The sequence below is a fragment of the Pelophylax lessonae genome (genome assembly GCF_965119305.1).
Source record: "Pelophylax lessonae genome assembly, chromosome: 1".
Classification (NCBI taxonomy): Eukaryota; Metazoa; Chordata; class Amphibia; order Anura; family Ranidae; genus Pelophylax; species Pelophylax lessonae.
Window position 1 is genome coordinate 847,120,454 of NC_138768.1, and position 72,089 is coordinate 847,192,542.

At 43.5% G+C, this 72,089-nt stretch overlaps 1 protein-coding gene across 1 annotated transcript; it reads right to left on the reverse strand.

Annotated features, from left to right (window-relative positions):
* Positions 1 to 15,438: 15,438 nt before the first annotated feature.
* LOC309549736 (vomeronasal type-2 receptor 26-like) lies at positions 15,439 to 23,844 on the reverse strand (the record flags this gene model as incomplete). The annotated part of the gene is made up of 3 exons (XM_082250230.1): positions 15,439 to 16,396; positions 16,466 to 16,531; positions 23,751 to 23,844. The coding sequence occupies 3 exons, from the start codon at positions 23,842 to 23,844 to the stop codon at positions 15,492 to 15,494; spliced, it is 1,065 nt and encodes a 354-aa protein (XP_082106356.1). The 3' UTR covers positions 15,439 to 15,491.
* Positions 23,845 to 72,089: the final 48,245 nt, after the last annotated feature.

Here is a 72,089-nt window from a genome sequence, read left to right on the forward strand (position 1 = left end):
CGGGAGGGTATATATTGTTGGCAATCTGCTGAAACTAGGCATCAGGTATCTCTTTTCTTTCTTTGTTAGTATATTTTTATCATACCCAAACTCTACCAAGAGATTTAACTCTCGTCTATACTGAGAGGTCGGATCTCCCCTCAGTAGTTTGTATGTTTGGGCGTCAGACAGCAATTCCAAGAGCTGTTTGTGGTAGAATTCCTTTGTGAGAATCACCACCCCTCCGCCCTTGTCAGCAGGTCGAATGACCACGTCTTTCCTTTTCTCTAAGGACTCAAGGCCCTCCTGTATGTAACGTGGATTTACTCCCTTTTCCGGTTTGATTTTGTTCAAATCTCTAATAAGCAGATTCTTGAATACCTCTACATATTGATTAGAAGGTTGTGGTGGATTGAACAGGGACTTATTCTTTAGTCCACTGTCCACTGACCTTCCCTGTAGATTTATATTAGTCGGGACCGTGTTGACTGTACGATTAGAGCTCAAGAAATACCTCTTGAGATTAATTCTTCTAATGTATTTGTGTACATCTACAAACACATTAAAGTTATTAACAGGTTTATGTTTTGCACATTTTAAACCTGCGTTAAGGATATTAATCTCCTTGTTGTTAAGAGGGATTTGCGCTAAATTGTATATGCCTTTTAGTCTATTACCCTCCTTCTTTTTCTGTTGTTGTCGTCTTCCTGCTCGACAACCTCTGGTTCGGGATAACACCATGTCCATTTAATGCCATTCTACCCTATCGAACACCTTCTCTGCGTCTAAGGATAACAGCAGAGAAGGCGTTCGGGAGGTCTCTGCACAATGTATCACATTCTGAATTCTTCGGGTTGCACCCGAGGGCTGTCTCACCTTTACAAACCCTTGTTGATTATTCTTGATCAGGAGTGGGATAATGTCTGATAATCTAAGGGCAAGAATTTTTGCATAGACTTTGACGTCTGAATTTAAAAGGGAAATGGGTCTAAAATTAGCTGGCATAGTTGGCTCTTTCCCTGGTTTGGGAATGGTTATTACGTAGGCTTGCAGCATTTCCTTGGGAAAGGCGGAAGAGGCAGCTGCTTGGGCGAACACTGATGACATATGAGGGGGAAGGATCGTAGAAAAAGATTTATAGTACTCATTGGGTAGTCCATCAGGATCAGGGGATTTATTCTGTGGGAGAGATGCTATAACTCTGCAAATTTCTTTCTCTGAAATAGGGTCACTAAGTAGTTGCAATTGATGCGGGGTCAAAGAAGGAAGGTTAATAGTATCCAAAAAAATCAGAAATTTGGGATTCAGTAGAATGAGACATGGTATTATCATCTTTAAAATTATATAGGGTACCGTAATATTCAGCTAAGTGGTCTGCTATATCTTGGGGATTGTAAATTTTTTGTTTAGATAAAGGATGTATAAGATATTTTAGTTCTAACGGCTTTCAAGCGATTAGCCAGGTATTTACCAGCTCTATTGGCATTAGCATATGTAGTGAGTTTCAATAGTCTAAGGTGCATGTCATACTTCTGCGCAAGATGGAGACGGAGTTCCTCCCTCAATCGCAAAAAGTTTGTGAATGCGCCTCAGACGGTTTCAGTTTGTTCTGTTGTTCAAGGGTATGAATATCACCTAAAATCGAGTCAAGGCAAGAGTTATAGCATCTCCGTAATCTGGCCCCCTGTTGCAGCAACATTCACCTAATATCCATAAAGTAAAAGCATCAGAAGTAGAAGGGGCATTAAAACAGAAGTACTCTGTTAGATTAGCAGATAATTTCTTAATACATTTAGGATTTTGTAGTAGTTTAGTATTACATCGCCAAACTAGGTTGGGGTTACCGCCCTTCGAGCCATCAGAAATGGAGATCAAAATGGGTGCATGGTCAGACCATGTGATATCAAAAATATGTGATCTTGTAATCTTCTGGAGCAGCCATTTGTCCGTTAGGAACAGGTCTATTTGAGAGCACGAGTTATGTCTGGGAGAGAAGAAGGTGTAGTCTCTCTCATTGGAATGGTTGCATCTCCAGACATCAAATAAGTCCTCTCTGTGGAGCAAACTACCAAGTTCCTGGCCACCTCTAGAAGGGCCTTTGGAAGCATCCAAAAGTGAGTCAGGTATAGCATTGAAGTTTCCGCAAACAATAATTCCACCGTATTTAAGACGTTGTATTTTATTTGAAAAGCTTATTGAGGAAACAAATCTGGTGGACATTGGGAGCGTAGAGGTATACAATCGTGTAAGGCTTGGAGTTGACATCACATGTCAGTATGATGAGTCTTCCTTTTTCATCAATGGTGGAGCTATGGAGGTGGAAACTCACTGTATCCCGCACCGCAATTAAGACTCCTTTTGTTTTATTGCTTGCACAGGAGAGGTAGACATGGGAAAGTTATGATTGGAGCAATTAGGACTTTTAGAGGCTTCAAAGTGTGAAATGCATTCCTGCCACATGGAGAGGCGTTTGGCGGGATGGTTCAATCGCTTAGCGTTGAGTGATAAGCATGTAATCATCACAGAAAAGATGGATTAAAGGTTTGTGCAGGAGAAAATGTGGCCTTACTTGGATCCAAGGCTATCAGTGGGAAAATCCTCATTGTTGCTGTCCGTTGATTGTGTAGACGAGCGTCAAGTCTTCGGTCACTTGGGATGAGCCCATGCAGACTGTGGAAGGTATCCTGTGTTAAAACAATGAGCAAAAACAAAAATAGCAGAGAAAAAAGCAAAAGCAAAAATAGGAACAGAACCGGGGATATATTAACTGATATCCTTAGGAACATGGGGTATGGTGGAAGATCCACTAAGAACCGCTGAGATTAGGTGGGACGTCGAGGGGTGGGAAAGGGACCCATTTCATGTCTTATCCTATGTGGAGGGCGTCTTTGGGTTACAACTTGCCAGTCATATTGAGATGTACCTCTAGGTTGGATAGGAATGAAGTTTGGAGAGGGAGACATTTCAGGTATTATGTCCCATTTCCTTAGGAAGGCAAGACCTTCATCTATTGTGGGAACAGGGACAGTGGTACAGTTATGTGAAATAAGCAATGTTGCAGGGTATTTCCATTTATGAGAAATTTGGTGATTTCTCAAAGCCTTGGTAATACTGGCCAGTTGTCTCCTACGTTGAAGAGTGTGGCGGAATAAAACTGGCAAAATCTGGACAGATGTATAGGCTGGGGGTCTCTGGTCTATTTTGCGAAATTGCTCCATAATGTCTTCTTTTATTTTGTAATAGTGTACCCGCAAGAGGATGTCTCTAGGGATACATCAGCCAAGAAAGAAGGTTTGGGAATTCTGTGTACTCTATCCACAATAAGGTCTTGTGCAGAAAGTGAAGGGATAATCACTTGGAACATTTTCTGGACATACTGAGGAAGTTGGGACTTTAGAACTGTTTCTGGGACTCCCCTGAGTTTTAAATTGTTCCTGCGGGGATGGTTCTCAAGGTCCGCCAATTTATCTTTAATCCATATGTCTTCCATTTGGGCACTATGGGCATCAACTAGTGTATTGTATGAGGTGGAATATTCACCCATGGCCTGTTCCATTTGATCAACTCTCACCTAATTCATTTACTTCCTTGCGACATCTTGCGACTGAAGCTGTAAGGTCATTATGAATTGAGTCTCTGAGGGACATTAACATGTCTTTCAACACAGTGTCTGAGACCGGCTGGCCCGTTGTAGGGAATCCAGCAATAGGGTCAATGATGGTGGTTGCTTGCTGTTGCTGAGGTAAAACACTGCCAACCTCTAAATGTCAGGGTCCCAGGTGTCACCCGCTTTGGGGTCTAATCTCTGGCGGGACCTTGCGGGGCTCTTAGTGGATGGAATATTGGTTCCTGAATGAGAACTCCCCTCACTGTGTGGGGTGGGTGGATAATTACCTCTGTCTGTGCGGGCTGCTGCCATTTTGAGGCCTGTGAAGCGGGACTGTGCCCATGAATGGCGTCAGCTTGTGAGGCTGGGTTTGCCCTCCTTCCTTCTTCTGTGGCATTCTTAAGGAAAGTATGAGACTCACTGTGTGTTTTTTGCCCGGTTTGCGGGTGTCCAGGGTCCCTCTATGCGGTGAGTATCACTGGAGTCTGGCGGAGCTCTGTGATCAAGCAGCCATCACAGAGCTCGGAGCCATGCCCCCCCCCCCCCCCGCCAGGGAGGTATCTTGATTACAGAGTGCAATCAAGATACCTCCCTGGCAAGTTTACATTAAAATCATCACATTCTCCACATTCCCAGGAGCAAATAAGGAGGTATATTACATTAGGTTATATCATTAGGTTACATACATACATACATAGATTACATACATACATAGATTACATAAATACATACATACATACATACATTAGGTTACATACATTAGGTTACATCATTTACATCTGTTTATGGAGATTTCACATAAACCTCATATGGTAACAACTGATCCCTTCTAGTGACCTGGACCCAATCCAAATAAGTGCTCTTTTATTTCCATACTATTATCAATGTTAAAAAATATTTGGACTAATATGTAGCAATAATTTATTCTCACCTGTGAGATTCCATATAGATTTAACACGTGTGCTATGTGCATAGATATTTCTGAAGACCAATCTCCAATAACACCAGCCAGTTTATATTGATCCATACAGGAGTAGTTTGGAATTTTGGCCTTGGCACCAGATAGGATGTTCAAGACACTCTCTATGGCCCTATTCACATCATTACAGGAATCATGTATATGATATCCCAGAGTCACATTGGGTAAAATATTGGGGTTCTTGTTTATCTCATCTATGGCAAATTTAAAAGCCAATATATATTTGTAGTAATGAGAGGAAGGTCTGTGAAAAAGTAAGATTTGTGGAAAAAGAAGAGATTAATTATGAAATAGTACAAATACATGTGCCTGTGATAGAAGAAATATGATGTAGATAATTCAACTTTATGGTGATAGCCAGATAACTTTGAAACTCAGGGTGACAGGGGGAGAGGTGTCTTACAGTTGCTGCCCTACTAACTACCTAACTCCCAAAAAAGTTATTTTTGATGAGTGAAATAATACCACAGAAAATAGTGTGAGAATACTATTCTCATTCTTAGAGACCCTATACAGTTGCAATGAAAAAAAGGGAAAACTTTTTCTTACCTTGCTTTTGTAATATCAGCATTTTCTCATAAAAACCCCTTCCTACCCAACCCTTATTACTGCAGCAATAAATGAAAAAAGTGTACCTTTAAAGAAAAATGATTCATCCTGCCTGGGGGCTTACTGAAAGGTTGAACCATTTTGTAGGGTCATTCCAACTCACTGATTGCAGAGCAGAGGGTTTTTTTTTCTCAATAAGTTGTTTTTTTCTTAATTATTTAAAAAAATCTAAAAGCTTTTCAGAATCTCTACTCTTCCACAGATGGGAAATACTAAACAATTCAAGTATCTAAAAAAAGAAAAATTTACAAGACAGCAGTCATAGTAATAAATCATCATAGTAAGTCAAAGTCATAGCAATTTAAAAAACATGAAATAGTTTAAACTCCTGGGAAAATGTATCAAACAATTGAGGACAAAATTAAAATTAAAAAACACTTGTAAAAACAATAATAATGTGCAATGTTCATTCCGTTCGCAAAAGGTCTTTTCTTTGAAAGCCAACATTTCTCTTAGAACTACCTTGATTGTTCCTGTTGCAGATACTACTCTTGGCAATGAACATTTTGTTTCATTCGTGGATCATGTTATTCAGTATATTGAACATTTCATTCAAAAGTCTGACTTCAAAAATCCAATTTCTAGAAATGTGTCACTGGGTGAACACTTTGGTTTTGAGGTATTGACAGTCATAATTAGAACAGCAAGACCAATACAATTATTTTCTAAATATTTTATTTAGGTTTCTGCACATGCATGCATTCATTTGCCTTCTTATACTAATTTGTATATTTGTGTTGACTTCCTTTATTTGAAAAACGCAGATTGCCACATCATAAAAAGGTGTACATGAATAAGAGGCACTGGGTCTCCTCAAGTTGAAAATAAAACAAAATCACTTTGGTGAGGCTACTCCCATATACCAATTTACCCCAAAGAATCCAGAGTGCTTTAATTATTAGAGGTTACTAGTCAATGCATTTTGGGGGTTTACAGACTTCCCTTTCGTCATGTTATAAAACTTGAAAGAATTTGTGGATTTAAAAATGTTTTGAATGTCATGACAAATTTTAGCTCCAGCAAGTATTGCAGCATTACAATTGCTGTGGCATCCTTACTGCATTCTACAAATTATCATAAAAATAGTACAATACTCACAGGATGCAAAAAGCCCCAAAAGTTGAATTAAAATGTATGTACTGATCATAAAACAAATTGCTGACTGAGAATATTCCTCCAATGGTAATATTTCCTTCCTGAATATAGTCAGACTCAAATAAAAGATTTCTTTTAGTAATAAAACATGGAGGACCCCAGACTGGTTCTTGACATTGTGCTAGTAGAATAAAAGTATAATATACAACAGATACAAGAACAACTTTACCAAACATTTCAGGGTAATCTGTTGTTTTTTTCTCTGTTGTCAGTTGTCATATCTTCTATCACAGTCTGTTGCTTGTAAGTGTGATTTGTTGCTTTGTAGCCAGCCTTTATAGTCTTCAATATGTGTGAAGAAATAACTTAATTATTAAATTATTTTATGATTTTACAACACCTAACCATCTTTGGTACAGAGTCTAAAAATATTTTGGCCTGTTGATGATTATGCTTTATACATACTTTTCTATATACAAAATTCTGTATTATCTATTTGAAGAATAGTGTTTTAAGAGACCTCAAGCACAGGTGTTGCAGATATGATTGTTCAAGGGATAGGGAGCAGAATTAAGAGAATATTTGTCTTTAAATCTGCACTGTTCTATTTATATTAATGTAGCAATATTTCCAGGCCTGGGGCCTGAGGTGGGTCTGCCATCCGTACCGGTTACACTTCCAACACATTTAAGTTGTGAACCCAGGTGTGAGAACTGAGACAATAACCATTTCGGCATCTTTGGTTTGTTTTGTTTTATTGTATTTAGGGCATGGGAGAAGGGAATGAGTGGGATACTCCTCTGGCTCTTCTAGGCTTAACTTGGACTTTGTACAAAAATGCTCGCTAACACTGTCTTGGCACCAGCTGAATGCCGACCAGTCCTTCCTGGCGCTTAAAGATACTGTGATACTCAACTTGTGCTGGAACCTCGACTTTAACTTGACTGTTAACTCAGAAGATCCAGGACTGTAGAATACTTGACTCCTGACACTGCTTTAGCTCAAAAGTCATTGAACAGCTCCCTCCAGCCTTGCACTGGCTGGAGTAGCTCCTTGTAAATACTTGTGCTGCTGCAACTCTTCTACACTTCACACTGTACACTGACTCTTCAGGCCCAAACTGCAGGTACCACCTCTAATACTTCAGGGTCCTCTGACTAGGTACCTCCTCTAATACTTCAGGGTTCTCTGACCAGGCACCCCCTTTAACAGTTAGCTGACTCCTGGATCCCTAGAACCTTCTCCGGAGTGGTCCCCTCTGACACTATGCAGACCCCCAGGGGCAGTCCACAGTACTCACAACCTTTGAAGTCTTTCCTGGAACTGGACCCCTCTCTCTTTCCGCTGGTTCTCGGCACACCGGATTCCCTCTACAGCTCAGCTCAGCACTCTCTGGATTCTCAGGCCGCCACCCGAGACACCCGCTTCCTCTGACAGGAGGAGAGACAGCCGTACTCTCCCTCCTGGGACTCTGATTTCCGCCAAAGATGCTGCGTCATGCATTCCTTCAGAACTTATACCCACTCCCAGAATCCTCTGCGGCAGAAACTGCCTTCTGGGGTAGATACAGTCCTGAGTGTGTTTCTGATTGGGTTTCCTCCACTGTCCAATGATAATCTTCTCATTGAGCCAGAGGGGAGACTCCCCTCTCAGCAGACACACCTGAGAGACACAACAGCCAGCTGAAATCATGGCCCTGCTGTTAAGCAGCCAAGGCCCACTATACTTTTACCTAGCACCTACCTGTAGGGTGCTACATTAATAATATAACTAGAACATTTTTCAAAAATGTTCTAGCCTCCAAACTTTTTTCTAGTATCTCTCTCTCTCTCTCCCTCTCTCTCTTTATATATATATATATATATATATATATATATATATATATATATATATATATATATATATATATATATATATATATATATATATATATATATATATATATATATATATATATATATAAAATGATCTGCACAGATTTGCTTATTTCTGGGTGGAAGGTTTCTGTGAATACTTGATTTTTGTAATGAATAGTATGTATATAATAATGTGTCTTTTGGGATATGGAGTCTGGAAGAACAATATTACTGTACCTTCCAGGGGTGAATACACAGCTTTAATTAGAGCTGGTGGTGTCTGAGCACAGTTCAAATAACTATTTACATTGTTTCAAGAAAACAAGTTTTCTCTCCATTCCTTTACAGTTTAGATGAAAAACTGGAGCCTCCAGTTATTAGAACCCCTTGCAAAGGGAGATACTGTACCAGAGTGATATACTGTAGCTCCTTTTAGGAAACATAGTAAAGCCCATAGTGGGGATCATAGAATTAGACACAGTCTTGGAAACTTCTAGCAGATGACAGAGGTTATGCAGTCTACCCTTTGTCTGGTATACATGTTCTTAAACCAAAGCTTTAGCCCAGTATATCCCCAATGGGGTTGGAGCAATATTGCATTTAGAAATATCTGACTCAGAAACATCCCACCATACTGGGTAACAGCTGGATTTCTCCACCTCTGTTTAATTGGTGGAATGTCTTTTACCTAAGAGCTACTACACATATCTGTAATGAGCATGGCATACAATTGGTAAATAGGTTCCTAAGACAAAATGCAAGGGACTCTCTATAAAAAAAAACCTGCCCCAGGAGGAACCTTCCAACTTTTTCCCTTTCACCACTGCTGACCATGTTACGAAGGGAGCATTGGAACACACCCATTTATTTCTCAAGGACTGATCAAGATTCTTCCAAAAGCTATAAATGCTTGTGTCCAATGTCAATTGCAGCCCTATTAGAAAAACTATCAGCCCTATTAGATAAACTTGTCTCCTAAGCAGGATATAACCCTGTCAGAATGAATTAATAATAATTAATAATATCTCGCTGTGCCTCCATTATGTCAGAATGTTTATACTGCTCTGAATATAACAGTGTCTATTTATGGTTAATAATAAGCAAAGATCTATGAGGAAGGAGAATCTTCACTTATGTCCATAAATCAATATGTAGCAAATTCTTTTTATTGATTAATTTCTTTTTAAAAGCATATACCAATCTTAGTGAAAACAGTCTACAGTATGGAATATATAAGAATATTTATTCACGAGACGTGTTATCACAATAAATGATCAAACCTGAGATGACACAAAAAGATATAACTTCACAAAAATACAAACTTCAAACAATAAATGTGATTGGTAGCTCAATAATGAAAGTAAAAATAAAACAAGATTACATTTTCCCCAGATGTAGTAGAAACCATAAATGAATATTCTATATAATCAGACCACAATTGTCTGCGCAATGCACAGCCTGATAGTCACTTCACTGCAGATGAAGTGAGAATAAGCCATGTAAAACGGAAGACTTAAAATCGCAAATAATGTGCTTAATCTGATATTAATAAAAATGTATAAAAACAAAAATCTACCATGGTTTATACGGCTGGGATTGTAATCTTATTACCCTTAAATATGAAATGTAAAACATTTAAGGAAGTACATAAACAATATTGAATAATAATCAAATAAACAGCAAGGCATAATTACCATATTTAAAATGGCCGCTAGCTTAGAATGGTAGTTACCAGAGTCTTTAAGATGGCTGCTTTTCCAAGATGGTGGCCAATTAGGGAGGAGTTTCGCTTGGCGTCCCTCAAAGGTTCAGATACATGATGGAGCGAAATGGAGTCTGTGTAGATGAGTCTATGCATAGCTGTAGTAGTGTGTATGTTGTATGTGTGATGTATATTGGGCAAGATGTGATGCGTCATGTGTCTCTCTCATCTGGGCTTTTATATGTTATAGAACAAAGGACTATTCAAATTACCATAAGTTAAACCTAGAAGGAGTAACATTATCCCCATTGGCTGGAACATCTTAACCATTAACTGGTGATGTCATTGGGTGACACCTTTTGGTCAACCAGTATATTAAAATTAAATCTATAGGATTTCTCCATTTAAGAATATTATAAAACAACATAAAATGTAACCATGCTCTCATCTATTACATGTCCATTAATATCCACCAGGTATCTGAATAAAGAATTAATCTTGGTAACACCATTCTAATATTTAATATATCTTATGTAATATATATATCTATATATCTTAGAAATGACTTTTTAACCTAAGACTTCAACTACCGTAGTAGCACTCAGTCGCCAGAGATGGCACTCTTGCATTGCTCTTAGCTTCAGTACACAGAATATTACAGCATTATTTATCTTCAAATAAACTTTGCACCTTATATTGACAGAGAGCTTACAATTCAGACTTCCTAGAGTCTAGCAAGGTCAAACAAAATTTTATGATGCTTTCTACAACTTACAAGGATTAACATGAAGTCTTTCTTTCTTGACATGTAGTCATGAGTCATCAAAATCAGTAAAGTGAGAATTTAGCAAAATATATGAAACAATTATAATATATAACAGTTTTCTACATATCTATGTGTGTTAGTTATATATATTTCATTGTTAATATTATGTTACATATAAGATTATAACATATCTGTAAATTTTACTTTTAAATGGGTTTAAGCATAGAAAATACTGACTTGTGTTTTATGATCCCACACAAACAAGATTACCTTGGTATATTGTCAGCTAGACTTTATCTTAAAGAAAGTCAACAGACTATTTGTTCATTACCTTAGGTCAACACAGCATGTTTGGGGTAAACCTGTTTAAGAATTTCCTGAACAGGCACTTTTCTGTTAAAGGATATTTAACCTTTTAGTAACCTGACAAAAATGGATGTCATTGCTTCATAGACAGAATAAAATATGACATTTCATTTCTTCTTATTAAATGTAACCTCCCCAAATAACCCTGACAACCCTAAAACATTTGAACATGGAACCATTCTCTGGAAACTCCACTAAATTTGTTTTGTAGACCTGTAATTCCTTAGACACATTCAAAGAGGATTTGATTGTTTTATTTTCTGTATTAGGTTTAGACACATGTGTCACTACTCTCAAAACAGCACTAATGGCACAGATAGCAACAACTACAATCTACTTGAAATGATGCAAATTGATTTCCAGCCACAGACAGACTATTTACTAAAACTGGAAAATACAAAATCTGGTGCAGCTCTGCAATGAAACCAATCAGCTTCCAGGTTTTATTGTCAAAGCTTAATTGAACAAGCTGAAGTTGGAAGCTCATTGGCTACCATGTACAGCTGCACCAGATTCTGAGTGCACCAGTTTTAGTAAATCTCCTCCTATGCCTCTAAAGTGATAAGCAGCTCCTGAAAAGGATGGTGACAACTTTTTCTGAATGTTTTATGTTCCCAGTTCGCATACTAACTAGGGATGAGCTTCGAGTTCGAGTCAAAGCCAACTTCAGAAATTTGAGATTCCCATAATGCACAGCATGTTATGTGATTGGCCAAAGCATGCACCCTGACCTCATGCTTTGGCCAATCAAATGATCTCTGCCATGATTGAACTAAAGGCCGGCTGCCTTTAGCCAATCATGGCTCAGGGGCCAAGTACACGCCCCACACTACATAAAGGCTGCCCACATAGCCGCAGCATGTAGTGTCATTGTGCGAGCGAGGAGACAGGGAGAGGCACGCGTGTGAGGCAAGTTGAGAGTATTTTTTTTTTTTGAGTTTTCAAGACAGTGCAGAGAGACATTCCTAGCAGTGTAGGGAGGGCCAGGAATGTGTGTCAGGCAGGGAGAGATTTGTTTCTTTACATCATATCAGACAGTGCAGCGCCAGTGAGTGATTCATTTCTAGCAGTGTAGGGAGGGCCAGGAACGTGTTTCAGACAGGGAGAGATTTGTTTTTTTTACATCATATCAGAAAGTGCAGCGCAAGTGAGTGATTCATTCCTAGCAGTGTAGGGAGGACCAAGAACGTGTTTCAGGCAGTGAGATTTGTTTTTTTACAACAGATATCAGTGAGAGTATTGTTCATCAGTCAGTTGAGTACATGCTATAAGCAGCACAGATCATCCAGCTATAGGATTATAGATTACATCAGATATCAGTGAGAGTATTGTTCATCGGTCAGTTGGGTACATGCTATAAGTAGCACAAATCATCCATCTATAGGATTATAGATTACATCAGCTATCAATGAGAGTATTGTTTATCGGTCACTTGCGTACATGCTATAAGCAGCACAGATCATCCATCTATAGGATTATAGCTTACATCAGATATCACTGAGAGTATTGTTCATCGGTGAATTGAGTACATGCTATAAGCAACACAGATCAGCCATCTATAAGATTATAGATTACATCAGATATCAGTGAGAGTATTGTTCATCGGTCAGTTGGGTACATGCTATAAGCAGCACAGATCATCCATCTATAGGATTATAGATCACATCACATATCAGTGAGAGTATTGTTCATCGGTCACTTGTATACATCTATAACCACCACAGCTCATCTATAGGGCTATCGATTACATCATATCAGGTCATTGAGTATCTACTGGTCAGTTGCGTTACTCTATATTGATCTGTATTACTATCATGTAAAAAAGGCCGACAAGGAGAGGCCGACGCTCACAGGCCACAAAAAGAGGGCATGCAGCCTCTTTTTCCATTGTGAAAAGTGGTGGTCACAGTCGACATAGTGCATCCTCTGCAGGTCGGGCACGCCCATCCTTTATTTCCAGTGCTGCCCGTGCTATTCAGCCACAAGATGTGGAATAGTTGGTGGAGTGGATCAATAAGCCGTCCTCATCCTCCTTGTCCTCTGACACCCATGCTCACAGTAGTTTGCCTTCCACCGCAGCTGCCAAAGCGGCCTGTTCCACAGGCTCCTGCTCCACAGCTTCTCCTTCAGTTGCCCCACCATCATGCACGGAGAACTCCCAAAAGTTCATTAGTGTGGGGTTTTTTCAGCACCTGTGCAGTAGACCGCAGTGCTGCTGTTTGCAACATCTGTCTAAAGCGGATCAAGCGTGGCCAGAACACCAGCCGCTTGAGCACCACATGCTTGACAAGGCATATGACGACCTGCCATGCAGTCCGTCAACAGCACCTGAAAGAGGCACCAGATCAAAACAAGCATACATCACCTTGCTCCTCACCTGCGATCTCTAACCCTACTATACCTCATGCCTTCTCAAATACCAGCATTGAGAGGGATGATGGTATATCAATGAGTGGCACAGAGACTTGTACCCAATCTGTTAGCAGTACACCGCTTGATTTGAGCAGCAGGAAAATGTCACTTCCCCAGTTCCTTAACCGTAGAAAGAAATACTGTCCCAGCCATCCACATGCTCAGTGTCCTGAGCATTTTGAGCCAAATTTCTAGCATTACAATTGCTGCCTTTTCATCTGGTAGGACAGGACAGGGTTCGGTGTTGCAGCTTGTTTTGCCATCACACCTCCAAAAAGCTGGTGCTGGTTCTGCCACATCTGGCTACTCTCCCACCTCCTCCTCCTCCATGTCCTCTTCTGCTCAATTGTCCTCTGAAGCAGCAGTGCTCCCTAAGCATTCAAGGAACTACACAAGCAGTTAGGCTAAAAGATGCCATGCTGTGCTTCAGTTGGTCTGTCTAGGTGATAGGAGTCGCACCGGTGCAGAGATTCTGTCAGCTCTGCAGGGGCAGGCTCAGAGATGGTTGACGCCAATACAGCTTGAGCCAGGAATGGTTGTATGTTATAATGGCACCAACCTTCTCTCCGCCCTCTGACAGGGACATTAGACACATGTTCCATGCTTGCCACATGTTATGAATCTGGTGGTGCAGCGTTTCTTGAGCAGATACCCGGGCTTCCAAGATCTCCTGAGGCAGGCCAGGAAAGTCTGTGGCCATTTCTGCCATTCGTTCAATGCCAGTGCTCGCTTATCTGACATTCAACGGGAATTCAACCTGCCCACCAACCACCTCATTTGTGACACCAGGTGGAACTCAACGTTGGCAATGCTGCAGTGGCTGCACATGCAGCAGAGGGCCATCAATCGGTACCTGTGTGAGTATGGCACAAGGACAGGGTCAAAGGAGCTTGGCTTTTTTTCACCACGCCAGTGGCTTTTGATTAAGGATGCATGCATTGTCCTGTCACCATTTGAGGAGGCCACAAGGATAGTGAGCCGGGACGATGCATGCATCAGTGACACTATCCCGCTAGTCTACCTGCTGGAGCACATGCTGCGTGGAATCATGGACAGGGCACTTGAGGCAGAACAGCAGGAGGAAGAGGAGGACTTCCTTTCCTCACAAGGCCCCCTTTATGCAGATATCATTCCTGCAGGATCACAAAACACACAGGAGGAAGAGGAGGAGGAGGATAAGGATTTTGGCAGCATGGAAGTAGAGGAAGAGGATAGCATACAGCAGTCTGTAATTTCAGAAAAGGTAACCATTTTACCTGGATTCAGTTATGATTTTATCCAATAAATATAGAGTTCTAAGTATAAACAAATGATGTGATATTTTAACAATTGCTAGAAAACCTCAGTGTAAAAGAACCAAAAAGATAGATCTTTAATAGGAAACTGAAATGGTGCTATAAAAACTTAAGCCTCGTACAAACGCACCGATTGTTGGCCGACCTATCGGCCATCTTTTCTCCAGTGTTGTTGTGTTGGTTGAAATGTGCTCTAGACTGCACACAAATTTTGTCGGCCAACAACAACCAACTGCAGAAGTGATGTCATGTGCTGTTTTACTTTCCGTGTGTTTTTTCTTCTCTGAGCATGCCCAGTCTTGCTCATCTGACTTTTGTCGGCCGGAATCTGTACTGACTGACGAACAATCGGCCATTCTGGTGACGGCCAACAAAAATTTTATAGCATGCACACCAGATTTTGTTCGGACGAAAAGTCGCAGTCGGTTGTCGGAAGCATCATACTAACAAGCTGACAATCGGACAATCGGACGTTGGCCGAAAATTTACGGCCAACAATCGGTGCGTGTGTACGGGGATTTAGTCTATAATAAATGTAAAACATTTTTTTTTCAATTGCTTTGTATATCTTATTAGTTTGTTTAATGTAACTTTCAGCATTTCATATTCCCCATCTGTGAAATAAAGAAAGCAAAGTAGTGGTTTAAATAATTTTATTGCATATAAAATAACAATAACACATCTTTGTGACAACTACTTGTTGTAGAATCATTTCTGCCTAATAATTGCTACTGAAAAATCTGCCCACATATTTTAGGCATAATGGGAATGATGAAGCGGGTTTCACTTCAAATTCATTGTCAATTCAATAAGAAAATGTATTTGTCAGATTTTCCTTTGTTTTACCAATTTACCTTTTGAATTTAAATCTGGTCTCAACAGGATAATATAACATTTAGGAATAAATATACAACCCACAATTCCTAAGTTAGAAGCTATTATAGCAAATATCTCTACTAGCACAGTGTTCTTCCCTGTAACACTCATATAGGCTGGAATAAAAGAGATCCAGACACTGCAGAACACCAGCATGCTGAAGGTGATGTATTTGGCCTCATTGTAACTGTCTGGTAAATTTTTGGCGAGGAAAGCCACAAAAAAACTCCCAGCTGCTAGAAGTCCCATGTAACCCAGAAGTATGGAGAATGTCAGAGTAGATCCTTCATTACATTGAAGGATAATTCTATCAGGATATAGGTCAGTGTTACTTTCTGGAAATGGACAGGCAGTCAATAGCCAAATGATGCTAATTAAAACCTGGATAAATGAACAAAGAAAAACCAAACAGTTGGGTATTTTTACTCCAATATATTTTCTCCAGAAACTTCCAGGCTTGGTGGCCCTGAAGGCCATGTAGACCATAATAGTTTTGGCCAGAATGGAAGATACAGCCACTGAAAAGAGGATCCCAAAGGATGTCTGCCGAAACATGCAGCTGATAGGTCCAGGCCGGCCCAAAAACAAAAACACACAGAGGAAACTCAGCATGATGGAGACCAGAAGAATGAAGCTCAAGTTTTTATTATTAGCTCTGACCACTGGAGTCTCTCGAAATACAATAAAGATGCACAAAATTGTGGATGTTTTAACAAATAGTAAAATAGAAATAACTGAGACTGTGAGAGGAGCTGGATCATTCCCGTAAGATAGAAATTCAACAGGTTTTGGTACACACTGATTGTAATCATTTGGCCACTTATCTTCTGAACATTTATGACAGGAACCTTTATCTAAAAGAAAATGTCTATAGTGTGAACAACTATTACAATATCTTAATTTTAAACAATATGTTTACTAACAGTAGGAAGATAAGACCATCCTCCGCGCCAAAGCTTTTGCTTCCACCATTTCCTGAGGATCAGGTGCTAGATAGAAAGAATAGAATAATGGACCACAGAATATATTAAATAATCATGACATCATGATTATTTACACATCTAAGGACTTCCCACTGACACATTTCACCCACATGGGCTTAATTGTAGCCATACAACTTTCACCTGAGACTGTCAGTTTCATTTACGAAAAAAAATGTGAATACTCATGAATGATGTAATCAGAATGCAACATGCTTTTTTTTCTTTCACAAAGTTAATAGTTCTAATAAAAGCTGAGATTTATCTAGTCACATGCATTTTGAAAAAAAAAAAAAAAAAAAAAAAAATATATATATATATATATATATATATATATATATATATATAGGTGCATTTTTTATTTAGATATAATAGTCTAGCAGAAGTTCAAATGCTTTTTCTGGGAATCAATTGAAATAACAATCTAACAATGAAAGAAACAGCAGATATTATTTATGTCATTAGGTTGTTCTAATAATGTATTTGTCTCTAGGATTTTTATTTTTAAATTTTTCATAGAATAGAAAATGTTAGAACCTCAGTTGGTGGCAATTGCTAACTGATTTTTTTGACAAGATTTTCCAATTTTTTCTTTCCAAGTTATTATTGACTCTGAAAAAGGAAGCTGAAGAAATCTCCCCAGCAGGGGCACTGCAATAAAAACTTGACAACAGTCCTACATTTTTGAACCAAAATTTGTTATCACTTTTTTGTAGGTTGGATAGATCTCTCCTGATCGCTTGTCCTGGGTGAAATTTGCTAACAGAGCAAGAAGTAAGAGAAAATCCTTTTAACAATGCCAAAATATTAGGAACCAGCGATAGCAGAAAGCTTTCATATATAGAAATGGTAGAAATACTGCATCCATACATGATGTTCGACTTCTGCTACACAGAGGCCAGATGGCAAAAGTTCAGGCTTTCATTCAATTGCCCGAACAGTCTATGTTCAGTTTAAACCTGTGATCCCTGACTCTGACATGAGGGAGCAAAAGCTCTGGCTCTACCAAGATGGCTACAGACACAGTCCACAGAGAAACACGTTGACGCACAGGGTTTCATTGGTTTATTACTGTGTATATATCGCTGTAGGCAATTTGATGGCTTATTATGGCTGATCTGGTTATATGTAAATACACATTCTTTTACTGATGCATGCTTGTGCATGCTTTTTAATTTTCTTTTTGTATATAAATAAAATAATGGATTTTATATAAACTGTGCATCCTATCTTGCCTCTTAGGTCCGGCCAAACTTTACTTTCTCTTCTTTGGGCTACAGACACAGAAACACAATAGAATATTGTGGGGTTTATTTACTAAAGGCAAATAAGTTGTGAGTTGAAACTTCCCATTACAATAGGAACAATGATAATTAACCACTTGCCGACTGCCGCACGACTATTTACTGCGGCAGTCAGCCGCTCCTGGGCAAAGTGACGTAGACCTACGTCGATCGCCCATGAACCTGTAGGGGGCGAGCACGAGCCTCCGGTGGCGCGCTCCCGCCCCCGCTCGTTCACTGACATCCCCGCGCGTGTGACCGGTGGCTTCGATGTCCGCCGGCCACTCACGATCTCCCTCAGGAGAGGGAGAAAGACAGACGGCTGATGTAAACACAGCCGTCTGTCATTCTCCCTTAGATCATCACAGAGGCTATGCGATCCTGCTATGTAGGATCGTATGTCTCTGTGATGATCTAACAAGCCAAGCCCCCTGACAGTTAGAATCACGCCCCTAGGGACACACTTAACCCCTTGATCACTAATAAAGTTAACCCCTTCCCTGCCAGTGTCATTTTTACAGTAACAGTGCATATTTATACCCCCTGGTACCCCCAAAAGTGTCAAAAATGTCAGTCAAGGGTCCAATCTGTGCGTCGCAATGTCGCAGTCCTGCAAAAAAAAAAACGCAGATCGCCGCCATTACTAGTTAAAAAAAAAAACAATAAAAATTACATAAATCTTTCCCGTAGTTAGTAAACGCAATAACTTTAGCGCAAAACCAATGAAAATACGCTTATTGCGATTTTTTTTTTACCAAAAATATGTAGCAGAAAACAAATTGGCCTAAAATGTAAAAAAAAATTGATTTTTACTTTTTTTTTTTTGAGAATTTCATATAAAAAAATTTGAAAAATATTGTTATTTTTTCAAAATTGTCGCTCTTTTTTTGTTTATAGCGCAAAAAGTAAAAATCGCACAGATGATCAAATACCACCAAAAGAAAGCTCTGTTTGTGGGAAAAAAGGACATAAATTTCATTTGGGTACAGCATCGCACGACCACGCAATTTTCCATTACAGTCACGCAGTGCTGAATCGCAAAAATAGGGCCTGGTCTTTGAGCAGCCAAACCCCCTGGGGCTTAAGTGGTTAAAAAAAAATGTGTTTGAACATGTGTAGCCAGGTCGCAAGGCTGGTGTTGTTCACATTGTTATTAATATTAAAGTTCTGCAAGACAGTGACTTCAGCATTATGGGAGATGTAGTCCGGGAGGAGCAAGGATCATAAACTGCTGAGACAGAAGGATCCTTCTCCCAGGGAGCAACAGAATGCGCAGAGCCTGCTGGGATGGTTATGTAAAGGGAGGCGGGACTTTGCTTTGCTCTCTTGCCTCAACAATAGCTGACTGAAAAGAAGGGGAAGAGCTGCTGCGGATCGCAGGAACTTAGGCCGAGGCCTAGTGGCGGACATCGGAGTGAAGCCAGCAGTGTGAGTGTGCAGAGGAGTCTCGGTGGTATGGTTGAGCGGAAGGTTGCTGACAGAGATGCTGATGAGAGCGGGGCCTGGTTGCAGAGGGGAACGGATCTCCCGGTTTGGGTGAGAGACATCCAGTACCTGCATCTCTTTTACAATTCAGACCTAGACTGATTCTGGGAAGGGCAAACAGATTGTGTACCTTGATAAGGTCACACTGACAAACTCTGGACACTGCAAATGGAAATATAGTGCAAGGTGGGTGAATCAGGCCTTAAGCCCTCAATCCAGTCCTAGGATGTTAACCTGTGGTGACTCATAGGATAAACTGCATTTGCCTCTCTGTGGATTACAACTGCTATTACTTTGGGGAATATAGTTCAACCTCCCTTCTTTGTTGGATTACAAATACTTTCCTTGGATTGTGGGATTCCTTGCCGGTGAAGATAAGTGAGGCCTCACTCACCCGGAGACACTTGCATTTCATTTTAAAGGGGGCCCCCGTTAGCATACAGAGTGCACTCTGCTAGGTTGACTTTGCATTCAAATCATTGAGTATAGTAATTTTATCTGCGGTCACTCTCTAACCACATTCAATAGTTAAAGCATTGTTCACTGTTCCGGAACACTATCCTCTTAGCATATATACACATTTGTTTGTGTATGTATGTGTTGCCTGTGTTCTGGATCCTGAGTGCTGAGCAAAGAGGCATAAATCCTTGACTGAGAACTTAGGATCTTTTCTTCTTTGAAACGATTGTGTAATTTCTGACTTTTGTTTGATTACTCTGATTTTACTTCTAAAACAAAAGAGCAGTAAATTGTTTATTCACTGCAACCTTTGTGGTCTCAATCATTTACCATGACAGAACTGATAGTGTCAGATGGGTTGGAGCAGGCTCAGGGTGTGAGAGGTGATGAGGACACCCATGCAACAAGCCACCCCAAGGGGGCAGTTCTACACATGAATGAATTATGGAAGTCCATAGAGTTGCTCCTCATTCAGCTCAATTTGCCTTTAGTAAATCATCCCCATAACTCAGAAATGGGTAAACATTACCTGCAAGGAGACACAGCTTCCAGAGTTAAGTTTCTTTTCAATTTACTTGGCCCATTACACAATGGGATGGGCACTTCCCATCCTGCTCCACGAACAAAATTATGTCTGGCTGATAGCTGCTCAGCCATCACAGAAAGCTTTGTATTTATTCTTAGAATAAAAAAAAACTTCCTGTGAATGGCTGAGCAGCGCTCAGTCTGACTCACTTTTATTCCATTTCACTGCCAGAGCACAGTGCTATGTACCGTATGTAGCTGAGGCTCCATACAATATATACAGTGCTCAAAGCCTCTGCAATTGTTAGTAAAGTACTTCTGGTGTCCCTGTTTAGCTCAGTCCAATAATAGCTGATGCAGGGGACTGTGCTTGGAATCTTTAAGAGGAAGACAGGCGTCTTCAAGTTACTACTTAATGTTACTTGAGTTTCCTATTGTTACCCTGCACCCCTCCAAGTTCAAGGTTTTAATAAAGCATCAAAAAGGATATCCCTAGACAAATCATTAAACCATAAGAGTGCCTGAAACTGTGTGCCTGGCTACTAGTGTACTTACTAAGCAAAGAATCTAGGAACCAAATTAGCAGGCCCTTTAGGGGGTGAGCACTTCATAACTATGAAAAAAAGTATTTTTTTCACCTGTCATATTGGATATTTCCCCCTCTGGACACTGAACACACTCAAAGCAACATCGATGAACCCCCCTTTTCATCACTCTTCTGGAACACAGAGGGCAGTCTTCAGAGCACCTAGATACTGGAATCTAGAAGACAATCAAAATACGAGAAAAAAAAAAAGAAACCATTGTAACAATTCCTCTGTGACTGAGGGGTGTCAGGTGTCAATTATAAAACGAGGCAGAGACAGAAAATGCAGTGAAAATCACACCATTAATCTGCTAGCAAAATAACACAGTTCAGGAACTTTGTCAAAAACAGAAGCCAGACTTTGAAAGCCAGAGTTGGTAATTAGATGAGCCAGGATCAGGGAACCAGAAGTCAGAGTTGGCAGGAGACAAAATCAGGAGGAGGAATAAGAAGAGAAGTCAGCCAGGTCAAGTCATACACAGTAACTCAGCAAGAACACACTGGGGATTTTGACCACGTGAGGGCTCAGGGGAAGTAATCAAAGCTGTTTAACCACTTAAGCCCCGGAGGATTTGGCTGCTAAAGGACCAGGGTTTTTTTTGCGATTTTTTACTGCGTGATTTTAACGGACAATTGCGCGGTCGTGCGACGCTGTACCTAAACGAATTTGACGTCCTTTTTTTCCCACAAACAGAGCTTTCTTTTGGTGGTATTTGATCACCTGTGCGATTTTTTGATCACGCGCTATAAACAAAAAAAGAGCGTAAATTTTGCAAAAATAACAATATTTTTCACATTTTTTTATATGAAATTCCCCCCAAAAAAAAGTAAAAATCAAAATTTTTTAACATTTTTCGGCCAATTTGTTTTATGCTACCTATGTTTGGTAAAAAAAATCGCAAAAAGCATATTTTGATTGGTTTGCGCAAAAGTTATCGCGTTTACTAACAAAGAGAAAGATTTTTGTCATTTTTCGTGTTTTTTTTTTTAACGCGTAATGGCGGCGATCTGCGATTTTTTTTTCGGTACTGCGACATTGCGGCGGACAGATCGGACCCTTGACTGACATTTTTGACACTTTTGGGGTTACCAGTGACATTACTGCAGTAATCAGTGCTATACATATGCACTGTTACTGCAAAAATGACACTGGCAGGGAAGGGGTTAACTTTATTGGACAGGGAGGGGTTAAGTGTGTCCTAGGGGCGTGCTTTCTACTGTGTAGGGACATTGCTATTGGTGTAAAAGCAAAGATCAACCGTTCTACATAGTAGAACGGTCAGATCTTTACTTTTACACAGGGAGAACTGACAGGCAGCTTGTTTACACAAGCTGCTCTGTCTTTCTCCCTTCACAGGAGCGATCGCAGTGTGACTGGCGGACATCGAGTCCGCCGGTCACACGCACTGACTTGCCTGTGAACGAGCCGCGGCGGGCGCGCGCCTCGGCGGGCGCGCGCCCGCCCGCTATAGGCTCGCAAGTCAGTGACAGGCGAGTGACGTACCGATACGTCACTCTGCCTGGCCGGGGCTGACCGCCGCAGTATATAGTCGTGCGGCGGTCGGCAACCGGTTAAATAGCCAAAAGGGTCTGGCTGTAGGCTGGACTAAAGAGGCAAGTAATGGTAACCAGGTGAGTCACTGGGGAAACAGTGAGTGGCTGGTAATTAACTGACAGCTGAGCAGCCTCTGTGCACTGAAAGAAAGAGCTGCTAGTAAATAGCAGGATCCCCAGCCCTGACAGTGCCCCCTCGACAATGAACCCTCCAGGCAGCAGGCAGGGACCTGGTCAGGAAGAAGGCAGTAATACTGTCCACATTCAGTACAGGCAGCAGGCAGAGATACTTTCGGCACAAGCAAAAGCAGGCAGGGATGTGGTCAGCAGCAGCAAAAGCAGCAGAATCAGCAGTCCAGGCAGCAGGGAGGAAAAAGGTCCAAAAAGTCCTAGGCCATTACAGGCAGAGATTAGGTCAGGAGCATAAATTACACATCTAATACTAGGAGGTCAGTGCATGAAAAACAATCCAGATAGCAGGCAGAGGCATCATCTGTAAACAGGTAGGGTCAGTTAACATGGAAGGTAGAAATTTGGTTTAGAAACAATCAAAACAGCAGTCAGAGGCATCGCTGTTTAACAGGCCAGGGTCAATTAACGTGGAAGGTAGAAACGTGGTAGCAGGCAAAGGATCCGCACAGGTGTTTGAAATAGGGAAATGGCAGTCTTTTAAAAATAAGGAGAACTAATATCTTAGGGATATGTGATAACATCTGAAGTATTCTCCGATGGGAGGGACATTGGGGACAATGATAACTAGTGTCTCTTCCAACCCCTCTTCTGCTGCATACACAACGTTTCTTTCGGCGTCTTCTTTCTGATTCTGTGGGGGGAATGTTTTCAGGAAAAAGGTTGCTCATGAAGTTGACTCACACAATCAGAGTGAATGCTTCCTGGGGGGGGATCTGTGCTTGTAGATCAGGGCAGTGACAATTTCTTCAATCCATTTGAGGAGGGTGCTGGGTCCTTCTCTTGACTTTTGACAGGCGACATACACATTATACATGGCCATATGAAAAAGGTAAATTACTAAATATTTATATCAGTATAGGGACTTTCTAGTTGGTGAATAGGGTTGTAATATCTGGTCATTTAAATCTACCACCCCCATTCACAGATTATAATCGTGTATGCATTTAGGCTTTACAATGGGACCACAACTTCCAGAAATCTCCACCAAGGTGTCATTGTGGATTGTGGACAGGACTTAAACATTTCTCTTGTTCCTCCACTTCACGGCCAACACTTCCTCATTCCTCATACTTGTGGTTTTCCCCCATTTGTAGCCTTGTTGTCACTAAGTATTGTGACATTTTTTCTGCTGGTTCAGATGTACCTTGGGCACTCAGGGAGATGGAGCTGGGAGTCTTTGCCTTTGTAAAAACGAAAGGCTTGCACATATCCTGTGGTTCTTTCACATAATTTTTCATGGTTGGGATGATCTTACGGAGGGCACTGCAAATTGTCATTGAAATGCAGGAAGCGTATGATCGGGTCATAGCATGTCCTAGACATAACAGCAGAATAAATCGGCATGTGGTGGATGGTGTGGGTGGACCAGTAGGCATGCACTTTGTTTTTCTTTGTAAACATATTAAATGTAAGGCCCAAAAACAATTGTAAGTCATCTACCGTAAAATGTCGCCAATGAAACATACGGGCATAGGAAGAATTGGAGTTGGAGGCAATAAATTGCTATGCAAAAAGGTTTGTTTGGTCCATGATGTACTGCAACAAATCCTGAGGGAAAAATACATTTAAAAAAATCTATTTCTGAAAAAGTTTAAGTGTTGGGCTGCACACCTAGCTGTGCAGTGAAAGGGTGGAATGTAGCTGACCCTGAGCTGGAAGGCAACCATAATGGGTTTGCCAAGGCATTAGGAAGGTGGCCAGGATTCTTCGGGTTTGGTGCATTACTCCAGTGCTGCTACTGGGCTCTTCTTCTTTGGGTCTAGCTCAGTTTGTGTTGGTGCCATTGGGATGTATGGTGCTGCTGGTAGTAGGCAGGTTTTCTAATCTTATTTTTCTTATTATTATTTTGGGAGGGGCTGTTTCCTTCTCTGATTTGATCCCTGATCTACTACTCTCTACTGGCTCATATTCTGAACCAGAAGAGGATGGTGAGAGCGTCCCACTGTTTTCATTATCCTATATAGTAAGGATTGTATATGCCTCTTCAGGTGTAAAATATAATTTGGACATGGCGGCTGATGTGAAGCTGCGATGGGTACACTCCTGATGGGTGGCAGTGATATTGGCTCTGTGACAGGTGACACTGCTTAGGCTGCACTAATGGGCTGTGCTGACAGATCCACTAATGGCGACACTAATGGACTGCACTGACAGATCCACTGATGGGGCTGTGTGTCAGGTCCACTGATGGGGGCACTAATGAACTGTGTGACAGGATCCACTGATTGAAAGATCTGCTGATGTCGGCACTTTTGGACTGTATGATTGATCCACTGATGGGCTGTGTGACAGATCCTTTGATGGGCTGTATGACAGATCCACTAATGATGGCACTAATGGACTGTATGACAGATATGCTAATGGACTGTGACAGATCTGCTGATGGTGGCACTGATAGGCCCTGTGACAGATCCGCTGATGGTGGCACTGATGGGCTGTGTGACATATCCACTGATGGGCTGTGTGGCAGATCCACTGATGGGCTGTATGACAGATGTGCTGATGGACTGTGTGACAGATCCGCTGATGGTGGCACTGATGGTCTATGTGACAGATCCACTGATGGGCTGTGTGACAGATCACTGATGGACTTGTATGACAGATCATTGATAGACTTATAACAGATCACTGATGGGGCTGTGTGACAGGTTCTCTTTTTCAGTGGGAGAGGGGGGCTGTGGTGCACAGTAATGTGTAGAACTGTAAAAAAAACAGTCACCCACTGATCCCTTGGCTTCTCCTACTCACAAGATCGGTGTGTGTGGAGAGGAAAGCCAGGAACAGCAAGTAACCATTGTATGTTTACATCTGTGACCAGCTGTGATTGGACACAGCTAATTCCGTGGTAAACAGACATTTTCCTGGGGACACGCCTCATCCACAATCCCCACGCTTTGCACCCTAGGGAGTGTGCGTTAGAGGCACATCCTGCTGGACGTCATATGATGCCCAGTCAGGATGGCAAATACACCGCCCCGGCCGTCAATCTGCTATTGGCTAGGCAGGATCTGGTTAAATACAATAACAGATTGGCGCCACTCCAAGCCTGCAGTATCAGTCTTCCATGTTTATGCTCTGTTTTCAGGTGCTCGCAGAGACCGAGCACATCTCGCTCTAAGATATAATATAGTATACAAGTATCATTGCACACTGTATTCAACTCTGATGTAAAGTAAATGAAAGACATGCTTCAACTAAAATCCCCACCCACCTGTCCTTTACGATTAAACCCAATGTGGGAAAAACATGTCAATTGGGCATGACTGATAGCAGGGATTTAGGCTGAAGCCTGTCTTTTGTTTACTTCACACTGGAGTTGAATACATGTGTGGCAACACTTGTATGATATACTGGCTGAATAATGTTATATAGACTAGGGGGGTATTTTTAAAGCAGTAAATAGAAACATAGAGGAGTAATGTCAGAAAAAAGCCAAAGTGGTCTATCAAGACCCCCCCCCCCCCCCCATCTTAGGCAACAGAGAGGAGGAAAAGACTCCTCCTACAGATCTTGCAAATCTCTGTACAGCCACAGCACAGAGTCTATCTCTGCCTCCCCTGGTCTCAGCATTTAGCAGACTCCAGCCCTCCTCTGGTCCTCTTCCAAATCCTGTACTTTCTGCTTCCCAATTATGCACCCAGCTTCTTCTCAGCAGCAGCACAAGGTAAGTGGGTTGTACTGTGAAGTAAGGGAGGGTGGGGGACTCTTAACTTCTGATGGTGGGAGGCCTCTTGACATCTGATGTAAGTTGGGGTGGGGGTGTTCTGGACATCTAGTTCTACAAATACAACCAGCCCTTTGAGAGCAATCACAATGCTGATGAAGCCAGTGATTAAATAGTTTTTTTTTTTCACATTTTGTATTCAATAAGTTTTATTGAGTAGTAAAAGGTAATACCAATCATATAGTTATAAGCTATGTAATGAGAACATGTCAATGAAAACAGAAATTCACATGGTATCCCATGTAGAGATGGCCTTGCGGTTCGCCCGGCGGTCGGTTTGCAGCGAACTTTGCTCATTCGCAGTTCGCCAATCTTGCGAACATATGGCGTTGTTCGTGGCGGTCATATTAGTTTACATTGGGGAGAACTTTGACCTATGACACATCCATCAGGTGGAACAGGACAGCCAATTGAGATAGTTCAGCACATGGACATACCCCCTACCTTATAAATAGACCTGAGCTGGCTCCCATTATACATTCTGCTTTTTATCAGTGTAGGGAGAGGTTTGCTGTGTGCAGCAGGGACAGATTGTCAGTGACACAGATTGCTCTGTTATAGGCCCACAAAAGTCATTTTAAGGACTTGTATTTGGTATAGGTGTACTATTCTTTGGTGTGCACTATATAGGGGTATAATACACTTATAATATACTTACTAATATAGTGGATTTTTATTGTGCACTATGCAGCATTGTGACTGGGGTGGTGAGCGTTTCTGCAGGGACACTACAACTACAAAGAGTGACAAAAGCACTTTTAAAAAAGTATTATAACTAGTGTGATAGACCAGTGGCCCCCCTAAATGACAGATTGAAGCGGGGTGTTATCTAAAAATATACTTTTATAACAGTGTATTTGGGTACTGCAAAAATGTTAAAATTGAAACAAATCCGCGCTTAGGATATATCTAGTTACTCGATAAAGTTTGGCTGCAGCCCCCTTTAAACTATAATCCGAAGATATATAGAAAGGCAAATTCAGTAGGGAAAGGGGTATGGCGCTGCCAATATATATATATACCACTCAGTATCTAAAAATGTGAACAATAAAGTGCAATATATGTGAACAATATATAAATAAATAAAGTGCAATGTGTAATAAGTGTCCAATCTGGGAATGGTGTATCCACACGTGACTAAAGGTATCAAAGTGTCAATACCTGGTAAGGTGTGCCTGATAGTGATTGGAAATCAACCAATCAACATATATATAAAAAAATGACTATAAAAAGTGATATCAAAAGTTGGTCCAGTATAAAAATTGTGAAAAAATTATTATAGTGATAATCCAATAGTGCTCCAATAAAAACTTAATAGCATATGCAGAATAAAAAAAAAAAATAGAAAATCAGAGTGGTAAAAAATCTGTATAAAGGTGTGTTAAAAATCCACTAGAGATAGTCCTAAACCAGGGTATGTTCACAATAAATTACAAACCATCATACTATAAATATAGCGGTAATCCCAGAACCTCACAACAATAAATAGTCCTTGGCTAATTCAATAATACATAGTCCATTAATAAAAACGGCAACAATCTTCAAAGATAAGGTGACTTCAGTGCAGGTGCTCAGAACTTATTGCAGTAAAAGGTGCTAGAACTCAGGTGCTCAATCTGTGCTCCCCGCACCCCTTGGACCGCACTCACCGGATTGAGTCACCCCTACAGGGGTACCAGGCATTCAGTAAATAGTATCCTGGGTCCCCCTCCGGTCCCACCGGGTCCTGTGGGTACGAGTACTATCCACTCACTGCCCGAGCCCTCGTCCACTAGCCTTAGAATGGGGTATGTTCCACGGGTATATGGGGGAAATAAAGGTCTAACATAGGGTAGTACCGTCTGGATAATTTTATTAAATCAAAACGCAATGGTACTCACAAGCAAGCAGGTTAAAATCGGCAGGTATTACAACAAAGTCCGCGCACTTCCGGGACGCTGTGCGCTCCACGGACCGGATGTGCGTGTCAGCTGGGCGGTTGTGACGCAATGACGCTCTACGCGTTTCGTCACATATGCTATTAAGTTTTTATTGGAGCACTATTGGATTATCACTATAATAATTTTTTCACAATTTTTATACTGGACCAACTTTTGATATCACTTTTATAGTCATTTTTTTATATATATGTTGATTGGTTGATTTCCAATCACTATCAGGCACACCTTACCAGGTATTGACACTTTAATACCTTTAGTCACATGTGGATACACCATTCCCAGATTGGACACTTATTACACATTGCACTTTATTTATTTATATATTGTTCACATATATTGCACTTTATTGTTCACATTTTTAGATACTGAGTGGTATATATATATATATATTGGCAGCGCCATACCCCTTTCCCTACTGAAACTGCAAAAATGTTGCCTCTTTTGCTGCGTTAACTCTGCTACACACAGTGACAACAGTTACTGGCCAATTTTTTGTAGAACTGGTGTGATAGACCAGTGGCCCCCCAAAACCACAGATTGAAGCGGGTGTTATCTAACAGTATACTTTTATAACAGTTGTGGGAGATTAACTCACAGGGATCACCTTTTCCAAGGAAATAAGGCCAGCATGCAGGTAGTTTCTTTAAAGTCTGGTGGATTGCCAGCTTTATTTTGCAGAGGTTTGCAGATAGGCAAAAACAACAAAACAATAAAATAAACCCTTGCCGTCCGGCGCTAAACTAAATAACAGTTCTTCTCACTATACAGTGTGGGGCTGGTCCCCATCACCCACAAAAACACATAATAAAGCAAACCTGTTCTTTTGAAAGTCCAAACAGAGCTCCTCTCTCAGATTCCCTTCTGAGTCTCAGGCCAGAGCATTTCTGTGCTCTTTTCCTGTTCATTTAAAGTTCACCTGAGCATGGACTCAGGTAACTCACAATCTCTGGACCGGAACCTAGCCTGTCACGGAGGCTGGAAAAACCCAGGCCGGATTCCGGTTCAGTCTCTCACTACAGAACGTATGCGAGGTGAAATATAGCGATTATCTACTACCTCACCTCGCATACCGTCACACAGTGTATTTGTGTCCTGCAAAAACATTGCCTCTTTTGCTGCATTAACTCTGCTACACACAGTGCCAAACTTACTGGCCAATTTTTTGTATAACTGGTGTAATAAACCAGTGGCCCCCCAATACCACAGATTTAAGTGGGGTGTTATCTAACAGTATACTTTCATAACAGTGTACATTGTGCCCTGCAAAAATATTGCCTCTTTTGCTGCGTTAACTCTGCTACACACAGTGCCAAACTTAGTGGTCAATTTTTTGTATAACTGGTGTGATAGACCAGTGGCCCCCCAATATTACAGATTGAAGCGGGGTGTTACCTAACAGTATACTTTTATAACAGTGTATTTGTGTCCTGCAAAAATATTGCCTCTTTTACTGCGTTAACTCTGCTACACACAGTGACAAACTTCCTTGATGTGATACAAAATGCATACGTAGTATCACGTCTCTGGGAACATGGTCAGGCAGACGATTAGGTTAAGGCAGATGTGAATTCTGTCTATGGTCACATCCATGTCTGTAAGCTCAAGCAGTAGAGCTTTAAACATAGTAGTGGTGTAGGTGCTGAAATCTGCTTTTTGTACAGTTTCAAGTATACCCCTGCTTTTTAGATTGTTCCATCTAGATCTATCTTCAATGTCTGCTAGTTTGTTCTTAACCCACTCCATGTCATCATCTTCTGCTTCGTTAGCATCCACAAGATTATTTATGGTGCCAGCAAAGTCTCCCATTTTTGTTTAATATGATCTACTTTGGATTCAATGGCCTGCAGTTCCTTGTTGAAGTTATGCATACAGGACATCATGTCCACATGCAAGGAGCTTGTCAGGGACATTACCATGTCTTTTGACACTGTGTCCATCACTGGTTGGTTATTAGCAGGAAATTCCTCTATAGACTCAGTAAGTTCTCTTGTACTGTATCTTCCCCAGAATCTTCAGTTATATTGTTAGGGCTCACCTCTATGCCTTGCCTCGATCCATCCATCCTAAATCATGCTTTCTGGGCTCCCTGATAGTGGAGGTGAGGAGAGAGATTCAGAGTTTTTCAGCAAGTTGCCCTTGTGTGCCGAGGTGCTTGTTTGTGAGGCAGATGGAGGAGATGAGGAAGCCGAGGGAGTAAAGCTGGCGCCATTTGTCTGCACCCGTGCTGCTGCTGAGTAAAGAAGGCAGTCAGCTTTTGAAGCTTCTTTTTATCCTTTCTCTTTCTGGACATAGCCAGTAACTGCCCAGGACCCAGATCGCTGCCATGGGGTGGTAAAGAAGGTCGCTAGTGGATCAAAGTGTGCCGCTGTGTCCCCTGTGTCTCCAGGGTGGATCTCTCAGGTGGCCATCATGGTCCGTGGTCAGCCATGCCCCTTCTAAGATTTTTAAAAAGCTTAATTGAACAAGCTGAAGTTAGAAGCTGATCAAATTAAATGCAGAGCTGCACCAGATTTTGTAAGATTTTGCACTCCCAAGTTTTAGTTAATCCCATAGTTTGTAGATTCTATAACTTTCACACAGACTAAATATTATACACTGATTTGGGTTATTATTACCAGAGCCAAATACATTTTGGCCTAAAAATATGAAGAACGATTATTGATTTGCAAAATTTTATAACAAAAACAAATAAAATGTATTTTTTTAATGTTTGGCATTTTTCATTTATAGAACAAAAAAAAAAAAAAAAAACCCTAGTGGTGATTAAATACAATTAATGCTATATCTGTCTTAAAAAAAAGATAACCATTTTATTTAGTTACAGTGTTGCTTCACTGAGTAATTTGCATTCAAAGTGTGACAGTGCTGAAATCTGAAAATTGGCCTCGGCAAGAAGGAGATCAAAGTGTTCGATATTGAAGTGGAAGAAGTAAACATAGATTCACCTTACCTAACTAAGCTAAATAAACATTGACTTTGCTAAATTATCCCTTCTGTGGACATCACTAGGGGCCTGGGTATGTAATGTGCAGGCATCTAGAGATGCCTACACATACTGTAAATGCAGTAGTCTAAAATATCCTGCAGTTGCAGCTGACATGCAAACTCCAATACTTTCTAAAAGCAATAAAGCTTGCCCATCCCTTCCTACCTCCTGCCTTTTTGCCCAATAATGCAGGCCATCTTGGTAATAGGTCAATAGAAATGTTGAAATTAATTATCAGAAGGCTCCTACACAACTTAACATATCTATGTAGGACTTAGTAGTCAAGTGAAAACACAAACCTCACCATGTTTCCATAATGGTGGTAATCCATCGAACACAAGTTCCTCTCCATCAGGAGAAGATGTATTGTAACGTCCCATAAGTACAAATACATGTCTAAAATCAAAATGTAATCCAAAACTGTAAATATGATACAACGTGCACATATCTCCTCTCTCATTGAAATATACTTCTTCTCCGGTGGGATCTTGAAAATGGATTCTTCTTAAAAACTAAAAAAAAAAAAAAAATTGCACAAGACTATACCAAGTCTCTACCACCTTTCAATCTTTTAACTTAAATGACATACTGTACATATTTATTAATATTTCCTTCTCCAAACAATGCAACAATCATCCAGAATAGGGGATATTGTGGATACTTCCAGGGTTTAAATTAGCTTGAAAGCACTACATGCAAAGTGGTTGGAAAAAAACGGATTATGTGATATACAGTATACATTAGTTTTATTTGGATCTAGTACATACACGTAACACTTGTATGCAAAAATATAGTTCTATAGTTAGCGCACACACACACACACACACACACACTATATTACCAAAAGTATTGGGACACGTGCCTTTACAAGCACATGAACTTTAATGGCATCCCGGTCTTAGCCCATAGGGTTCAATATTGAGTTGGCCCACCTTTTGCAGCTATAACAGCTTCAACATTTCTGGGAAGGCTGTCCACAAGATTTAGGAGTGTGTCTATGGAAATCTTTGACCATTCTTGTAGAAGAGCATTTGTGAGGTCAGGCATTAATGTTGGAGAGAAGGCCTGGCTTGCAGTCTGCACTCTTATGCACCCCCAAAATGTTCTGTGGGGTTGAGGTCAGGGCGTTGTGCAGGCCAGTCAAGTTTCTCCACTGAAAAATCACTCATTCATGTCTTTATGGACATTGCTTTGTGCACTGGTCCAAATCATTTGGTGTAGGGGGGATTATGGTGTTGGGTTGTTTTTCAGGGATTGGGCTTGGCCCTTTAGTTCCAGTGAAGGGAATTTTTTCGGTCAAAAAGTTTTTTATTTTGTCAAACACAATACAATGCATAAGATCAAACAAGCAAGTGTATAGGACCTCAAACCAGTAGAGGTTCGCAGTGGCAGTTGCAATCAGGTATCAGTCAAATGAGTCAAAAATAGAACATACATATAAAACAAATCATGCAGGATATTAAAACCCAGCCATAAACCAAGGTGAAAGGTAGGATGGGAGAACAGGGTGCGACATGCATGTAGTCTTGCAACATTCCCTACCACATAAAACTCAAACAGTTGCAAAATGGGAGAAGACCTGCCACTATCCACCCCCCCCCCCCCAAGGGGATTTGGGGATTGCTAAATACCTGGCCAGGCTGAGGTCTCCGAGCACCCTAAAGGCTGCGAAACATCCAGAGACCCCCTCCTAGGTCCAGTCGAGGGGGATTCCCAGACTGATATCCGGGGATCCCACCATTCCTCAGAAATAGTCGACCTGGCCCTCAGGGTCCATCTCTTAAGTTAAAACCAGAATTTGCAGATGGAAGGGGGCAACAGTGGCAGGCCAACCTAACTATATCGTCAACTGTCATCGGTGGATACATCACAACATATAGATACAACAAGAAAGGGGGAAAGAAGAAGAGTGGGTGGGAATAGACATAGCTTAGGAGAGGGGATATTCAAAGGAGGTAGTCACCGGGGGGAGTCAAAAAGTAAGCAGGGAAGGAGAAAAATCAATTTCATGTTACAATGTGATCTTGAAGTGTAGTGCCCACGACTCCCAGACACTCTCAAATTTGAGTACCTGATCCTTTAAGATCGCAACCATCTTTTCCTGGGCCATGATCCAGGAGACTTTCCTGGGTACAGCTTGATAAGGTACGGAAGGCCTTTTCCAGGCTCTGGCCAAGGTGAGTTTAGCTCCCAGAAGTATAAAAGTGAAGGGAATTTTTAAGCCGTCAGCAAGCCAAGATATTTTGGACAATTTCATATTCCCAACTTTGTGGGAAAAGTTTGGGGTTGGCCCTTCCTGTTCCAACATGACTGCACACCAGTACACAAAACAAGGTCCATAAAGAAATGAATGAGCAAGTTTAGGGTGGAGGAGCTTGACTGGTCTGCACAAAGCCTGACCTCAACCCAATAGAAAACCTTTGGGATGAATTAGAGCGCAGACTGAGAGACAGAAAGGTCCTATGCTAGCCAGGAGGATGATTGTGAAGGTAGGTCCTGGGCTAACAGTAGAATCAGGACCAGGGTACTGGGCTCCACCCTCCTGAGGAATCCTGGTGTTCAAGGGAAAAGTGCAGTCTGATAGAGCAGACAGAGGGCTCAAGCCTGTGGGCTGGAGCAGCAAGGAAGCTGGAAAGTAGAACTAGCCAAGGTACAGTGTTTGTAAAGGAACTCTGTGATATGGCCAAGAGGGCTGATGCATAAAGCCTGAGCATCAGTGCTGCTAAAGAGAGCCAGGTGGCTAGGTATTTTTTAATTTACATTGTTGCTGTGGAAAGCTGAAACCCCTGCGTGGGCAACTGTTCTGTTATTAGACTTGTTTTCTTTTCCTTTAATAAAAGTGGGCCAACAAGCCCTTCAACAGCATATCGGGTGTCTCGGCTCACTGGAAAGCTATACACTTAAGCTAAATAACCTCTAAACATTACAAGTGGTGGAGGATGAGAGCAGAACTAAAGTTTCTCACATATACCAGTGAGCTATTGCCAGAAACTGCCTGTGCTCTGCAGTGTGTGAAGCAGGAGTTGTACCTAGAAGGAGAGGCCCCTAAAGAGACAGTGCTCCTGTTGTTGCTCTGTGCATCGGAGTGACTGCAAGTATGGGGTTTCCAGAGGAAGAGAGCAATACTCCACCTGTGTCTGAATCTTCTGTGGACTGGTGCAAGCGGCACCTGGCAGCATTGGGTCAAACTAAAGAGGAAAGCAAGCCAACCCTCAGTGCAAGGAGAAGGCTGTTTTGTGGTCCATAACTGGGAGAGAGTTGTTGTTGCCCCTGACAACGCTGCTGAAGTTGAACAAGCAGCTGTTGTGAAAAATGTAAATGAGTCACAACTAGTGATGAGCTTCGTGTTCGAGTCAAACCTATGTTTGACTCGAACACTGCCTGTTCACCTGTTCGTCGACTGCCGAACAAATGGGCTTCTTTGCGGGAACTTCGAGTCCCCACATCCATAATTAATTTAATAGGTTTTATTTAATATCCATAATTAATATTAATCATCCGCTGGCCAGGGAATCGAACCCACAGCCTTTCATTTGCAAGCCCGTTATTCTAGCACCTACGTCACCGAGCCAGCTGTTTAACCAAAGACTCTCTCTGCCTAACTAACTTCTATCTGAGTTTGACCATTCTTTTATAGGGCTCTGACGTCACCAGCGCCCCATAATCCACTGCTCAGGTGCAGTGAATAAATTACTGACGTCAGTGCCTGTAGCAACACAGAGGAGGCCAGTTGGGTTGTCTGTATACCATGGGGTGTGCCTGCCAAGGGTCTTTGCAAATGGCTTCAGGAGGAGCCAATACAATGTGTTGGAAAATGCCAGAAAATTCCTTCCGTGAGAGTACAGTCTCCAAGAGCAACAGGAGGAAGATGGCTAAAGGAAAGGAGGAGCTGGAGTGGAGATTTGGCTCAGCGTCTCCACTAAGAGGCCTGTGAGTTCCTGCCAGCTGGGAATCACCAGGAGGGAAGCGCCCTGGGAAAAATTCATCCAGTACCATGCCTGGTATGTGGACATCTGGGGCACGACATTATTTCTTCTTGCCCTGGCTTTTTGAATACGGCTGGAGATAATATTGCTGAGCAAAAGTCTTTATCTGCAGGCCCAGATTCCTCTTGTGTCTGCAGGGGGTACTAAACTGCTGGAGATGCCTGTTGTAATTTCATCCCAACTTATACATATTATAAAGCAGCAGAAATGTCTTATTTTAGAAATGTTTGCAACTAATTAGCAGAAACAAGCTCAGGTGTGTTCGAACCCTAGTCTGAACCTGCCACAGCTATCCTGCCAGGAAGCTGTCACAGTGCCTCACCTTTCAAAAGTCGAGCTGAATGGGACAGATATCAGTGTTTTGACATCTGTGCCTGTTCAGTTAGCGTCTGCATACTCCACACAATGGACAGGGGTGGACTTGTGAAGACTGTATGAGAGGCCAGATGTAAATGGACTTATGTCCATTTACATCAAGCTACTTCTGATCTGTCACGTTTAGGTCTGAAAAAATAGAAAAGGACTCAGTCCTTTTCCATTTTTGTTTTTGGACCTGAATGTAAGATGTAAGGTGTAAGTCCATTTACATCCAGACTCCCGTGGACCTACATTGACCTTTTCAATCAGGTCTGGATGAAAAACTGGAAGGCGGACCTAATTGGAAAGTTTGGGGAAAGGTTCTTAAAGGGGAATATATATATATATATATATATATATATATATATATATATATATATATATATACAGTATATGTATATATATATATATATATATATATATACAGTATATGTATATTCCCATACTATAGCTTGTAGGCACAACCTTTAATGCTGAAGGAACCCCTCTCCTCTAGTATAAAACACATATACACAGATGGGGTGCCTACCCCTATACGGGGCCTTAGTGCTTTTTGCATAGGTGATATATAGACAATGTTACTGAAGCTGAGGTATACAGGTCTTAAAAAGAGTCAAGTTCTCAGCTAAGCAATTTATTGTGCTTCTGAAATTTTGATGGGGTGCAGCCTACCTTTATCAAGTCACCTTGTTGGACTTCCTATTTTAAAACCATGGGCAAGAATATAGAATTCCCCACCATAAATTCAGGTACTGATGTTGGATAAGAAGACCTTGTTCACAATTAGTGTCTTGATTTACACCAAAGGCATTCATTAGGCCTGAAGTCAGGGCTCTGTACGGGCCACTTGAGTTCCTCTACACCAAACTCATCAAACCATGTCTTTATGGAATTTTATGGACCTGGCTTTGGCACAATCAAACTGAACCAAAAAAAAACAAACTGTTTCCGTAAGGTTGGAAGCGTACATGTACAATTGTTTGAAATGTCTTTGGAAGGCAATGCTTTCCACTGGAGATTGCATGGGCATGTGCCTGATTTTATGGCCATGGTTTTGGAATTAGATGTCCAACACGTTCATATCAGTGTGATGATTATATGTCCAGAAACCTTTTCTCAAATATTTAATAGAGGTGGGATGGAATCTGTGAAAATCAGAGCTAAGAAGGAAATCTGTTATTATTGTTTGAGATCAATTACTTTTTCTGCAGCCACCAGATCTAAGGAAAAGCAAGTTGCAATATATATTACATAATTGTATATATATATATATATATATATATATATATATATATTGTAAGGGATTAGCTCGGTGGCGGGTGTGGATGACCCCTTTGGGGGTGCGTTTTCACAGAGAGATAGCCGAGCAGAGGTTGAAAACAAGACTGATTTATTCATGCAATTTACTTCACACAATTGCAAGCGTCAAAACAGCCAAAATAAAATAAAAGACAAAATAAATCCTTGCCTCTGTGGGCGGCTACCTTCTCACGCTGGAACCTACCTAAGAAGTCTTTCCAACCTACTGTTGGGCTGACACTGCTGATCCTACAGCAGACACTCAAATGTCCATTTGTTTGCTTTTCACACAGCACAAACATTGTCCATTGAACATGTCCCTTTGTTTCTTTCACATCAACACATGTTCATTTATAACAGGATCCTTTACTCTTCAGATTCTTCACATTGAACACAGTTCATTTAACAGGTCCCTTTACTCTTCACACTCTTCACATGGAACACTTTGTCTTCTCACCTTTGAGACGTCTTCACTCGTGGTTACCCTCCTTAGCTTCACATCGCTGTAGGGGGTCTTCTCCCATGCTCACCAGCTTGTCGGGAGGCACACATCCGACTGTCCCCCTCTCCCAGCCCACACGGCGACAGGCGGCAGCAGTCCTTCTCCCATGCCCACACGGCGTCGGGAGGTACACGTATGTCTGTCCTCCTCTTCCCAGCTCACACAGCGACAGGAGGCAGCAATGCATAAACTTTCTTTGGACAAATTATAGAGGCCTTGATCTCCTCATTCTGAACAGCTGAATGGTTTTCAACTTCCTGCTGGCTCTTTTTGCAGCCAACACCCTATAGTATCAGTGAACTTTTCAAAGCAGGTGGGAATGTGTCTCCTCTCAGTGACTACATTCCCAGATTTACCTGACTTCCTGTCACATACCCCCCCCTCTTGTTTCAACCCTAGGGTTGGGACACATATTTCCAGGCACGCATGTGTCAGGCACTGCTGACTCACTGATAAGCCTCCTATTATCCTCAAGCTTCCGGATGAAACTGTTTCTGTCATCTTCACTGACAGATTTCTCATAAATGCCACACAGTTTGTCTCTCATCTCATATACACATTCTTCAACTGCATTTTTGGCATAATTTTGCTCCTTCTCGTTTCTGTCATCTTCATTGACAGCTTTCTCATAAATGTCAGACAGCTTGTCCCTCATAACCGTCTGTCCAATCCACCATGGAGGACCGTGATCCATAGGCAACTCAATTGGGCTAGTCTTAATGTCTTCAACATTCTTAAGACGCCTCTCTCTGCAATCCATAAATGTTTTCCACAAAACTTTGAGAACCTTTGCTTCACTAAGCTTTGTTCCAAGTAGGGACTCTTGACATCCCTCTGTGACTTGAGTTGCCTCTCCATACAGCTGTACACAATCATTGACTTTTTGTTGTAAAAGGGAATGATCTTCCTTCTTGAGCTTTGCTTGCTCTAAGATGCTGTGCAGAGGATTTTCCAATTGAGACAACAGGCTGTCACACATTTCTTCAAAGTGACCCCTGTTCCTTTTCCCAGAGATATCAATATCATTCAAACATTTCATATTCATAGGCAGATCTGAAGCATTTGCACTCATCAACTTCTTAAACTTTTCGCCCTCCTGAGCGAGTCGCAGTAAAGGCCTACTATTTGATTTGATATTCAGTTTATATTTCTTGCCAAACTCTTCACAGAAGTAGCCAACCAGAACATCATCAACTTTCCTTCCACCAACATAGGGGTTAAAGGCAACAACACAGTTGAACCCAGCGATCTGGGTGGTATCCATTATAGACCTCCTCTCTGCATCAGTGAAGAAGCATGGAACTGCAACACATTCTTTTACAGGTTTCTTCAATGCACTTTCTGCTGAACTATTTGACCGCTCAAGGTCACCTAGTTCCTTTTCTCTATCTGAATTCCACATGGAATGTATCTCAAGATCACGATCAAACTTCTGCCACCCGTCTTTCACCAGTTCCATTTTGGAAACACTCCCTGAAAGGCACTTATTCATTTGCTTCACGTTTTCACCAACAGCCTTAGTTTTCTCCACTAGGTGGCGTTTGCTTTTTTCTCCCAGATTTATATCACTTGCTTTAGTTTTCTCCGCTTTAGTTTTCTCCACTAGGTTTTCAGCCTGAACTGAGAAATCATCACATTTCTTACACAACTCTTTTGTTTGCTGAAGCTCTAATGATACATTTTCCAATGCTTGAAGTTTTTGAAGGAACGGTTTATTCCAAAGGGGTGATTCAAGCCACGTGTCATCACATTTCTGAGGCTCACTCAGGACAGACCCCAAAACACTGATCCTTTTAAAAACTGCATCAGGCACACTATCCCCTCTTTGGGACAGATCCTCTGTTGCCTGGAATTCCTCTTCCAGTTCCTGCAACGGAATCTTCATCTCTTCTACTTGCTGTTCTAAGGCTCGTTTAGACTTTTCTAGCTCCTGAACGCTTTTCTCAACCTCATCCTTGTAGCTGACCACATGTTCCATCTCTGTACCTAGCTGCTTGTTAACTCTTTCTAGTTCAGCCTTGGACTCTAGAGCTTCCTCCAAAGAGCGAGCCAAGAACAGGGCTTTGCTCTCGTTATCACGCGCCTCCGCTTCTGCGCGGTCGCGTTCTTCTGCATATTTTGCAGACACAGTCTTCTCTTCACCAAGCATCTGATCAAACTTCTTTTTCACATCTTCAACACACTGTAATGAAGCAACGCTTTCTTCCATGCGTTTTTTCATATCCGCTATCTGAGCTTGCAATGTTGCGACTTGCTCTGATAGGTTTTTCTTTGCTTCCGCCTCCTCTTTTAATTGTTCCAGGAAGCCATTTTTCTCATCTTCCATTTGTTTGAGCTTTGTGCTAAAACTCAGCCTTTGACACCTCTCTTCCTGTAAGAGTTCCTGCGTGTCTTGCAGCTGCGATTCCAAGATAGAAAAATCTTCCGCAATTTCTCTAGATTTGCTGTCTGCTTGAGAAAGCTGATTTGTAACATTGTCCAACTCAACCTGCAATCGGGTTGCCTTCTCTGACAGCTTAGCACACACTCGGTCACCTTCTGACACCTTGACTTGCGATTCCAGAAGCTGTGCCTCTACTTTTTTTCTCTTGTGTTCAGAATCTCCTTTTCCCTGCATAAGAGCCTTCACCTCATTGGCTAGCATCTGGGAATAAGAATGTAATTCTGCCACACAGGCTTCTTTCTCCTTTAACTGCTGCTGGAAACGTTGGGCTTCACCTTTCCAACTTTCACAGTCTGCACGTAATTCATCTACCACATTGCTCAAAGTGGTGAGCTCATACACAGTACTCAGTAATTTAGCCTCTCTTTCACTTTTCTCGTTGTCGCTGAGAGACAATGTCGTTTTCAGAGCGACATTCTGTTCCTGCGACTCCTGCAGGTCTATTTTTGTAACTTCCAAACACTGAAGACTTTTTTCCAGCTGATTACGCAACTCCAACATTTCACACATACTTTGCTTCTGCAAAGTCTGAATTTCAATTTCCTTTTCCATGAGGATGGTATCTTTCTCCTTTATAGTGTCTTGACATTTTTGCAACTCGACCAAAAGAAGAGCAGTGGATTCTTCCCACTGTAACACATGAGACTTGAGTAGTTCATTCATTTCCTGCAAGTTTCTATGCTCCATTTTAAGCAATTCCAAGGCTTGTTCCTTTTCTTCCATTTTCCGTTGCAAGGCATCCAACTCAGCCCTGCACACATACTCGGTTTCTTCCAAACCGATGGCCTCCATTGGCTGCTGGCGTCTCTGTTTCCAGCCTGCCATGCTCTCTTGATGAGCCTTTTGTTGAGCTGCAAAGCTCCGTTGTTTCAGCATCTCCCCCATTTTGGGTTTACTTTTCATCTGAGCACACTGCGTCTCCATAGCAGTTTCATCAGTGTTGCTAGGGACAACACCCTTCCTCTTTAGTAGACTCTCTTTAGGCATGGATGGGGCTGGTTCAGACGGTAGCATCCCCTCCATCCATAGAATCCGGTCTCTCATTTCATCTATCTTTGCATTCTTCAGGCGTTTTGAACGCCCCATCTTCAATAACTCCACAAACAAATTTTTCACAGTCCAGCAAAAAATTTTCAGACCACTGTCTCTTTAACACATGTAGTTTTTCTCTCTCTTGCAAGATCTCTTTTCCTGCACACACAGTTTGTGCAGTCACTTGCACCAGACACAACAAAGTTCATCAAATAATTTTGAGACCGCTGTCTCTTTAAAACACTTTTTTTTTTTCTGTCAGGATCTTCTCTCCTGCACACATAGATTGTGCAATCTCATGCACCAGATAAAGTTCATCAAACATTTGCACTTCCTTGCAGGGATCTCTGCTTATGCCCACTGCATACCTCCACCATATGTAAGGGATTAGCTCGGTGGCGGGTGTGGATGACCCCTTTGGGGGTGCGTTTTCACAGAGAGATAGCCGAGCAGAGGTTGAAAACAAGACTGATTTATTCATGCAATTTACTTCACACAATTGCAAGCGTCAAAACAGCCAAAATAAAATAAAAGACAAAATAAATCCTTGCCTCTGTGGGCGGCTACCTTCTCACGCTGGAACCTACCTAAGAAGTCTTTCCAACCTACTGTTGGGCTGACACTGCTGATCCTACAGCAGACACTCAAATGTCCATTTGTTTGCTTTTCACACAGCACAAACATTGTCCATTGAACATGTCCCTTTGTTTCTTTCACATCAACACATGTTCATTTATAACAGGATCCTTTACTCTTCAGATTCTTCACATTGAACACAGTTCATTTAACAGGTCCCTTTACTCTTCACACTCTTCACATGGAACACTTTGTCTTCTCACCTTTGAGACGTCTTCACTCGTGGTTACCCTCCTTAGCTTCACATCGCTGTAGGGGGTCTTCTCCCATGCTCACCAGCTTGTCGGGAGGCACACATCCGACTGTCCCCCTCTCCCAGCCCACACGGCGACAGGCGGCAGCAGTCCTTCTCCCATGCCCACACGGCGTCGGGAGGTACACGTATGTCTGTCCTCCTCTTCCCAGCTCACACAGCGACAGGAGGCAGCAATGCATAAACTTTCTTTGGACAAATTATAGAGGCCTTGATCTCCTCATTCTGAACAGCTGAATGGTTTTCAACTTCCTGCTGGCTCTTTTTGCAGCCAACACCCTATAGTATCAGTGAACTTTTCAAAGCAGGTGGGAATGTGTCTCCTCTCAGTGACTACATTCCCAGATTTACCTGACTTCCTGTCACAATATATATATATATATATATACACACATATATATATATATATATACACATATATATATACACACGCATATATATTTATATATATATATATATATATTTTCGCATTTTTGGATTTAGATATCCTTTAACCACTTGCCAACTGCCGCAAGTACATATACTGCAGCGTTATGCCCCGTGCAGGCAAAGTGACGTATGGGTATGTCACTCGCCCGCGAGCCAATAGGGGGCGAGCGCACACCGCGGGAGGCACGCTCCCACACCCCCGCTCGTTCACGGGCATCCCTGCGCGAGTGACCGGCGGCTACGATGTCCACCAGTCACTCGCGATCTCCCACTGGAGAGGGAGAAAGGCAGGCGGCTAATGTAAACAAAGCCGCCTGTCATTCTCCCTGATGTAACAGCAGAGATCATACAATCCTGCTATGTAGGATCATATGTCTCTGTGGTTACATCAAAAGCCACGCCCCTTTACAGTTAGAAGAACACCCCTAGGGACACACTTAACCCCTTGCTCTCTAATAGTTAACCCCTTCCCTGCCAGTGTAATTTTTACAGTAACAGTGCAAATGTATAGCACTGATTACTGTAGTAATGTAACTGGTCCCCCCAAAAGGGTCAAAAATGTCAGTCAAGGGTCCGATCTGTCCACCGCAAAGTCGCAGTCCGCCCTTACTAGTTAATAAAAAAACAATAAAAGTAACATAAATCTTTCCCGTAGTTAGTAAACGCAATAACTTTTGCGCAAACCAATCAAAATATGCTTATTGTGATTTTTTTCACCAAAAATATGTAGCGGAAAACAAATTGGCCTAAAATGTTAAAAAATTTTGATTTTTACATTTTTTTTGGGGGGGAATTTCATTAAAAAATGTGAAAAATATTGTTATTTTTTTCAAAATGGTCTCTCTTTTTTTGTTTATAGCGCAAAAAGTAAAAATTGCACAGGTGATCAAATACCACCAAAAGAAAGCTCTGTTTATGGGAAAAAAAGGACGTCAATTTCATTTGGGTACAGCGTCGAACGACCGTGCAATTGTCCGTTAAAATCACACAGTGCTGAATCGCAAAATAGGCCCTGGTCTTTGAGCAGCCAAATCCTCCGGGGCTTAAGTGGTTAAGTATATAAACCAAATTTTGTGGTCAAAATTAGAAAAAAAAAAAAAGATACATAGCAGTAATTATGTGTACAAGACTTTAACGCATTACCTCTTGCATAAGCTTCTGATTTTTGTTGAAGGTGCCTTTGCAATTTCTGGACAAATAGAAATCTATATTGTGCAAAGAATGTGCCAATGCATAGACAGCTTTATACACATTATATGTGGTTCCAAAGTCTAAAATGTTTTTCCAGAGGTCAGAAGTAGCATTACATTTATGAAGTTTAAGTTTCAATTTATCTTCATATCTCCTATTGAAAGATGAATCTGAAGTTAAACAATGGTAGTAGTCTGCTAAAATATGTTCTAGTAAAAAATCTTTAGTGCAATCAACAGAGGAAACATTTTGCAAAAATTGCTTTAAATGTGGTATACTTTTTTTAGGTGGTGTAAATAACAGACTTCCATGGTATGGTGTTTTATGTGGTTGAAGAAACTTGTGAAAAGTCCATGTTACTGGCATAATAAATGTCTTACTCTCAGCTTTGCATTCCACTTCTATAAAGTACTTAATGAAGTATGAAGATAACCCACAAAGTACAACAACTTGGGAGGTTGAATTGTTTAGAATTTCTGCTTTCCTAGAAAATACATTTCTGATTTGATTATCTAGATCAGTTGGTATTTTAATATTAAACTCAATGCAGATATCGTGGCTGGCAGCACTCAACATCAACTCCTGAGTCTGCCTATCTCCATAATCATCATCGGACGCAATGACACCAATCCATGTCCAACCAAAGTGTTTCAGTAGCTTAACAACTGCCAGAAATTGAGTGTGATCATTGGGCAGAGTATGGAAGAAGGATGGATAGAGTTGTCTGTTGGTCAGTGCAGCAAATGGTGCTCCATAGCTGATCTAAATAGAGAATAGGAGAATTTTGTGATAATAACATTCCACTATTAACTATACAGAAGATTAACTATATAGATTTTTAGGAACAGGAGGCAAACTGAAGCGCCCAGCAATCCTCGGTAGTGGAAGGACATGCGCCAAACTGCTATCCGCCTCAGGCCCAGCCGCCACTTACCCAGTGTGCTGTTATGGAGATATAACGTCCATGACCGTGCTTACTGGTCCACGTATCCTTAGTTAGGTGGACCTTGCCACAGATGGCGTTGCGCTGTGCACACCAGATTTTGTCACCCACTTGTTTGTGCAGGGAAAGGATGGCTGGGCACGACGTACTGTGGGACAGCCACCGCCATAAGGCTTTTAAAACTCTACCGGAATGACAGCATTTAAAAGGCCAGGAATTTTTAAATGCTGGCATTCAGGGCCAGGGATCGCGGGTGGGTAGGGGGTACTTCCTCTTCTGCTCCAGTGTTTGGGAGATAGAAAGCTGAACGCTTCCACGGGACATTGTGGAGATGGTTGTTGGTGACCCAGGTGGTGGTGTTGCTGGTGGATCCTCTGTTTGCGGGGTGGCAGGTGCCACTGTATCTACAGAGGTGGATGAAGAGGCCGAGACTGCAGCAGCAGAAGAGGAAGCAGGAGGAGCCAGAGACCTTTCTTTTTTGAGGTGTGCACTCCACTGCAGCTCGTGCTTTGCACTTAGATGCCTGGTCATGCAGGTTGTGCTCAGGTTGAGAATGTTTATGCCTCGCTTCAGGCTCTGATTGCACCGCATGCAAACCACTCGTATCCTTTCATCATCACATTGTCTGAAGAACTGCCACGCTAGGGAACTCCTGTGAGCTGGCTTTGGTGTGCTCGGTCCCTTGCTGCATTGGGCAGTAGCAGGCGTAGTATCTAGGGCACGGCCGCTCCGCTTTAGCACCCTGCTCTCTCTTCTGCTGTGCTGGTGGCTCTGAGCGACCACCACCTCTTCCTCCAAACCACTCAGGTCATCTGCATGACGTTCATTCCATGTGGGGTCAAGAACCTCATCGTCTTCCACATCGTCTTTCACCCAGACTTCACCCCTGCCCTCCTTGTCGGTCGCCACAATTCGGAATTCCGCAGCAGTTGGCACCTGTGTTTCATCATCATCCGAGACGTGCTGCGATTGTCCTCCCATGTACTCATCTGGAGACATAAGTGGTTGGGAATCGGTGCACTCAATCTCTTCCACTTCTGGGGCAGGGCTAGGTGGAGGGCCCTGGGAAACCATGCTAACAGAGTCATCAAAAAGAAGAAGAGACTGCTGCATGACTTGGGGCTCAGACTGCTTGGCTGATTTGCAAGGGGGTGAGGTGAAAGATTGATGGACATCGGCTGCAGGTGCCAATTCTGACCTTTCAGCAGAAGACTGGGTGGGAGACAATGTGAAGGAAGTGGAGGCACTGTCAGAAACCCAATCTACTATCGCCTGTACTTGTTCTGCCTCAACATTTGTAAAGGCACAATAGGCCCTGCATTTGGCAACTGCAACTGCTGCAGGTTCTGTTGCCTACTCGTAGCTGAGAAAGGTGATTCACCTGTGCGTGTAGCTGGCACAGATCGACCACATCCTCTCCTTGCAACAGGAGCTCCACCAGCAACATCACCACCCAGGCCACGTCCCTTATTTGACCTTCTCCTCATATTTATCGAATTTTGGTTCTTCCCCGAAATGGGTTTTTATTGATAAGCGGAATACAACAGCATGCAATGGGTGTATCTCAATGTAACATATGCAGACAGGGCCACAATTAACTTTTTTTCCCCTAAATGTGTTTTTTTTTATTGCAATGCACAATACAACAGTATTTAATGGGTGTATCTCACTGTAACATATGCAGCCTAGACCGCAATTAACTTTTTTTTTCCCCTAAATGGGTATTTATTGCAATGCGCAATACAACGGTATGCAATGGGTGTATCTCACTGTAACATATGCAGACAGGGCCGCAATTAACTTTTTTTCCCTCTAAATGGGTTTTTATTGCAAAGCGGAATGCAACAACAGTATGCAATGGGTGTATCGCACTGTAACGTATGAATGAAAATCTGATAAATAATTGTCCCCTTAATTGGTGCTTGTTGAATAGCAGATTTGAAATGCAGTGTCTAAAAGCTGTAAGTCACAGTAAAATATAAAGGAAAAAAAGTTTTTTTTCTTTGCAGGAAATGGCCGCTACACACACCGCACACCTAACAGGTTGGATACTGTTGTTGTTCTATTCCGCTATTGAATAAAGAAAAAAAAAAAAACATTTGAATGGAAAACTGAAAAATATTTTTTTTCCCCTAAATACTGAAAAATAATTATTTTCCCCTTACATTGGTGCTTTTTGAAGAGCAGGTTAGAAAAGCAGTGTCTGTCTAAACACTGTATTTCAAAGTTAAATATGAAGGAAATTTTTTTTTCTTTTTTAAATGCAGATTAAGCAGACACATATGCACTGAGCTTGCATTAAATGTGCAGCACCGCATGCCGCCCACCTAACTGACTGATGAAAGTTTTTTTCTCTCCTTTCTCCTCCTCACGGGGCTCAGGTCAGGGCATAAAGATTGTGCACTGCACCCCCATACAATACAATCAATGCAGATTGCTGTCTGATTAAAGAAGATTGTTCCTATGCTTTCCCTCAAAGCAATTTCCAGCCTGAACCTACAGTAATCTCCTATCTCTCCCTGCGGGCAAAAAAGATCGTGCACTGCACCCCCACACAATACAATTAATGTAGATCGCTGTCTGATTAAAGAAGATTGTTCCTATGCTTTCCCTCAAAGCAATCTCCAGCCTGACCCTAAAGTAATCTCCTATCTCTCCCTCAGCAAAAGCAGTCAGGAACCTCTCCCTAGTATAGTTATAGCAGAGTGACGTGCGATGCTATGTGACTCCAGCTTATATAGACTCTGGGTCACATGCTGCACTGGCCAATCACAGCCATGCCATTAGTAGGCATGGCTGTGATGGCTTTTAGGGCACACTAGTAAAACGCTTGCTGATCGGCTGCCTTGCACCTGTTGAAACTGCGCCATTAAAACCGCACCAAAACATCAAATAACATTACCGAACAACGGACACTACCCAAACATACAGTGAAATGTTCGGGTCCGGGTACCGATTACTCAAAAGTCCGGTACGAACCCGAACAATACAGTCCAGGTTCGCTCAACCCTAATGCAGAGTCAAATAAGCGAGGTTATACACAGGAGATCCGAAACATCAGAGACAACAAGCAAAGAATGGTCAAAGTTCAGGCATAGGTTTGACAACAGAGAATCAGGTAGATGAAGATAAATCAAGGTCAAAAGGCAAGTCAAGGTCAGGAATGGAGAGAACTAGGATGGTCAGTAAGCCGGGTTAAATATGATCAAGGACAGATACAGGAACAAGATACAGGAAAAACTGCAGATCAAAGAGCACTGCCCTAGAGCATCTGTCAACCTCTTATATGCAAAAAGGCGCCAAGAAAATGTAATGCGCACGCAGGTGCACATTTGTGTGTACGCTTCTGGCGAATAGTCCTGCGCATGCGCACATTTGTGCGCCTATGCCAATTCTGATTGCTAGCACCGGAATCGCGTGTGCGCATGCGCCCACACAGCTGTCTGGTTGCTGAGTATTCCAAACAATACCTATTAGTAAATGTTTAGTCAGAATAGTCACTTAACAGTCCATAATATCAAATGCTAAACGTGGTTCCTAGAGAGCATAGGAGTGCAGGATTTAGCCAAGATCCCATTTGTGTGTAGGTCGGTAGGTCTCTTTTCCAGCTGGCGATTCCCTTTTTTAGCAGAAGTGATTCAAGTTGCTGGGTGGTGGAACGGAGTCACACCCCCCTCCTGCCGCTATCTTCACCTTTCCCAGGCTCTACCATTTGATTGCAGATACCGGGAGCGATGCAGCTGGTGCCAATGACTGTATGGAACACAGAGAGAGGAATTGACGTTGTTCCTCTATCTCTTTGACCCCAGAAAGAAACAGGGGGTTAAGAGTATGTCATCACTTCTAGTTTCGCCTCTTTGTTTACCTTGCTGTTAGCAGCCAGGAAAGCAGTCGATCAGACCGATCTGTGTCTGATCAGCTGCATTGGAGGCCAGAGGAGGAGAGATTTGGGGTCCAAAAGACCCCAGACCTCTCCATTAAGAAGATCTGTCATGGCATATGCTGTCACAAGGGATGCTGTTCATCCCTTGTGATGGCAATAAAGTTAATCCAGAAAAAAGTGTAAAAAAAGATTTAGTATAAAAAAAAAATGTAAAACACCCCAGTCCCCCAGTGCTTATGAGCAAATGGAAACTCATACATTACTCCCGCATGCATATGTAAATGGTGAATGTCAGAGCAAGAGCAATAATTCTAGCACAAGATCTCCTGTGTAACTCTAAACTGGTAACCTGTAAAGGCGCTTAAAGTGTCGCCTATGGAGAATTTTAAGCACCGTTGTTTGCCGCCATTCAATGGTCAGAAACAATTTTAAAGCGTGATATTTTAGATATCTATTTACTCAACTTAACTTCATTTTTCACATTATACAAAAAAAAAAAAAATGGTGTAAATATTGTGTTTTGTTTCTTTTTAAATGCATTATATTTTTACAAGAAAAATTGCAATTAAAAAACTGCTGTGCAAATACCATGTGATATAAAACATAGCAACACCCATCATTTTATTATATAGGGCCTCTAATAAAAAAAATGTATACAATGTTTGGGGTTCTAAATACATTTCCAGGAAAAAAATAGGTTGATTTTACATGTAGGGGCGAAGTGTCAGAATTGACCCGGATATGAAGTGGTTAATTTGTCTCTTCATGAATGCCTATATTGTCTGCACCTGTTTAACATTTAACAGGCACAAATTCTCCTTTCAACTGTGTTAAGGCCAGGACACATGATCCAAAAATCTGCCGAAAATGACTGCCTTCAAATCGATCGAACGATAATTGGATCATTAGTACACAGCTTCCAAGGGCTGATCTCGACTGTTCAACCAACATTTTCTAAAGGAACATGAGCGAAAACTTTTCTCGTCTGATAGCACATCTAACGACAATTTTATGATTAGCAGGGTGTTCGCACAACAATAGTCAAGGGGCAAACACCACGCATGATGAGAAATGAAGGAATGAACCAGAAGGAATAACTTTGTCAACAAATATAAAACATGTAATATAGAATGAAAAATTACACATTGCCACTCAAAAATCCCTTGTGATGTTTCGTATAAATGAGGGATCAATATATATTTTTTTTCAATCTGGAATTTCTATTAGGCCCCTTTCACACGGTCCTCATTCCGTTGCGGACCGTGCTCTGCTCAGCAGGGATCGATCCGCCGATCCCCGCTGACCCGGCGGATGACAGCTCCGTCTTCGCACTGTGTGCTGAGAGGGAGGTGTCAGAGCCCTGCTGCTCTCTATGGGGAATCGGATGAGAGCGGACCATTTCCATCTGTCCGGATTTCACGGACAGGATCGGATGCGGATGGCAGCGGGTGTCAGCGGACATGTTACTGCTGACATCCACTGCTCCATAGGGCTAAATGGGGCATCCGATCAGATCCACCTAAAAAAACTGACAGGCGGATCTGATCGGAACGCCCCTGTGAAAGAGGCCTTAGGCCCCTTTCACACAGGCGGACCGTTCAGATCCGCCTGTCCGTTTTTTTGGCGGATCTGAACGGTCCCCCCATGCATCTCTATGGGGGATCGGATGTCAGCGGAGACATGTCCGCTGACATCCGATCCTTCAAATCTGGACGGATGGAAACCCTATTTTCCATCCAGGGGATCGGATGGGATCGGATGAGAACGGACCGACGGTCCGTTCCCATCCAATTTCCCCCATAGAGATGCATGGGGAACTGACAGCTGTGTCTCCGCACACAGCGCGGAGACACAGCTGTCATCCTCCTGCTCAGCGGGGGATCGGTGGCTCGATCCCCCGCAGAGAAAAACAGAATCTGTCCGACGGACGGATAGTGTGAAAGGGGCCTTAATGTCTAGTTGCATCCTGCTAGTATAGAATATAGTAATATGTGTATTTAATGTGATCTGTGCTGTGAATAAGCTATTGAACTATAATAGTACTAAATACACAAATATCAAATAGATGTTTTGCAAATGTGTTTGCATACACAAGTGAAAAAGATTATATATTGCAACCAAAAATAATGAAAGTGGAATATTAAAACATAAACATTTTAATACAAATAACCAAGCACACATTTTTCAAAGTGCAATGTACTGTATACCATTTAAATACAAAGTATAACATCCAAATAAGAACAACAGATACTTGGATGTAATTGTTTATATAAGTGCAGAACATTGTAACAAAGTGCAATAATCAATATTATTTATAATATTAATGAGTTACTTCAGTGAACAGAACAATTGTTTGACCAATAAGGGTATTGGGTGATAGAAGACCTAAAAAAACAATGTGTGGATAGATCCCTTCCCAAGCGAAAAAATTAAAGGTTTGTATAATTCAAATCTTGGGCCCAATGAAAACTGTGGGTTTGAACTTGTGGATAATGAAAAACGAAAACTATCAGCGCAACCCAACAGTGATTAGTGAAAACCAAAGTAAATAATTATATAATATAAAATACAGTGCAAATAAAATATAATATAAACTACAGTGCAAATAAAAGTAAGGTATCCAGCAGCATACACTTAATTGTGTCCACACCTCACAATTCCAGAAAATAAACAAATAAGAAGTGATGCGCCAGATACAAAAAATGCACAATGATAATGTGAATAAAAAGCAATAACAGTGCTTAATCAGTGACCAGTGCTATGCAATCCGTAAAAAAAGTGTCCATAAAATAATGCAAATATCCAAGGTGTTCAAAGAAATCCAAAACAAGCCACCACAGTGTGTGAATCCCTTCACCAAGTGAAATGGTCTCTCAGCTCAGCTCAAGACCCAAACGGGTCAGCAACAGCATTACACAGCAGTGGAGACACGGACCAGGGGGGCTCTCTCCAGTCTCTCACCTCCGGATTATAAAATAAGGCATATGCAAGGGGACAAATAAAGAAAAAATCTAGTGCTCTCTGTAAAGTAGCCCACGATTTTATTAAAGTATAGTGGCTGTACTCACATCTAGGGAGCACTCAGCAGTGCTAGCTTGTATGGCAGATACATGAACAGCAGAAAGAAGCGCAGTGTCGGTACGCAGGCTCCGCCCTCAATATGCGTGACGTCGGAGCTTCAACAGCATTGACTTCTTCAGTAGGGGTTGGTGTTGGGAAGGCTGTATTGGTTGTGAAGGTACAGGGTGTTGCTCCTCTGTCTTCCTTGTCAGTTCTCTACTGAACCCTTTGTGCAGCACCTCCAAAACCAAGATCCCTGCCAACTCCTTCTGCTCATCAGTCATTGTTCTGTGTTTGCTTGCAGTCATGACTCCGAAAACATCTGAATCATCTGCCTTCTTCTACAGTGCAGCTGTAGCCCTGTTGAGAAATGAGAAAGTAGAATCCTCAATGTTTTTCCTTTTTATTTCCTACTGAGGATTGTATTTTCAGGACTAGAGATTCCAATATCTCCGCTTATATGTTGCAAATCATCCATTTAAAAAAAAATAAATAAAAAAAATTCTCAGCTAGAAGACATTTCTTTACTAACCTGTTATATATGTGTATCCTCAAAAGTGTCACGGTCCACACCATGTGTGCTCTGGGGATGCAGCGGATGTGAAGTGTGCATAGTGAAGCTCTTGCAGACACCTGGTCTGTGAGCAATCTCAAACTCTAAAAATACCACGGATGTGAAACATAAATATCATCAGTTCCAGCACCAGACCTCTGTGATTTGCGTGTTTTGTGAAGCTCCTTTTTGTAGACAGTCCTTGTTGGAAATTGTATTCCTTACATATTCAAAGATAGAATTTGGGCACACCACTTTGCATTGTTCCGCCAGTTTGGTCAGGGCCCCATGCTTCTTACTCCTGTTTGAATAGTCTGCCTGTACACTTCAAAAAATTGTGGCAGAAAATCTAGGCAGATAAACTTGTCTACCATGACTCCTGCAAAATCATATTAAATGTTTAAATTTAGGCCATAGTTAATACTTTTTATCATACATAAATTTATGTTAATAGTTCAGCCGGCAATTGCATTACCATTTTACCTATTATACCATTTAGGATTGTAAGGCCCCGTTCACATTGCCGCGATCCGACTTGGGGGGGGCGACCTCCGAGGTCGCGGTGCGAGCAGCGCGCCGCGACCTCGGAGCGGCTGCCACAGACTTCATAACATTGAAGTCTAAGGCGGTCGCCTCCGGGTCGCCCCAAAGAAGCTCCGGACCCTTTTTCTAAGTCGGAACGACTTGTGTCGCTCCTATTAGAACGGGTCCACTGCTTCCCTATGGAAGGCGACCTACGGCGACCTGTGAGGCGACCAGGTCACCTCACAGGTCGCCTTAGTGTGAACGGGGACTAATACAACTGTACACCATTTTAACAAAACAAAACTACTATATCAGCTGAATTTAAGTACAAGGATATAATAAAAGACAAAAGATTATGGTGGAACAAAATTGACCTTAGTTCCTAGGCTGTGAAAACTTGTGCTCTTGATGGTCATTCGTGCAGGAATGTGCCAACAACACTACGATTGTTAGGTCGTTTGTACACTGGGCATACGTTACTTGCCCTGCCCCTCTCTGATGACTCAAGCTACAGTGTGAACATGCAATGTAGCCGACGGCTGGGATACAAAGCACAAGTCCTCAGATGAATCATGCATGAAATGGCGGACATATCTGGTAGGAAGGCACATCGCAAAAAACATAGCAAGAAAGCTGCACAAAAAAGAAAAGCTAGTGCAATGTCGAGGAGTGTGATGGTGGACATGGTCTATCTATTGGAGAAGCATGATTATGATGAGAAACTTGAGAACTACAAGAGGCCTAACAGGAGTAAAGATATCATCATTGAGAAAGTAATCGAGGTATTGAGAAACTGTACAGATTCAAGGATCAGCTTAGGAAGCGGTGGTCCTAACTAAAGCACTGGGAGCAAGAACAACTTCAACAAATTCACTAAGCAATTAAAAAAAGTAAGTTAATGGCGTGGCCTGGTTCGGCATGCGGAAGGACGCGAGTGAGCAGAGCTCCATCAGCACGATCTCCTGGAACGATTATCCTGGCACCCCCAATCCTATTTTGGGCTTACTGTACCTGCCGCTCTGCCCTGACCCCACCGCGCCATGTCGCCACCCAAAAAACTCACAAATGCCCTAGCCAAATTGGATAAATTCCATCGCCAGAACAAGGATCTCAAGATGGCGCTGAAGGGGGGCTGGAGGCGGGCTTAGAGGGAGCAGACACTGCTAAAGTGCTTGAAGCCATCTTAGCATGCCAGGCATCTCTCACCTCAGAGATAGAGGAGGTAAAGATTGATATATCCCTAGTAAGACAAGACCTGCAGAAGCTCAGAGAGTGGGTGACAGAGGCTGAGAACCAGCTCAGCAGTGTGGAGGATTCCCTGCCCCCATTACAAAGTGCCTCAGACCATCTACAACTGCAGGTGAGCCAAATCCTCTAAAAGCAAGATGATATGGAGAACAGGTTACGCCGCTGTAATATTAGACTAATAGGATTGCCTGAAGGAGCTGAGGGGTCTGACCCGCCTAACTTTCTGGAGCAGCTCCTTATAAAAACTTACAGCCACAAAGCCTTCTCCCCCACTTTCATGGTGGAGCATGCCCATCGGATGTTGGGCAGAACACTGCCCCAGGGGGCACCACCACACATTTTCATTGCCAAGCTATTAAACTACAGGGATAGAGATTAGGGATGATCGAACTTTTGAAAAGTTCGGTTCGACCAGAACACCCGAACTTCACGAAAGTTCGGTTCGGATTTCAGAACCCCATTGAAATCAATGGGACCCGAACTTCTGTAATCAAAAAACACCATTTTTAAGCCCTAAAACCCAATATATGCCCCTAAAAAGTGCCTAGGGTTCTGGGTCATGCCCCAGGGACTATTAATCACACAAAAAAAAGTTCTTAAAAATTGTCGTTTTTGATAGATAGCCAATTATTGAAAAAATTAAAAAAAAAAAAAAAAAAAAGAGATTTCTTTGGATTTAGTGTCTGGGGGGTCTAAAAGGTGTACCTGTGAAGTTTCAGCTCTGTAGCATGTCCAGAACCAGAATTACAGCATACCAAACCTTCAAAAATGACTTTTTTGCTTAACCGCACCTTTCTTTTGCTCCTAATCAACGGCTCAGCCAATGTGTATGATGGGGACATAATGCAGTGCACTGGGAACAAGATTAGAGGTTTTTTTGGAAAAAGGTGCTGTCTCTTTAAATGTGCATATAATTAACGGGTGTATTTCCACAATGGGGCTTTTATTACCAAATGTTTCAAGAAGTCCAAAGATGTATGTAATTGCACTTTATTTCATGTAAAATGGTGTTTGGTGCACTTTAACTTGAAATCTCACAAGAAACAGACATATATGCACGGATACATTGAGGGTTAGGGGTAGGGGCCACAATGTAGTGCAGAGTGAACAAGATTAGAGATGTTTTGGATGAATACTGTTGTCTCTTGACTTTGAATAGAAGTAAAGGATGCTTAAAAATTGGGCATTTGGTGGTGCGGACGATGCCTTGACACCATATCCCTATGAAAGTGCTGGTAATGAAAGCAATAATTGCCTTTGTAAGGAAAAAAATTACAATGATATGCATCTGTGTGACAGGTGCGCAAAAATTGTTGTTTGGGTGTTGGCGGAGCCATACCACTGTAAGCCCAAAGAGCTGGTGTTGAAGAAGGCGTAAAAATTATGAAGGTGTGCACCTGTGGAACAGGTGCGCAAACATGGTAGTTTTGGTGTTGGCGGAGCCTCCCCACCATAACCCCAAAGAGCTGGCTTTGAAGGAGGCCCAAAAATTGTAAAGGTGTGCACCTGTGGAACAGGTTCACAAAGATGGTAGTTTTTGTTTAGCATAGCCTCCCCACCTTAACCCCAAAGAGCTGGTGTTGAAGGAGGCCCAAAAATTGTAAAGGTGTGCACCTGTGGAACAGGTGCGCAAACATTGTAGTTTTTGTTTTAGCATAGCCTCCCCACCTTAACCCCAAAGAGCTGGCGTTGAAGGAGGCCCAAAAATTGTAAAGGTGTGCACCTGTGGAACAGGTGCGCAAACATTGTAGTTTTTGTTTTAGCATAGCCTCCCCACCTTAACCCCAAAGAGCTGGTGTTGAAGGAGGCCCAAAAATTGTAAAGGTGTGCACCTGTGGAACAGGTGCGCAAACATTGTCGTTTTTGTTTTAGCATAGCCTCCCCACCTTAACCCCAAAGAGCTGTTGTTGAAGGAGGCCCAAAAATTGTAAAGGTGTGCACCTGTGGAACAGGTTCGCAAACATGGTAGTTTTTGTTTAGCATAGCCTCCCCACCTTAACCCCAAAGAGCTGGTGTTGAAGGAGGCCCAAAAATTGTAAAGGTGTGCACCTGTGGAACAGGTGCGCAAACATTGTCGTTTTTGTTTTAGCATAGCCTCCCCACCTTAACCCCAAAGAGCTGGCGTTGAAGGAGGCCCAAAAATTGTAAAGGTGTGCACCTGTGGAACAGGTGCGCAAACATTGTAGTTTTTGTTTTAGCATAGCCTCCCCACCTTAACCCCAAAGAGCTGGTGTTGAAGGAGGCCCAAAAATTGTAAAGGTGTGCACCTGTGGAACAGGTGCGCAAACATTGTCGTTTTTGTTTTAGCATAGCCTCCCCACCTTAACCCCAAAGAGCTGGTGTTGAAGGAGGCCCAAAAATTGTAAAGGTGTGCACCTGTGGAACAGGTTCGCAAACATGGTAGTTTTTGTTTAGCATAGCCTCCCCACCTTAACCCCAAAGAGCTGGTGTTGAAGGAGGCCCAAAAATTGTAAAGGTGTGCACCTGTGGAACAGGTGCGCAAGCATTGTCGTTTTTGTTTTAGCATAGCCTCCCCACCTTAACCCCAAAGAGCTGGCGTTGAAGGAGGCCCAAAAATTGTAAAGGTGTGCACCTGTGGAACAGGTGCGCAAACATTGTCGTTTTTGTTTTAGCATAGCCTCCCCACCTTAACCCCAAAGAGCTGGTGTTGAAGGAGGCCCAAAAATTGTAAAGGTGTGCACCTGTGGAACAGGTGCGCAAACATTGTCGTTTTTGTTTTAGCATAGCCTCCCCACCTTAACCCCAAAGAGCTGGTGTTGAAGGAGGCCCAAAAATTGTAAAGGTGTGCACCTGTGGAACAGGTTCGCAAACATGGTAGTTTTTGTTTAGCATAGCCTCCCCACCTTAACCCCAAAGAGCTGGTGTTGAAGGAGGCCCAAAAATTGTGAAGGTGTGCACCTGTGGAACAGGTGCGCAAACATTGTCGTTTTTGTTTTAGCATAGCCTCCCCACCTTAACCCCAAAGAGCTGGTGTTGAAGGAGGCCCAAAAATTGTAAAGGTGTGCACCTGTGGAACAGGTGCGCAAACATTGTCGTTTTTGTCATAACCAAAATGAGGTTCTGTGAACGTAAAGAGAATGAGAGGAGGGTTTGAGGGTGGCACCATGGTCCAGGCTTAAACTGAGGCTCAACTGCCACATCACAACGATAGCCTAGTCTACAAGGTCTGCATCAGGTGCATCAAAGCTTGATATCCACGACTGATTCATCTTAATGAATGTCAAACGGTCGACTGAGTCGGTGGAGAGTCTAGTTCGATGGTCTGTGACGAATCCTCCTGCTGCGCTGAATGCCCGTTCCGATAGGACACTGGAAGCAGGGCAGGCCAACAACTCCATGGCATACTGGGCCAGTTCTGGCCAGTGGTCTAATCTTAAGACCCAGTTGTTATACCTGAAGGGTCCTGAAGGGTTTCACATGTACTGTCACTTTAAGGCTGGCTCCACCCAGGAGTGATGACAAGGGTCAAGGGGCAGAGTGGCCATCTTTAGACACATGTAGAGATGTATTGATATGCAGAGCTGTCCTGTAATGCTGTACAGTGAGTCCTGAATAAACATCTGTTGTTCCAGACCAGAGTCCTGTGTCTCTCACAACACGGAGAATATAACAGTGGCGACGAGGATGGGATTTACAAGGTTACTATCCGTGTGAGAAAGGAAAGGAAGAAAAAAAACTCTGGATTGTCAGGAATACAAAACCCACAGAGCCCAGCAGGAAAATGTCATTGATCGGGACATTAAGTGAATTTGATGGCGAACAGACAACGTGGATTTCTTGGATTGAAAGATTAGAACAATATTTCTGTGCAAATGCCATCCCAGACGACAGGCAAGTAGCAGTGTTTCTGACAGTGGTTGGTGCTAGGACATATGACACTCTTAGGGATCTCCTTTTCCCTGAAAAACCAGCAACTAAGACTTTGGCAGAGCTCCTGACACTGTTAGGGAATCACTTCCAGCCTAAACCACTAGAGATTGCAGAAAGATTCCGGTTCTATCAGCGGCAGCAGCAGCCGGGTGAAGATATTAAGGCTTATGTGCTCGCCCTTCGCAGATTAGCCTCAACCTGTTCTTTTGGGGAGTATTTACCAACTGCACTGAGGGATAAGTTTGTCATGGGACTGAATAGTGAGTCTAGCCAAAAGAGACTGTTAACAGAGAAAGACCTTACCCTTACAAAGGCAATTGAGATAGCTTCAGTGATGGAAATGGCTGTGAAAGATACAGAAGCTTTGAACCCCCAGAGCAGAAGGGGAGAGGTTAAAGAGGAAGTTTTCAGAACAGCAGTCAAGCAAACTGCAGCTAACTGTAAATATAGAACCTCACCAACCAGGACGTCAGCTTGCTACCGTTGTGGGAATACAGACCATGATCACAAAGTCTGCCGGTTTAAGGATCAGCTCTGTCATAATTGTGGTAAGGCAGGCCATCTGAAACGAGTCTGCCGTAGTAAGAAGGTGCGAAATAAACAACCTCTGAACACCAGGACAAAGGCATATATGGTGGGAAGATATACATCGTCATCTGAATCAGAGGATGAGGAAGTGCTCCACAGATTGGACATACATCATATGCATTCAGCACCCTCAGCAATGACTGTAGAGGTAACCGTGGAAGGAAAGAAACTCAAGATGGATGTAGACACAGGAGCAGCAGTTTCAGTTATCACCCAGAAACAATGGAGAAAACTTCTGATCCGAACAACTGTCCGTCCAACACCAATCAAACTGCAGACATATTCAAAGCAGATACTCCACCCACTGGGGTACGTGAAAGTACAGGTATCCTATAAGGGTCGGACAAAGAGAATGCCATTATATATCCTAGAACATGGGGGACCCCCTCTTTTTGGGAGAGACTGGATTGCTCACTTTGGCATGCCAGACATAGCCATTAACCCCTGCAACACCGTGACCATCCCATCAGGGGATGAAGAGGGATGGGTGGAATCCCTGAAACAGCGATTCCCGCAAGTCTTTGATAACCATTTGGGAAAAATAAAGCATGACTGTGTGAGACTCAGGCTGAAACCCAATGCCCAGCCTAGGTTCCTTAAAGCTCGGACGGTACCTTTCGCACTCCGAGCAGGTGTGGAAGCTGAACTAAGCCGGCTGGAGGAACAAGGTGTCATCTCAAAGGTAGAGCACAGCGAGTGGGCATCACCAGTTGTACCAGTAAAGAAAGCGAATGGGGACTTACGCATTTGTGGCGATTTCCGCATGGCACTAAATTCTCAACTGGAGATAGACCAGTATCCCCTACCCAGAGTAGATGACATTTTTGCCTCTCTTGCAGGTGGTCAAAAGTTCACCAAGCTTGATCTCAGGCAAGCTTATTTACAGTTTGAGGTCCACCCTTCGTCCCGCAAGTTTCTAACAATCAACACTCACAAGGGACTGTATGAATACAATCGGATGGTGTTTGGGGTAGCCTCCGCCCCAGCCATTTGGCAACGCAAAATGGATGAGATTTTGGCGGACATTCCTTTCACACAGTGCCTGTTAGATGACATGCTCATCACGGGCCTGACGGACCAGGAACACAAGTGTAACGTGGAGCTGGTGTTGGCCAGACTCCAAGAGCAGGGTCTAAAAGTGAACTTGGCGAAATGCCAATTCATGGTACCTAAATTGGAGTTTTGTGGCCACCTTGTGGATGCAGAGGGTATACACACCACGGAAGCCAAAGTTGATGCTTTAGTAAAAGCTCCAGCCCCGACCAACGTCCAGCAGCTGCGATCATACCTGGGCTTGCTGAACTATTACCACAAATTCCTGCCGGATCTAGCACACACTTTGTTTCCATTAAACAAGCTTTTGGAGAAACACTCCAGATGGAACTGGTCGGCTGCATGCCAACGTGCTTTTGAAGTTTCTAAGCGAAAGCTGTTGGCGTCACGCATGCTCGTGCACTATGACCTCCAAAGGCCTCTCACCTTGGCTTGTGATGCCTCACCCTATGGTCTAGGGGCTGTACTATCTCACGTTTTACCAGATGGGTCAGAGAAACCTGTGGCATTCGCCTCCAGGTCCTTGACAAAAGCAGAAAGCAATTACTCTCACATTGACAAAGAGGCTCTGGCGCTCATATGGGCAATTAAGAAGTTTCATCTTTACCTGTATGGTAGGGAATTCACCATACTGACTGATCATAAACCACTCCTTCAGATCTTTAGCCCTGACAAAGGCATCTCCCAGACGACTGCAGCCCGTCTTCAACGCTATGCCCTATTCTTGGGAGCATATAGCTACAAAATCCAGTATCGCAGCCATGATGCCAACGCTAATGCAGACGCCATGTCCCGTCTGACAAGGACATTAACAGACTCTTCTCCACCTGTCAAGAGTTGTCGTTACACCAGCCTGTCCTTTCTGTCTTCCGGGGAAGTAGCAGCCCATACAGCCAAGGATACTTTCCTTAAGACAATACTCTCCTGGGTACGGTACGGTTGGCCTGCAACTGTCACACAGGATTATGAACCTTACTTCCGTAGGCGTCTGGAATTAACTGTGGCTGGCAACTGTGTTTTGTGGGGAGACCGAGTGATCGTTCCACAGACCCTCCAGAGACACATTCTGGAATTGCTACATACTGGTCATCCCGGGGGCACACGTATGAAACAAAAGGCCCGAGGCTATGTGTGGTGGCCGAACCTCGACTCCGATATCACGACATATGTGAATGCGTGTGCTGGATGTGCACAAACTGCGAGAGACCCTCCTCGAGGGTGCGTCCAGCCCTGGACTTGGCCCACGGTTCCCTGGTTTCGCCTACACTTGGACTTTGCAGGCCCGATCAGAGGACACACCTTTTTGATCATTATTGATGCCCATTCAAAGTGGCCTGAGGTCGTTCCTGTTACTCAGCCAACGACTAAGGCGACGATTTCCATACTGTTACATCTCGCTGCTACGTTTGGATTCCCCAGAGAAATTGTCACAGACAACGGTGCACAATTCACAAGCCAGGAGTTTCAGGGTTTCCTGACTGCCCACAACATCAAACACAAGTTGACCGCACCTTACCACCCGGCTACAAATGGTCAAGCAGAAAGGTTTGTACAGACCTTCAAACGCTATTTCAAAGCTACTGTGGCTACAAGTAAACAACAGTCCCTGTCACCCCAGCAGCTGGACTCCTTCCTTTCTGCTTACAGAACCACACCACATGCAACCACTGGGAAAACTCCAGCTGAACTTCTTTTGGGTCGGCAGCCATGGACTGTTTTGGATATGCTCCGCCCTCAAACGGTCCAGGAACATGTACGGCAGTCCCAAGACAAGAGGGTCGAACACGACGAGATTCCCCGGTTTACAGCCCAGCAAAAGGTATGGGCCCGATCTTATGGCGCTTCCAACACTCGTTGGCTTCCTGCTATCGTCGCAGAGACTTTGGGACCCAAAATGTATAGGGTCTGCCTGGAAGATGGTTCCATTTGCAGAAGGCATGCGGACCAATTGCGTCCTCGTTCTCAGCTGCCCGAATCCCTGACATCGGCTGCACCTCCAGTGTCTCAAGGATCTGCTCCTACCGGATCAGGAGGCATTGAGACTGATGCTTGGGGAGACTCTGAACTTTTGAACTCAGCTCCAACAGAGCCCTCCAGCCCTGGTCCAGAGGTCTGCTCACCCTCTGAGCTAGGGAATCCCCTCTTGGCCCCGCCGGTGTCCATTCCGGCCAGCCCTGCTTCCTCCAGCCCCGAGTCGCTGGGTGCCCGTCCTCAACGACACTGTCGCCCTCCTGACCGGTTTCAAATGCAAGACCGGTTACGAGACTTTCGACGGGCCCGCCGAAAGTGATCCGCTGCCATTTTCTCCCCGGAGCTTCCCTGGAAGTTGTTCTCACATCCGGACATGGAAGAAACCATGTAAATCTCCTGAGTTGGAGGACTGTATTGGACAATTATGAGTTACTGTTTTATGCCTGTTCTCGTTTTGTTGTTTTTTTTTTTGTTTTTTGTTTTTTTTTTAGGTATGGATGGAAGGTGTTATACCTGAAGGGTCCTGAAGGGTTTCACATGTACTGTCACTTTAAGGCTGGCTCCACCCAGGAGTGATGACAAGGGTCAAGGGGCAGAGTGGCCATCTTTAGACACATGTAGAGATGTATTGATATGCAGAGCTGTCCTGTAATGCTGTACAGTGAGTCCTGAATAAACATCTGTTGTTCCAGACCAGAGTCCTGTGTCTCTCACAACACGGAGAATATAACACCAGTATGCCAGTGGATCGGATTCCTCACATGAAAAGCCCTCTGTGTCACTTTGTGCCCTCACGTAATCGTCCACCATGTGATGCAGACGGTGTCGATGCGATGTGGCAGCTGAGAGGCCTGGGCGGTGAGGACTAAAAAAAGACCGAAAGGCATCCGTCAACCGCACGCCTTCTCCAACGCTCCTCTCGTGACCACCAGTAGAATCCATGGTAGGTTGTCCCCGCCCCTGCACCCTACGGGAGTCGGGGAACATGTTCACCAGATTCCTCTTGAGACTGTCCTCAAGGGATTTGATCCTGTGGACTCTATGGGTGGATGGGAAAAGCTCCGAGACTTTACACTTGTACCGGGGGTCAAGTAGGGTGGCCAACCAATAGTGGTTAGTCTCTTTAATGGCCTTGATTCTGGGGTCCTTTCGCAGGCTCTGGAGCATGATGTTTCCCATGCGTCGCAAATTAGCGAAGGCCTGAGAAGCTGACTCCTCGGGGTCACTCATAACGACATTATCTTCAACAGGCTCCTCCTCCTCCCAGCCACGTACTACTCCAAAGTGTCCCGAGGGAGTCAAACTAGGCCTTGCAGATTGCCGCATGTCTTCCTCCTCCTCCTCCTCAAACCCTGCAAAAGTTCCCGCAGAATCGTCCTCCTCCTCCTCTTCCACCCCTGGATCCTGCTCGGGCCTCTGGGAGCTAGGCATAATGGGGTCAGGATTCTCAGGATAAAGGGGGCCTTGAGAGGCAAGGAAGTCCTCCTCTTCCTCCTGCTGCTCTGCCTCCAGTGCCCTGTCCATAATGCCACGCAGAGTGTGCTCCAACAAAAACAGTACCGGTAGGGTGTCACTGATGCATGCGCTGTCCCGGCTGACCATCCTTGTGGCCTCCTCAAATGGCGAGAGGACAGCGCATGCATCCTTAATCAAAAGCCACTGCCGTGGTGAAAAGAAGCCCAGGCGCCTAGAGCCAGTGCTGGTGCCGTACTCGCATAGGTATTCATTGAGGGCCCTCTGCTGCGTGTACAGGCGCTGCAGCATAGCCAAGGTGGAGTTCCAGCGGGTGGGCATGTCACAGATGAGGCGGTGTACCGGCAGGTGAAACTCGCGCTGCACTTCGGCCAAACGTGCAGTGGCACTGTACGACCGCCTGAAGTGACTGCACACCCTTCTTGCCATCCTTAGCACATCCTGCATTCCCGGGTACGAGTTCAAAAACCGCTGTACCACGAGATTCAGGACATGCGCCAGGCATGGCACATGGGTTAACTTTCCCTGACGAAGGGCGGCCAGGAGGTTTGACCCATTATCAGTAACCACCATCCCTGGCTGCAGCTGGCGTGGTGTCAACCACCTCTGGGCCTGTGCCTGCAGAGCCCCAAGAATCTGAGGGGCAGTGTGCTGCCTGTCCCCTAGACACACAAGCTGCAGCACTGCGTGACACCTTTTGGCCTGAGACATAGAATAGCCCTTTGAACGTTTACGTGGTATCTCATCATATTCAAAGGACCATTCTGCAGAGGAGGGCATGGAAGAGGTAGAGGAGGAGGAGCAGGAGGGGGTAGAAGTGATCGATCTACCCGGATCAGCGACACCACCAGCTGTTTGCAGACGTGGGGGCAACACTGGCTGCAGCACCGAGCCCTGGCTACAATCCCTTCCACTGGCAAGCAGTGTCACCCAGTGAGCAGTGACAGAAATGTACCGTCCCTGCCCATGTTTGCTTGACCAAGTGTCAGCCGTCAAGTGTATCTTACGGCTGACTGACTTGGCCAGGGATGACACTACATTGCCTTCCACATGTTGGTATAGGGATGGCAGGGCCTTACGGGAAAAGTAATGCCGACTTGGCACCTGCCACTGTGGAACTGCACATTTTGCGAAGTCACGGAAGGGAGCAGACTCTACCAGGTTAAATGGTAATAGTTGCAGAGCCAGTAGTTTAGCCAAACTACTGTTTAGACGCTGGGCATGTGGGTGGCGGGGAGTATACATTTTTTTTCGTTCCAGCATGTGTGGAATCGAAATTTGGCGTCTAGATGATACAGCTGGTGGTGTGCTGGAGGTAGATGCGACACTGCCTGCTATATCATCATCCCTGCCAGTGGAGGCTGCCAACAGGTGACGAGTGACTATAGCAGGGCCAGGAACAGACTGATGTGCAGGTGGAGCAGGTGGAGCAGATGGAGCATGAGGAGGAGCGCGAGGAGAACTAGGAGGCCGACCGACCAATCTTTGGCCCTTTTGTGGGTTCTTTAAATGCTCCTGCCAACGGGCCGAGTGGTGGGTTGTCAAATGCCTGTTTAGGCAGCTTGTACCCAGGTGGTTGACATTTTTGCCACGTTTTATACCCTTCTTACAAATCTTGCAGATCGCAACTGTTTTATCTGCATGGGATGTCTCAAAAAAGGCCCAGCAAGATGAGGTGTGTATAGTGGCCCGGGAGACAACAGGTGCGGCCTTAGATGGAGTAGGCCGTCTGCTCTCCCCTCTTGCTTGCTCTGCCTCCTCCTCAACCTCAGACCCAACATCTGACTCCATCAAAGACTGAGCATCAGGCCTGGCCTGGGAGACAACAGGTGCGGCCTTAGATGGAGCGGGCCGTCTGCTCTCCCCTCTTGTTTGCTCTGCCTCCTCCTCAACCTCAGACCCAACATCTGATTCTATCAAAGACTGAGCATCAGGCCTGGCCTGGGAGACAACAGGTGCGGCCTTAGATGGAGCGGGCCGTCTGCTCTCCCCTCTTGTTTGCTCTGCCTCCTCCTCAAACTCAGACCCAACATCAGACTCCATAAAGGACTGAGCATCAGGCTGGAGTAGATGGCCGACACTGTGGTCAAACAGCTCAGCTGACTCCTCTGCCATGTCTGAAATTGGGTCTAAGGGAGGACATGAGGTGGACATGGACTCATCTGTATTTGTTCTGACAACTGCAGAAGACTGACCACTTTTCTCTGCCTGGGTCACTGTAGTTGCAGATGATGCCGATGATGAGGGTTTGTTCATATAGTCCACCACCTCCTGTACATACTGTGGACGTATAGCTTGGCCACTGCCGGAGAACAATCCAAATGGTGGCCTGGCTGAGGACTGACCACCACGTCCACCCCTGCCTCTAGACACCCTAGAAGCTGTGCCCCTTTCCGCAGCAGGGCCACGTATGCCTTTTCTTGGTCTACCAGGCATATTTCTCAATGATGCGTTGGCAACTGTTGTCGCTGGATACAGCACAGCAGTTGCGGTTCACGCACAGTAGCAAAGCCTTTTGCACAGTGGACCTAACGCTTTGAACAACAGGCGTTAGGTTGTCACTGATGCGTTGGCAACTGTGTGCGGTGAAAAACGCACACTGCTATGCGACCCACAGTTGTCGCTGGATACAGCACAGCAGTTGCGTGTCACGCACAGTTGCAAAGGCTTTTGTACAGTGCACCTAACGCTTTGAACAACAGGCGTTAAGTTGTCACTGATGCGTTGGCAACTGTGTGCGGTGAAAAACGCACACTGCTATGCGACCCACAGTTGTCGCTGGATACAGCACAGCAGTTGCGGTTCACGCACAGTAGCAAAGCCTTTTGCACAGTGGACCTAACGCTTTGAACAACAGGCGTTAGGTTGTCACTGATGCGTTGGCAACTGTGTGCGGTGAAAAACGCACACTGCTATGCGACCCACAGTTGTCGCTGGATACAGCACAGCAGTTGCGTGTCACGCACAGTTGCAAAGGCTTTTGTACAGTGCACCTAACGCTTTGAACAACAGGCGTTAAGTTGTCACTGTATTTTGCTGCCTAGCAAGCACGTATACCTGCTGTGATACAGCAGCACTGTGCCACGTGCTCACTAAACAGAACCCTCACACTTTCCCTACAGAAACTAAATTTTCAAATCTAACTAATGTAGTACAAAGTTCCCTAACTACACTAGATATCCCTTTCCACTAAATAGAAAGCTCCATACAGCAGAAGACTGACACTGTCCCTTAAGTTTTTTTTTTTTTTTTTTTTTTTTTTAACTCTAAGAACCAGCACAATCGCTGTATCTAACTACACTGGCTGTAAGCTAAATACAATTCTGCTATATGGAGCTTTAGAACCACTCGATATGTAGGAAATGTAGTGTAGCAAGCAGGAGTCAGACAGAACTGCTTCAACTCTCTTCAACAGGCTCTGGATAACTGTGCTAGGGGTTAGGTGGGGCCATCTTATATAGTGTGGGGCGTATTCACTCCTGATTGGCCTCTGGTCCCCGTAGTCACTCCAATCACGTTCCTAGGAGACTCCTGCCCCCTCATTGGCTTTTGCAGACGTTTCTGGGCCAATCACGGGCTTTTAAAGCCCAGTTCCTGTCCCAGTGCATTTTGGGCGGTTCTGGTGGCCGAATACCGAACTTTTGCCGCAAAAAGTTCGGTATTCGGCCGAATATCAAACATCCAATGTTCGGGTCGAACCGATGGTCGACCCGAACCGTTCGATCATCCCTAATAGAGATGTGATTCTCCAATTCCCATACGGTAATGGCAGAATTGCGGTCTTTCCAGACTTCTCGGCTGAGGTTCAAAGGAAACGCAAAACCTTCACTGAAGCTAAACGAAGAATCGACATCAAACACATAAAATATGCCATGTTGTTTCCAGCTCGCTTCAGGGTGGAAGGGGAAGATAGAGTGCACTTTTTTGAAGACCTTGAGGCCGTTATCGCCTGGCTTGAACACCAGGAAGCCCGTGGCTAGGAGCATCTGCTGCCTTTTCTCTCCTGCATACCCTTGACTGAGGGGGCTCACTCTCCTTGCTTTTTGCTCCCCCCTTTTTTTTGATGCCTTGGAACTCCCTCTGCTACAGTGGACTGTGCCGTGGCTTCTGGCCCGGATTCCCTTGAACTTTGTCTTCATTTGACTCCATTCCTCCTGTGAAGAGCCCACTACACTATATCACTGTCCCTCTTGAATTATTTATACTCAGGTACTTAACAGATAACCTACCTACCTCCATGCTCCTTGATGTTGGGCTATCATCACCTATTGCTGATGGAGCACCCTGACTCATTTGCAGCTCCCATCGGAGCCTGGAACGGTTCTACGGTATGACCAGCTACCCAGCAAAGTTTCGCCCCCTTTGCCTGTCTATGACAGGAGGTTATGCCCGCCACTCCCCTGCCGCCTGTTTCAGTGGCAGGGGCCTTCAATGCTTGTGTTTTAAGCGTTATTCCTGGTTCAACAACTCTGTGTTACTTTCCTATTGGATCTACTGGTTCTGTTTTATAAGTGGATGGGTATGGGGTCTTAATGCCCGCACAAGTTGGGGTTGGTGCAGGGTGGGGAGAGGGTTATTGATGCCAATTGAGGGGGCAGGAGAATGCTAGGAATGTGATTGGAGTGACTAGGGGGTCCCTAGGCCAATCATTAGTGAATACGCCCCCCCCCCCCCAAGTATATAAGATAGCCCCCACCAAATTCCTAGCATTGTAATACAGGACATGGAAGAAAGTGGAAGCAGTTCTGTTAATTTTACTTTAAAAGTGTCATTTAGCATTTATTAGTGTGAGGAAAGGGATATCTAGTGTAGTTAGGGTGCTCCTTTACACTTTAGTTAGCTTCAAAAATTTAGTTTCTGTAGGGAAAGTGTGAAGTGTCAGGGTGACCGTAATGTAGTGTAGGGTTAACTGACTGCTATGGCAGGGTGACCAAACCCTTCCATATCAGGGTGACCGTAATGTAGTGTAGGGTGAACTGACAGTGACTGCTATAGCAGGGTGACCAAACCCTTCCATATCAGGGTGACCGCTATAGAGAAAAGCTAGTTTTTCTGAAGTCACTTTCGCTGCAGTAATATGGCTTCGCCACCGTCAGCATTATTTTTGGCTGCAGTCGTCTATAGTGATTTTTTGAGCACATGTTTGGAGTCAGGCATGACATCTGAACATGTGTATAGGGGGTATATATACACACACATGTCTGTATATATACACCTGCACATATATAAGTGTGAAAGGAACAGAAAAAACTACTTGCGCTAATGAAATAATTAACACCAATATAGTTACGCTCCTATCACACCTATATATGTCTAGGTGTGTATATATACATATAAGTATGTGTGTATATACACCACTATACACAAGTTCAGATGTTTTGCCTGCCTCCAAAGAACCCAAAAAAATGCCCAAAAAAACGCTAGCATCAAAAAAAATAAAAAAACGCCCAGGTGTGTTGTTGCAGGCATTTTTTGGGGGTTTTTGGAGGCAGGCAAAACATCTGAACTTGTGTATACGGGTATATATACCACTATACACAAGTTCAGATGTTTTGCCTGCCTCTAAAGAACCCAAAAAAATGCCCAAAAAAACGCCTGCTACTAAACTGGCAAGGTGTGAAAAGCGAGAAGCCACTAACCTGTTCTATAATTGCACTAATACAAATGATTTTTTTATGGTTCTGGACATGCTACAGAGCTGAAACTTCACAGGTACACTTTTTAGACACCCCAGATACTAAATCCAAAGAATTTTTTTTTTTTTTCCAATAATTGGCTCTCTATCAAAAATGACAATTTTTAAGAACTTTTTTTTGTGTGATTAATAGTCCCTGGGGTATGACCCAGAACCCTAGGCACTTTTTAGGGGCATTTATTGGGTTTTAGGGCTTCAAAATTGTGTTTTTTGATTACCGAAGTTTGGGTCCCATTGATTTCAATGGGGTTCTGAAATCCGGGCAGAACTTTCGGGAAGTTCGGATGTTCTGGCCAAACCGAACTTTTGAAAAGTTCGATCATCCTTACTCGGGAGCACCTGTACTTAATTAATGGTCTATTGCTATTATGGCTTCACTTAAATTGCTAACATGGAACGTGCGTGGTCTGCGAGATCAGCTCAAAAGATCTGCTGTCTTTGCCTTTGCCTATACATTTTGTGCTTCGGAGGTCTCTAGTAGACCCATTGGGAAGGTATGTGTTTCTCCAAGTGTTTCTCCATGCTTTGCTCTTCGGTGAACGCTTTTTAATAATGGCATTTTATGTACCTCCCCCATTCACTTCCTCGGTTCTTATAGAGGGCCTAGATTTTATGATGCAATACCCTAATGTTTCTGTGATATGGCTTGGGGACTTTAATAACACTATGAACGCTAGTCTTGACAGGCTCCACACTTCCACGCAGTCTCAGCCTCCAGCCTCCATGACTAAATTTGCTAGACTAGTGACCAAGTTTAATTTAGCAGACACTTGGAGAGTTAAGTTCCTCACTGCACGGGGCCTTCTCATGTTTCTCCTCCACCCACCACTCTATGTCTCGCATCGATTATATTCTGATTTCTCTTACCCTGACCTCTAGGCTCTCAGCGGCAGGCTTCTCTGATAGGATGTTGTCCGACCACAGCCCTTATTGGGTGCTACTCCAGCTCCAGCATGAGTGTCCTCCAGTAGCATGGAGGCTCCACCCAGCCTGGTTTGCTGAGGAAGAGGAAATCGCCGCCAGCTGGAGGCTCTTCTTCCAGGAAAATGACCATTCCCCCTCTGCGGTCTGGGAGGCATTTAAGCTAAGTGCCAGGGTGACACTCATTTCCCGGATAAATAAATTAAAGTCTGACTCCGACACAGGCCACCCAACAATTGTCCACTGCGGAGCAGACTTACATAGCAGACCCCTCGCCCCCCCAAGGCATCCCAACTTAAATTGATGACTAGAGTGGTCACACAATTAGAATATGAGAAGGCCCGGAGGAAACTTTTCTTCCAAAAACAGAAACTCGGGCACGGGGAGAGGGTAGGTAAAGTTCTGGCTTATATGATTCATAGGCCACTGGTGGTTGTTAGTTTGCGCCTCCCCAGTGGTGAGCATTTGTCCGAGCCCAGGTTGGTGGCGGGGAAGTTTAGGGAATTTTTTTCAAAATCTTTATACCTCCACTGCCCCTAGTGACACTTCTACAATGCAGGCCTTCCTTGATACCATTGAATTCCCTCAGCTAACTGCAGACCAAATACAGCAACTCGAGGACCCACTCACATCAGACGAAAGTCACAGATTTGGCTATAGACACTATAGCCAAATTCCCCAGGTCCAAGTCCCCGGGTTTGGACGGCTTGCCTGTGGAACTTTACTCCTCATATTCCGAACTGCTGACACCATGGTTACTCTCTTTATTTAACCACATTTTTGATACCTCCACCTTGCCCCCTTCTACGGGGGAAGCTTTAATTGTGTTAATCCCTAAACCTGGCAAAGACGCCCACCAACCTGAATCCTATCGTCCCTTCTCTTTGCTACAAGTTGACATCAAAATTCTAGCCAACATTTTGTCCATTAGACCTTAATCAGGTGATCCTCTCTTTGATCCATGAGGACCAATCAGGTTTCATGCCAGGCAGAAACACCTCCTTCAATTTGAGACGGTTGTTTATGAACCTTAAGGCCCAGCATGACAATACCAGATCTAGAGTGATTGTGGCACTAGACACGGCCAAAGCATTTGATTCCGCCGAATGGGTGTATCTGTGGAAATGCCTAGAATGTTATGGATTTGGCCCCAAGTTTGTCCAATGGGTCCAAATACTGTATCAGGCCGCAGTGGCTAAGGTGCTGGTGAATGGGTGGATGTCTGAGAGTTTCCCCCTCACCAGGGGCACCCGACAGGGATGCCCGCTATCCCCCTGCTTTATGACCTGGCTGCAGAACCACTTACTATTGCTATACGCGCACACCCCAAAGTGACTGGACTGAGAGTGGGCTTCCTGATGGAAAAAATCAGTATGTATGCCGATGACACCTAAGCTGACCTTCCCTTACAAAGGGTACACTGCATTAAATATTTAGGCATAGAGATCACCAACTCATTGGTGGATTATGTCGCTGACAATCTTCAACCTCTATTTGCCTTAATTAAGGCCAAAACACAAACCTGGGCCCATTTGCCTCTAGGGGTAATGGGCCGAATCACCCTCATAAAAATGGTACTCTTACCCAAAATACTCTACATACTATGGCACTCACCAGTATATCTACCTCTAAAATATTTCATGCAGATAGAATCCCTCCTTAAGCCGTTTGCTTGGGGCAGTTTGTTTGGCAGGCATAAGTTATCCTGGAGAAAACTTAAGAACCCCATGGATCTGGGAGGTGTTGCGCTCCCAGATTTTAACTTTTATTGCTTGGTATCCCAATTCTCCAAGCATTTCCATCTTGACAAAACTGACGGGACACAATTTCTGTCCCTTTCGTGTCCCTCGTGGGCGCACACCTGCGCAGACCCGCTCTCTGTTATTGCGAGCGGGCTCCGGGATGCCAAGGCGCGAGGCAATAGTAAATCCCTTATCTTCCATTATATGCTTATTTGGGATGTAGTGTCAGATAAACTGGCTCTTCCCCAATTCCATGAATTTACCCCCTTATGGCACAACACCATACCCCCTGAGTTCCGCTCATACCAGAGGTGCATATTTGGGTTAATTTCGGAATTCGATACCTCTCACCTCACACATACTAGCGAATGGGGAACTTAAGACCTTTGATACATTGAAGAGCGAATACAGACTGCCGAATCATATGTTCTTTCATTATCTTCAGGTCCATTATGCCTTTCAAGCACAAATTGCATTAGCAGTCCCAAGACTAGAACCTGTCCCGATAATGGAGGTCATTAAGGGTTCTGACCCCAAACACCTCATCTCCATATTTTACAACATGCTACATCTTCCTTCCTCCACTTTGGGGGCGTACGCCCCCAAAGTGAAGTGGGAGGGTTACGTGGGCACATTGGAGGATGAGGAGTGGAGTGAAGCTCTAGACACTTGTAAAATGGTCTCCCCCAAACTGTCTGATTGCCTCACTCATTTGTATATCCTACACCGCTCTTACCTCACACCGCTAGCGCTTGTTAGATATAAGAGGGAACGGTGTACTCTATGCCCCATGTGTAGGTCAGATCAGGGAACCTTTTACCATCTGCTCTGGAGTTGCCTGAAAGTTCAAGGATCCTGGAAACAAATTGTACAATTCTTACATGATACCATGGGTTCCCCCCTAACACTACACCCTAAGCCATGTCTTTTGGGGATATATTCCTGGACGCGTGTTTGAATAGATTCACCACACTTTTCCTGCAGGAAACGTTACAACCCATGTGGCTTCTCTGCGAGACAGATACTTGCGGGGGACATTACCTTTGGCATCAGAGAGATACTGCCCAGAGTGAGGACGCCCAGGAGGGAGGCCAGGCACCATTTAGGAGTGTACAGTATATACAAGCCCTGCAATATCTATTATCCGGTAAGAGGCTTA